Source organism: Pyrus communis, chromosome 15, assembly GCF_963583255.1.
Source record: "Pyrus communis chromosome 15, drPyrComm1.1, whole genome shotgun sequence".
NCBI lineage: Eukaryota > Viridiplantae > Streptophyta > Magnoliopsida > Rosales > Rosaceae > Pyrus > Pyrus communis.
This window is the reverse complement of record NC_084817.1, coordinates 18,924,537-18,985,255: the sequence shown is the minus strand read 5'-3', so window position 1 is coordinate 18,985,255 and position 60,719 is coordinate 18,924,537. Positions and strand designations below refer to the sequence as shown.

At 37.5% G+C, this 60,719-nt stretch overlaps 1 protein-coding gene and 1 long non-coding RNA gene across 2 annotated transcripts; one reads left to right on the top strand and one right to left on the bottom strand.

Annotated features, from left to right (window-relative positions):
* Nucleotides 1–23,771: 23,771 nt before the first annotated feature.
* Nucleotides 23,772–26,196, top strand: LOC137718671 (uncharacterized). The gene is made up of 3 exons (XR_011065909.1): nt 23,772–24,105; nt 24,241–24,398; nt 25,532–26,196. It is a non-coding gene; the product is annotated as an uncharacterized lncRNA (long non-coding RNA).
* A 17,594-nt stretch (nt 26,197–43,790) lies between these two features.
* On the bottom strand, nt 43,791–50,142 carry LOC137717135 ((R)-mandelonitrile beta-glucosyltransferase-like). The gene is made up of 3 exons (XM_068456440.1): nt 49,624–50,142; nt 48,526–49,463; nt 43,791–44,300 (listed from the first exon to the last, which is right to left on the bottom strand). The coding sequence occupies exons 1-3, from the start codon at nt 50,132–50,134 to the stop codon at nt 43,791–43,793; spliced, it is 1,959 nt and encodes a 652-aa protein (XP_068312541.1). The 5' UTR covers nt 50,135–50,142.
* Nucleotides 50,143–60,719: the final 10,577 nt, after the last annotated feature.

The window sequence follows — 60,719 nt, the reverse complement described above, 5'->3', positions numbered from 1 at the left end:
TGAATCATACTACAGCTTCAGGAGGCGAAAGAGTCGACATTAAGGGACCCAAACCTTGAACTCTTGAGGAAGATCAACATAACTTTGAGTAACTTTTATTCATCGAGCAACGATCCTTTCACTAGGTATGGCCGAATCATAAGGGTGGACTTTCGTCCAAATAACAATAGCGAAGACATCGTTACAACTTGTACAATAAGCTAATCAAGAGGTTGGAACTGGAGTCGTGTTAATGTCGTGGATTCGATTAGCAAGGTGCTTAGTCTCCTCGGATGCCACCAGCTAGCCTGTCTAATGACTGATCACTTCACGTTTGTAGCAATACTTGCAAACATGGTTACCACTACGTCTTATATATATATAACATGGTCCCCTTAATAAATGAAAATTTTATAACAGTGTGCACGAGTGGTGCTTTGGAAATCCAATTTAAATCTCACAGCCATCACATTTTATATATTAGTGTATTCGACCAAGACTTGATTATTGTTAGCATGTGCTTGATGATACCATCGTTGCATATAGACCGTATGGTCAAATTTCAATTATCGCATGATATAGTTTACAGAGAATAATACTTGCGTCTTGCTCTGGTGTAGCCTCTTAGTTCCACCCTATTTATTTAACAAATTTTTTTCTATACATATGATATATGCAATCGAAATCATTTTCTAGATTATATTTCAAGATAATTTCTACAAAAGATAAACTATATAAAAAATCGGTTAGTCATTCATAAATATAAACTAAATGGGTGACCATGATAATCTTAACTATGATCAAAATCGTCTATGACTAAATTGCCATTATAACATATATATGTATAAGAAACATTCGTTGAATAAAATGGTGGAACAAGAAGAGTCGATCGGGAGTGGGACGCAAGTTTTGTTCAGTACTGACATGGTGTGAGAAGCAAGATCGCGTAGCTGACCATTGATCGAATATTGGTGTGTATTGACTTTCATTGAAGAGATTTGCACATTAATAGAAAAAACAGCTTGCGCGACGAACAATATTTCATTGTGCAAGACGTACTTGAGCGACGAAAAATAAACTTCGTCGCTCAAAATAGAGCAACGAATAGTTTTGTCGTGCAAGAACAGTTTGCGCGACAAATAATCTATGGCATCGCGTAAAGTGAGCAAAAACTTGCACGATCAATAATTTGTCGCGCAAGTTCCTGTCAGTTTTAACCATTTACTGTAGGTGAATCCGAGGAATTAATACCGCATTTAATACAGGTGTTTGCGTAACAAAGGATTCGTCGTGCAAAGGTCCTAACCCACCTATAAATATTCGTTTATTTTGTCCTGATTCTTCACAATTCTATTATCCTTATCCTTCAAAATTATGTTCGTGCTAGGATGGCGGATAAGAACAAGGGTGAGACTGTACGTGATGCCAACCCGCATGATTTAGGAGATCATTTTGAGTTTGCGCATGCGATCGCTGTAGCCATAGGGAGTAATTGTCCCACTGCTGAGTGGCGTTCTTGGGAAGATGTACCTGAGAATGTGAAAAAAGCTGTGATGGATGAAGTATTAGTGAGTATATTAGTCTTGATGGATTAATAATTAAGCTTGTGAAATTTTTAGTTATATGTTGAAATTAATTATTTGCATATATGTGTAATAGTGTAAGTATACTCTTGATGATGATACGAACGAACAGTTGATGAAGTTGATGGATAATGCGTTGGAGGGAGGTTACAACTTATGGCGTTATGAAGTCTTGCAGAATGGACCAGGATCATCGAAATAGTAGTTTTAAATTTATGTTTTGTATGACAATATTTAAATTTAAGGTGCTTTTTAATGTTACGTATTCAGACTTAATTATGTTTCAATTATGTATTTGGACTTAATTAGGTTTCAATTCATGTTGGTTTTTTTTTATTGAAACCTAATGTAAACACTCTATCCTCGGTTTATATGTGTTACAATCTTCAATGAATATCATACTTATGCTAAAAATAATTGTATGGATTAAGTAATTAATTATATATAGACTAAATATTTAAGGCATTAATTATTTATAGAATAATATTTTAGGTATTAATTATTTATAGAATAAATATTTAAAGTATTAATTATTTTTAGAATAAATATTTAAGGTATTATGTTTAATACCTTAAATATTTATTCTAAAAATAATTAATATTTTATTCGTTGCGCAATATTTTGAGCGACAATAACTTCGTTGTGTAAGGAACCTTTGCGTGACGAATACATGTATTTGTCGTGCAAAGCACGGTCAACATGCGTTCAAACCTTCCAATTAATAGCGCATTGATGACGCATTTTGCGCGACAAAATCAAACCTTCCAATTAATTTGCGCGACGAATATTTTCGTCCCGCAAAGGTGTCTTAGTGCTATATAAGCACAGTTTTAGAGCCCTAGTTTTCAAAAAAAACTTGTTTAAAGAATAATGGCCGATTCTGGAGAAGGTTATGGCAAAAAAAAATACTTGTAGTGCAAATAGAGAGGTATCGACGCAAGCAAGTGCTGTACTTTGAAGGCAAAAATTTGGATGAGGCGTACACCAAATTTAAGTATGACATTGGGAATTTGGTGTGGAGGGATAGTTTTGTTGAGTTTGAGTCTTGGAAAAAAGTCCCTGAGGAGTTGAAGAAGTTCGTGCTCGGAGAGTTATCGGTAGGTTTGGTAAATAATGAACAATTATTTTGTTAAAACATAATATTTTTTAAATTACTAATTTGTTGTTACTGACATTAATGTATGTTCATTGAGATGTTGATGAAACCGATGAGAAGCAACGGATTTATGTGGATGGGCTTTTCAAGCAGAGTTTTCAGCAGTGGAAGTTTGATTTGTTGCGGGCGGAGGATTAAAGTTGATAAGGGTTCTTTTTTTATTTTTTTTATTTTTTATTTTTTTATTTTTAAATAGGATTTTGTGGACTTTATATTTAATTTAATGAATAAGTATATGTTATGTGGATGAGTATTAATATTTGCATTAATTATAATTTCTATTTGGGATAGTAAACTAGTTTTGTTAATTAATTTAATGTTCAACTAGGTTTGAGTTTTTGATTTATAATAAAATAAAAATTCACAATATATACAAATAAAAAAAAAAAGAAAAAAAAATGCATTGCGCGACGATACATGCATTTGTCGCTCAATGTGTTGAAAAGAATAAATTGTAAAGTAAAGGACATAAAATAAATAAATGGTATACTTGAGCGACAAATACTTCTTTGTTCGTCGCGCAAATGATATTTGCATGACGAACACCATCTTCGTCACGGAATGGTGTTTGCGCGACGAATATCTATTTCGTTGCGCAAAATCATTCGTCCAAAAGTGAACTTTTCAATCTGGATTCAGTCATGTGTAGAGACAAACTGCAAAAAGAATTGCTTGTGCCTCTGCATTCATCCCTTCGATTTTGCTTAATTCGTCATCCGTCATTTTCAATTTCTCTCAATTTCATCATCTAGTACTCCCTCCATTTTCTTCTTTTGGTTGATCAATCTATCTCGGTGTGTCTGGTAAGCGTTTTTTATTGTTACGGTAAAAGTATTAATGTAAATTCATACTAACGCCATTAATTTTGTTGTCTATAGGGATGTTGTGTGTGATTAGCGATTGGTGGAGAACGATTGAGAAGGTATTTTCTTCGTTTTAGATTTTAAACATATAAAACTAATTAAATTATGTTGAACTTAGTTTGTATTGTTTATATTGCGTTGTGAAATTATATTTATATTATGTTGTTAAATTTGTATGTGACGTACAAATATGTGTTGTGATGTACGGATTTAATTGAAATTAACTTCGTACTTGTTTTTTATTTTTTAGTAAAACTTAGTTTCCTGTTCGAGGATTAGTTGGATTTCGCGCATGGATGCGAAAACATGACTACGGTCCAATTAATTCTTGAATTATCCCATTTTTTGGACAGTTTGTGAATGCACAGTTATGACGTGTAGTTTATGGTTGAAGGATTAGGTTTCGATTGTGGAGATTTTGGTGTCATCTCTGTACGTTCTTCAGGTTGTACACCTGAAGAACTTTATCGAGATGCTACCGAAATTCATCCACGTCAAAATCTAATTTGATGTAGCCGTAAATTACGTGACATAACTATGCATTCTCGAATGGGATAGGGCCCTTACCGGAGGCATAAGGTGACATTATGATTTTGTATGAAGTTGTTGTGATTGTTGTATTGTTATTGTGGTTCCAGGAATTATGGATAGGACGTGGATACAAAACCCGAATAGATGCGCGGACGAATACTTGGATGGAATCAAGGATTTTATTGACTTTGCACATACACACAACCTTGGTGGAACTAAAATCTGGTGTCCATGTAGGAGGTGTAACAACACGTTAAGGGAGACAATTGAAAATGTTCGATTTCATTTTGTAAGGAATGGAATGATTGAGACATATAATACTTGAAACCATCATGGATAACAATTAGACAATGCTTCGTCTTCAAACGCCACAAGAATGGATAATGTTGAACCTATTGTGGATCCTAATGAACAAGTCATGAGTATTATAAATGAGGCTTTTCCATTTGCATCGACAAACACCAATCAGGAAGAGGAAGATGACGTGCCTACACCAATGGATAGTGCAAAGTTGGAACAATATGAAAAACTATTAAAAAATGCCAACCAAGAGTTATACATGGGGTGAGAGAGCATTTCCGTTCTCACGGCCATTGTGGAACTAATGCATGGAAAATAAAGTATCGTATGTTGAACCAGTGTTTCGATTACTTTTTGGGAGTTTTCAAGAGAATGCTTCCGAAGGGCAATTGTTTGCCAAAAGACTATAGACACGCGCAAAAGGTGTTGAATGGTCTTGGATTGGGTTATGAAAAAATTCACGCTTGCAAAAATAATTGTATTTTATTCTACAAAGATAATACAACATTGGATAAATGCCCTGTATGGAATGAGTCGATGTTTAAAATGACATCTCAAAATAGAACGACTAAGATCCCACAAAAAGTTATGCGTTATCTGCCCCTAAAACCTAGGTTGCAGCGATTGTATATGTCGACGTATACTGCCACAGACATGAGATGACATAAGGAAAAATGGGTAGGCGATGATGTGATGCATCCTGCAGATAAGGAGGCATGGAAAGAGTTCCATCGAACGTTCCCCGAGTTTGCTGTTGATTCTCGTAACGTTAGATTGGGACTTGCCACTGACGGATTTAATCCGTTTGGGGTTTTAAACCGACACCATAGTACTTGGCTGATTTTAGTATTTTCGTATAATTTGCCGCCATGGAAATGTATGAAAAAAGAATACATGATGATGACTCTATTGATAACTGAGGATCCTAGTAGGTCAATTGATGTATACTTATGGCCGTTGGTAGATGAGCTAAAAGATTTATGGACACACGGTGTACACACATACGATAAATGTACTGTCATAATGTTCACTTTGCAGGCTGCAGTGATGTGGACTGTGAATGATTTCCCCACATATGCAATGGTTTCCGGGTGGAGCACTAGGGGTTATATGGCATGCCCTGTATGCAAAGAAGACGTAACATCTAGTTGGCATGCCAGAAAAGTTTGTTACCTTGGTCATCGAAGATGGTTGCCTTGGGACCACGATTGGCGAGAGAAGGATAAATAGTTTGATGGGGAGAAATAACATCGCCTCAGACCCAGAGAATGGTCTGGTGCTCAGATTTTGGAACAGCTTAAACGTTTGGATTTTACTCATTTTGGGACCAATGTCAGAAGTACAAGACCTTCTACATATATGAATTGGACGCAGAAGTCTATGTTTTTTGAGCTCCTGTATTGGTCCAAACTAAAATTGAGACACAACCTCGATGTTATGCATGTTGAGAAAAATGTATTTGACACATTGGTCGGCACAATTCTAGATATTGAGGGCAAAACAAAAGACACAATTAAAGCTTATCTTGATTTGGAACGAATGGAAATACGATGGGGTTTATTGATAAATAAGGATAATGATAAAGCCAGAAGGGATCTTGCATTTTTTTCAATGAAACCGAATGACAAGAAAGAATTTGTAAAGTTTTTATCGTTTGTAAAGTTTCCCGATGGGTATGCTTCAAATATTGCGTGTTGTGTGAACGTTGACGGGGGTAAATTAGTTGGGCTAAAGAGTCATGATTGCCATGTGGTTCTGCAACGCTTACTTCCTATGGGTATTCGACATCTCTTGCTAGCCGATGTAGTGAAACCAATCATGTTGTTGTCCAGTTTTTTATTTTTTATTTTTCCGCAATTGACGTCAAGAACGTTGTGAAAAATGGACGTTAATCAATTGCGCCATGACATTGTGCAAGTTCTATGCAAGTTTGAGATGATATTTCCTCCAGCTTTCTTCACAAGTATGATACACGTGATGGTTAACTTACCAGAGGAAGCATTGCTTGCTGGACCAGTCAACTTTCTATGGATGTATCTAATAAAAAGGTATATATTCCTTGTCTTTTTTTTATTAATCAATATTAAATATATTACGATTAGTAATATGTGTATAGTATTGTTTTCTTTTGGCAGGCTTCTTGGAGACTTGAAGAAAAGTGTACGAAACAAAGCGAAGCCTGAATGATCCATTATACAAGCTTGGGTGGCATATGAGACGCTTACATTTTGTGGAATGTATTTAAAGGATGTTGAGACAACTTTCAATCATCCTCCTCGCAATAATGACGGGGGTGTGAGAAATGAGAAACTTTCAGTTTTTGCCTAAATCGCTCGACCATTTGGAGATCCAATTTGTGGCGAGTCGTTTTCCAAGAAGGACCTGGAGCTAACACATTGGTTTGTACTCAACAATTGTGATGAGACACTGTCATACCTAGACGAGCATGAAAATATGATGAAGCAGACACTTCTTTCACATTTGTATGCCAAGAAACACCGTGAATTGTTTCCGCATTGGTTTGTCGAATATGTAAGTTTGAAGTGTTTTGTATTGGACATATATATTGTACCAATTAAGTTGCTTAAACTAACAAATTTAAATGTTTGTCTAATATTAGGTGAATCAACTGAAAGCATCGAATTCCCCTGCGTACACTGAAGAGTTATATAACTTGGCGTTCGAACCAATTCGCGTTGAATTGTACTCGGGTTGCCATGTCAACGGTGTCAAGTTCTTAGCGGGTGCACGAGATGACAAGTTGTGTACGCAAAACAGCGGTGTTCATGTCCCCGGGGGAGGCGAAAGTACAGCCATTGAATTCTATGGTAAACTAACAAGTGTCGGGCAATTACTTTACAAAGACCTATGCCAAGTGATCCTATTTAAGTGTCGACGGTTTGATACAAACCCAAATAGGCATGGAAGTGTGAAAAGAGATCATGGATTACAATCAGTGAACACTACCAAAACTTGGTATGATGACGACCCTTACATCTTAGCAACCATGGCAAAACAAATTGTGTATCTAGATGACCCTAAAGCCAGGAGGGGTTGGAAAGTTGTTCAAAAGATGGATCATAGGAATGTATATGCTATACTAGAAGAAGACCATACTGATGGCGACATTAACAATGTTGTTGACCAATGTCTTGAATCTTCGACGGAAGGTGGTGTGGAAATACTCCAAGATACTAATCTTATCCTAGAACCATTTCAGATAGAAGAAGTATCTTCAATTGAAATACTGATTCAGTCGATCACAATTGACCTCGGTACTATTCCACGATACGATGGTCCAGTGCGCACAAACGACGATGGTGACATACCTATCGATGATGAGGAATGAGACACTGAAAATGATGATAGCGACGAAAGTGAAAGTTATTATAGTTCAGATGAAGATTAAGGCAATATATTTGTAACTTTTTTTGTAAAACACATGAAATGGTTAATGCATTAGATAGAGTGCTGGGAAAAATGGTATGAATGATTCCCATTTTATATGTGAATTACTTTGTAAATAAATTTGGTATGTTTGTATTTTATAATAAATTATAAACAAAATTAAAAAAAATTAAAAAACATTTAAAAACATAATTGCGTGATTCATAACAATTTTTAGTCGTGCAAGCTAGGCCTGGCAATTCCTGACATGACCTGATAACCCAACACGACAAGCAAAATATTAATTTAATAATTTTATAACCCTAAAAGAAATTACAATAATAATTATATATATTAATTTAACAATTTTATACCCCTAAAAACTATAAAAATTATATATATATATTAAATTAAATTAAAAAAATTGGTGACCATTGGATCGGCTTAAATATGCATACCATTCAACTTCTTAAGTGTTATACGTAAAAAATAAATAAATTTAAATCTACTAAACTAATGGATACCACAAAATCTTATGTTATACTTAATGAAAGTATAAATAAACTCTAAGTGTTAGTGAATCTATCTTTTTGATGGGATACGCATTGTACGAAACTAATTTCAACGATCCAACCGTCAAACTTGTTTGTATATGGTTCGAGATCGCATACGCCAAAAATCGCAGAAAACAAACATTCAGAGATCGAGTAACAGTACATAACTTTTCGACGGTTAGAAACGAACAATCACGATTTAACGGTTATTTTAACTCTGATTTTGATGATTTTTTACAACTACACTGCTTGACCCTATATGAATACAATGAATAAATTTAATCTTCAATTTCAACTATTTACACTAGTGGATACCACAAAATCTTATGTTATACTTAATGAAAGTATAAATAAACTCTTAAGTGTTAGTGAATCTATCTTTTTGATGGGATATGCATTGTACGAAACTAATTTCAACGATCTAACCATCAAACTTGTTTGTATATGGTTCGAGATCGCATATGCCAAAAATTGCAGAAAACAAACATTCAGAGATCAAGTAACGGGACAAAAATTTTCGACGGTTATAAACGAAAAATCACGATTTAACAGTTATTTTAAATCCAATTTTGATGATTTTTTACAGCATATGAATAAAATGAATAAATTTGATCTTCAATTTCAACTATTTACACTAGTGGATACCACAAAATCTTATGTTATACTTAATGAAAGTATAAATAAACTCTTAAGTGTTAGTGAATCTATCTTTTTGATGGGATACGCATTGTATGAAACTAATTTTAACGATCCAACCGTCAAACTTATTTGTATATGGTTTGAGACCGCATACGCCAAAAATCGCAGAAAACAAACATTCAGAAATCAAGTAATGAGACAAAATTTTTCAACGGTTATAAACAAAAAATCAAGATTTAACAGTTATTTTAAATTTACGTGGGAATATTGCACGACGAATACATATATTTCGTCTCACAAAGTATATTTGCGCGACAAAATATATTTATTTGTCGCGCAAGTGTCTGAAATTTCAATTAAGGCGCTTTTTTTTTGGGGAAATTTTAAAAAACTTGTGCAACAATTGTTTAGCTTTGCGATACTGAGACTCTGTCGCGCAAGATTCTATATTTTAACTCCCCCTCACTTCCCTCTTCTTCCTTTTTCCCTGCGCGATACCCTCTCTCATTCCTATGTATCTCCATCTTTCTCTCCGTCCCTCTCTCCGGCTATCGCGACTTTGTCTCCAAGAGGTAATTTCCTCTTTAGTTTTTATTTTCAATTTTCTTTATTTACAAATTGGGAGTTAGAATTAGGGTTTTTTTGGTTTTTTTTCTTTTTCAAATTGGGGGTTAGAATTAGGGCAGTCGGGTTAGATTTAGGGTTCATAAATTGGGGGTTACATTTAGGTTCTTAAATTAGAGTTTTTAGGGTTCTTAATTGGATTTAGGTCTTAAATTAGGGGAACGATTTTGGGCAGTGAGGTTAGATTAGGTTTTCTTAAATTGGGGGTTAGATTTAGGGTTTTTAAATTGGTGGCGATTGTCATACTGTAATCAAGTTTATGTCCAAGTCCTCAGGAAGGGTTATCATAGTGAGGGATAACAATAGGTTTCATAGGTTTGAGGATGGAAAGTGCACATGCGGAGATTAGTTCTGTAAACTTCCATGTGCTTCCCTTTGTTTTTGTAAACTTCCATATGCAAACATGAACACATCTAGAACATGGATTTAGCGAGTTGGCATTTTTCATATTTCAAAATTTCGTTTTCTGGAGAAAGGGTTCAGCAATTTGGGATTTTTTTTCATCCAAATTTGTGTTTCCTGGAGAATGATATTGTGTTGTAAATCCTTATATTCTAGATGGGTATTTATTTGCTCTCTTGAAGAAATTTGTTTATCTTTTTTGGATACCGGGTGAAGTTTTTTGTCAACGAATACTTTCAGTGCTAATAATGTCATTCTTTAATGAAAATACTTTCATATGATAAGATTGTCATTCTTGATTTTTTCAATTTTCAGGAGAAAAATCCACTAGCTTTTGGATGTACACTTTGGTCACCTGCATTACTTTATGGTAATTTTAATTACTATTTCCATAATTTTGTTACCTTCCATTCCTTTCTAGTATTGTTGTTTGACTTCAAGTTCAAGTGGTCTGCTCGAAAGTAGTTCCATGGATTTTGATATTGTTGTGGTTGACTTGCTTTTTTAAGGTTCATTTGATGAGAGCTTACATATCAGAATTAGATGTTTTGGTTACTCTCTTTTCATTGGTTTTTTGATTGTATTCATTGACCAATACTGTGCTTTGATTTTTGAAAATAGAAGGTTATCATCTCTGCTTCTAGGGAGATGCAAAGAAGGTTATCAGTTATCCGCTGCTTCCCTTTGTTTTAATTGTGTTATAGCACCTGTTGTGTATATTGGCGTGATATATTGGACTTTGTAACTCCTAAGATGCCTAATGCTTTCTTTTTCTAGCTATGATGCTTATATCCCTGGTTATTGTTGAATATGTGCCATAATTTTTTGTTTCCATCCATTAACTTGGATGCATGTTCTTGGTTTTTGCCTACCCTCGAGGAGCCAAATTGCTAGCTTGTGGCTTATTTGTCACTTGAATTCCTTGACACACACAAAGCATGTACATACTAAATTTTGCCTCCAACTACTCCTTTACGCTAGTTTCTTCTTATAAGATATAATTGCTGGGTCTATATCCTATCTGAATTGATTAGTTTGTGTATGGTATATCAGTTTTAAGTTTTGTTTTTGCCAAACTTGAATTGGGTTTAGAATTAGGGTTTTTAAATTTCGTTTTAAATTTAAGTTGAAATTATTAGCATGTGTACGGTAAGTTAAATCTTTGTGTACGAAACAAATTGATTTCCAATTTTGTAGATGTCAAACCTCATTAGAATCTGGAGGGCGATGACTTCTACACCTAGTCCAACGACTACACCTACTATTGCCGCCACTGCTCCAGCAGAGATGGACTATAGGCCGGTCAATTTGGTTGACCCAGTTGGTCCTCCAGTCCCACAGCCACAGGCATCGTCGACTTCTTCGGTGGCGTTGCCTGTTAGCGCCCAATGTACTCACCGTCACCCCCGTATTACGAACCAGATGTCGCCATTGGGATCCACAACCGATGCCTCAGGTACACGACCAAGTATACAATCCTAATTCACTCCCTTATTCCCATGTAACTGAATTTTGTTATTTTAGGTTGAATTTGTTAAGTTATGTCATGTAAGGATTAAAAAGTTGTCATCGTTCCGAACCTTTTATTAAACTGTTGTGATCATTATGTTGGATGTGTATATTATTTATGTTATTTTTAGGGTTTTGGGAAATGTTTTAATTTTAGGGGAGGTTATGCTGAAATTTTAGTAGGATTTGTAATTAGTTTTGGGTTAATGATTTATTTTTCATCTCTTTGCAGCGAAGAAAAACACCCGGGGACATTGTCGGCAATTGAAGATGGCGAAGGTCACCCGGGTGACCAACGGTCGTATCCCAATCGGATACAATGAGTGACATCGGGTGGCACCAACAGCGGAGCAGCATAGTGCATTGGCCCATGACATTGGGCATGTTGTGCGGACCTTTTGCCCCATACGGTGGAAGTCTTGGAAGACGATGCTGAAGCAGACGAAGAACACGATACGCAACCAATTGTCCGTAAGTAGCATTGCCTTTTTAATGCTTTTCATGTAAAATTTTTACGTTTATATTTATTACTGTCTTTTATTACTAATACTTTCAAAATATTTGTTACATTACAAACAAACTACAATTTGGAGGACATGGACGAGGACATGTTTGCGTACCTCAATTGGCTTTTCTCGAACGCTACAAGCAGTGGAAGAGTGACCTGCACCAATGTTTGCAGCAATTTGATGATCCACATGTCGCTCTTGAGGAGGGTTGTCCGAAGGAGTTAGAGGACCAACAAGATAGTTGGGTTTGGCTTTGCGGTCATTTTCAGGAGCCGGGCTATGTGGTGCATTTTTAATTACGACTTTTTTCATTTTGCTTTTTTTAATTTTCACTAGTGTTTATTATTATTATTATTATTTTCTTTAAGTATTACAACTAATACGTTTACGTTTTTTTTATAACAGAATAAGGCGAAGGTGAGCAAGATCAATCGGGAGAAGAAGACTCTTCTCCAGCGTTCGGGTTCGGGGCCTTTCTCTTATAGGATAGAGGCGTGACAGAAGGTATAATATCACATCTTTCATTTCCAATTTTAAAATGCAGCTAATAAATTTTTTTTTCTTACTAACATTTTCCTTATCTTTTTTGATTTCAGGATGGTTCAAAATTTCTGGAGATCGACGTCTTTGCTGACGTTTATGTTCGGCCTAGGAATGAGTTGACCAAGTCCCTTCATGCAAGTAATTTCTTATGCATTTGACATTTATACTAATTATTTCAAATTGTTTTCTATTAATAATCCATGTTTTTTTTTCACAGGTGACTATGGTGGAGAAGAGTAAGTCGATGCTTCAAGAGTTCGCCTTCCAGCTTCTCTCGGACACGCCGATTGAGTCTGTGGATCCCTTGAGAATGCAAGTTTTCACATTGTGAGACTTGCCCAGAAACTGAGACCATTGTGAGGTTGATGATGGCGCAGATTTACTCCCACTTGAAGAATGTCTTTGCTCAGCTGTTGCGCCTCTTCTTCCATGACTACTTCATTCAGGTATATCCAAACCCCAAATTCTTTTTTTCTTTATCTTTATGGCTATTTCTCATATGGGTTTTGTTCTGATTGCTCTGCTTTTAATCTTGATACTACTTTTCTTCATCTTTGTGGGTTTTTCTCAAATGGGGTTTCTTCCAAATTCTAATCTTGCTCTGGGTTCTCTTACTTTCTTCATTTTTGTGTCGGTTTTTCTCGAGGGTCTTTGTTTTGACCCTTCGAACGATATTCCTATAGATTTTTCTGCTTTTATTTTTTTTATTTTTTTTTATATAGTTTTGTTCCTACTTTCTTTTAAAACTTTATAGTTGTACGTACATTTTTATTCATTAATTTGCTTTTTTTTTTTTGTCATTAGTTTGAATTGTTTTTTAATTTTCCTTTTATTCTATGTATTTTTTTTGATAAAAATTACACTTGCGCGACGCCGATCAGTTGTCGCGCAAAATTACGTGCGTCTTATAACTTCGTCGGGCATTACCACGTGCCTCTAACATTTTTCGTCGTGCAAACTTTTTGAGACGAACTTGTCACAAAGCGCGCTTGTACCCTTTTACCATTTTTTTTTTTGCGCGACGAGTTTGAAATTGTTTGTCCCGCAATGTCTTTTTTCACGACCTTTGTGCGACAAAATACACGCGACGATTTTCTGGTCACCATAGTTTTTGTGCGACCTAATAATAATTTACGCAACAAAATCTTCCTCATCGCGCAAACTGTTTAATTTAGTAGTGGCAGTGGATAGATCTAGCAATTCATAGTTATCCATTTCATTTATACTTACTTAGTAACATGCATTTATCTGCCGTTCTGCATGCAGTGACCACTTCAGGTCGGGTGAGTTATGGAACTGGTGACGAGCATGGCATGCATGTGAACCCCCAAGGGCACAGGAGCCTGCATGCATGGGTTGGCATTTGAAGAGTACCATGATGTTGAAGCTTGTCAAAGCATGGACCAGCTGCGCCATTTGGTCCTACAGATTCCTGTGAACAAGTCTTATAGCTGCTTTACAATAGTTGGGAAACATTATATATATCGAAATTCAGTATATGAAACCCATACCAACCTTTGACCCTCCTCACCTTTAAAATAAGGAAATTGGCTGAAAGTAGCAAGTTACAAATTTTAAATGCTTAAATGATCACTTTTCAATTGATATGTGGACATTATTTGATATTTTTCAATATTTAGTAATTTGTAACGTGATCATCTCATTTCCATTAAAAGAAAATGTAAATAAATCTTGTCCAGCTAAATAAAGTCCCCTAACCCTCTTGCTTTGCAATTTTTTTTAACAAACGACAATATCTACACCAAGGGAGTGGAGGAATGTGCTTTTTACTTAACCAAGTTACAAGATTACTTGCAACAAATGTGAAGTACCTTGAGGTTGAGCGTATATCCAACAGTTTTCATGCCCAATCTGCATTCATATCCATTCACCTCCATATGTCCACGCTTCCTAAAAATTAACCCCTTTTATGGGATTTGCTTTTAAATAGCTCAAAATTCTCATACAGTCGCCATGTGATCCTTGCTCAGAGAGTGCATAAATTGATTAACCAAACTGATGGCATAGGCTACGTATAAACGAGTAAGTGACAAATAGATCAACTTCCCAACCAACTAGTGATATCTCCTCTATTAGTTAGAACCTGATTAGGATAAATACTCAAATGATGATTATGCGGAATCGGAGTCTCAGCTGGCTTGCAAGCTAACATAGCAATTTCAGACAATAAATCAAGCATATATTTCCGTTGAGATAAGTAGAGACCTTCCTTCAATCGGGCCACCTCAATCCCTATGAAATATTTCAAACCTCGCAAGTCTTTCATCTCAACCTCGGATGCCAAATACACTTGTAATTAGGGATGGGCAACGGTTATGGCGGGCAGGTAACCGCGATTATTTACCCATAACCATTTATGCTCATACCCGCATAACTGTTAACCCGTTGGGTAACTGCCTAAACGGTTATACCCATACCCATAACCGTTTATAAATGGTTAACCATACTCATAACCGCATACCCATTTAACCGTAACCGTTTAATACCTGTTTACTCATTTACCCCTTTTAACCCGTTTATCTTTTTTTTTATTTTTTTTTATTTTTTTATTTTAATTTTACCATTATCCCTTTTTCACCCGTCTACATGTTTTTTAACAACTTGAAAATTAAAAAAAAAATTTCATAATTTTCTTTTTTTTTTAACAATTAAACACCGTTATATGTACATTCATCATGCATTTCTGTATTTTAATTTTTTAAGTCCTTATACTATTCCAATAATTGAAATAATAGTTTAAGGACGATATTTTTAACTGTTACCAATGAAGGTAAATATAATATTTGGTAAGTATTATTGGGTTACAAAAATTGTTTAGAAGACATTTCTATCAAAGCATTTCTGTCAATTTCATGGTTACCCGCAAGGAATTTAAATTAATTTGGCAAATTCCTTGATGATGAGAATCATCATTTCTGTAGCAGTGTTATTGAGAGAATGACCGATGAATTCCTTGCTAATTTATTGGGTGCTAAGTATTATTGGATCGAGAACATGGTTTGTGTTAATTTTATATATATAAAATAAATGAGTAAACGGTTACCCGTTTATAACCGCGGTTAATACCCATAACCGCCCATTTAAATTTATCGGGTACCTATAACCGTTTATTTATCTAAACGATTATCCATAACCGTAACCGTTTAATTTAAATGGGCGGATAACCGCGGTTACCCATAACCAATGGGTATTTGCCTATCCCTACTTATAATTCTCAATTTCTTCAACATCATCACCTGTAACAACCATATATCCTTATATATAATCAATAAGGTTACCATAGCAGCCATATCATCCACATATATAGTCCCATTAACTTTGTGTTTAATTGTGAATACCCATTTGCAACCTACTGGTCACTTCTCTTTTCACAAAGACACAATATTCCAAATCTAATTTTTCTGAAATGTATACATATCTACTTGCGTACCTGCAATCCATATTGGATCTTTCAAAGCATCTTCAAATTTTGTCAAAGTCTGTATACTTGCCACTTAGCTCACCATATCTTGGTATTGTGGAGAGAGTTGGTGAATAAAATGTATTGGGAAGGAGATTTTTTAATGTGACTGGTACATGGGTGGTACATCATATGTCATTATATAAATAGTGGAATATGTATGCTAAAAAGTTATTAACTTAAAAAAATTAAAATTTCCCACCACTTTTATTAAAACACGTGGTGTACCACTTGTATTCCCATCACAATGAAAAATTCTCTCTTACTGGGCAATAGTGCATCTAGTCTTCTCTTCTGGTGAGAACTGTACATGTGGCTTCCCACGATTCTATATCGGAAGCAAACAATAAGGTTGTTATTGGAAGAAGCACATGGGTGTACAGACAGCACAGCACAGCACAGCAAGCATACAGCAAGGGTGTGCACTCAAAGCACATGGGTGTACAGACAGCACAACACAGCAAGACAGCAAGGGTGTAAAAGTCAGCAAGGGTGTAAAGCTTTCAGCTTTCTTTGTTGCTGACTCATGGACAGCAGGGAAAGGAATTGCATGTGCATGTGTGCTGTTGCATCCGAAGCTTTCTTTGTATTATGTATAAATATGCCTTCCCATAAGGCTTTCTAGACATGAGAAGTATTACAATTCAAATCAGAAAAATCAATATGGTATCAGAGCAGGAAAAATAACCTGCTTCTGCATCATCTTATCCATGATGGATCCGGATGGCACCGACCTGTTATCCTTCCACTGCCAAGAGATGGTGGTGATCGTTGCTCTGTGAAGCCCGAGCCTTGTGAAGCCCGAGCCTTCGCCGACAACCCAGAAATCGTCGAAGCGGCCGAGGTTGTCGAAGAGGAAGGAGATGGAGACTAAGAGCAGCTCAGTGAAGGCGAGCAGCAGCAGCTGACGGGCTGACGGAGAAAGAGAGAGAGTTCGTAAGTTGGCGCAGTAACATACATCGAAATCATTGTCGACAGCAAAGTCGGTGGAGCATTGCAGTTCCATTCGGTTCGAGAGGAAAAAGAAAAACGGAGCAGAAATAAAAATAAAAAGTGGAGGAGGATGGTGGCCGTCGATGACATCGAGGAGAAGTAGTTTGGTTCACCGGAAAAAAAAATTGGGGGAGTGGGTATAAAGATAAACAAAGTGTGTCGACGGTCGATGGCTTTTGAGTTCTAATATTTTTTTTTTCTTTTCAAAAAAAAAAAAAAAAAAAAAAAAAAGAAAAATTCTTTCTTTATTCTTATAGGTCTTTACATGGCGGAAGAGAATTTTTATTCGTTTGGAGATTCCCAGATATCTTCCTCCTCAACCGTGTCTGAGGTGGATGTAAATCCAAATCAAAGATTAAGCTCGGTCTTGTTAAATGAGTTTAATTACTTACCTTGGTCGAGAGCAGTGAGTCTTGCCCTAGGTGGAAGGTCGAAGCTAGGGTTCATAAATGGAAGCATCGAAGTTCCTGATGTTTCTTCACCAACTTATGAAATCTGGCTTTGCAAGGATCAGCTAGTTATGTCATGGCTCCTAAATTCCATGGAACGTAAACTAGCTGAAATATTCAGTTATTCTGAATCATCATTCAAACTATGGTAGACAGTCAAGGAAATGTATGGCAGCCAGAACAATGCTGCACGTGTGTTTCAATTGAAGAAGAACATTTCCAACATACAACAAGAAGGAAAGCCCTTTGTTCAACTTCTAGGCAGCATGAAGAGCATGTGGAATGAGCTGGAAATGTATCGGCCTCACACAATTGAGGCGTCTTTACTACTGAAAAGGGCAGAAGAAGACAAGATATTCCAACTCTTGTCAAGTCTCGATCCAGGATACGAAGACCTACGAAGCCACATACTCATGAACCCCGAACTGCCTTCCTTCACCAGCGTATGTGCAACAATCCAACGTGAAGAAGTACGAAGGAAAGTCATGAACACTGGCACAAAGACCAGTGTAACTGAAGCAAGGGCTTATCTAGCCAACGAAAGAAAATACAAAGTGAAGAATCCACACTTAAAGTGCCAACACTGCAACTATACTGGTCACGTTAAGGAGACATGCTGGATTTTACATCCAGAATTAAAGCCAGAGTTCATGAAGGATAACAAGGGCTCACAAAGACTGAACCGTGCACCACATAGAGCCAACAATGCAACTACCTCAACCTCTCATAGGTCTGATGCACTCAAGAGCTTCACTGCAAATCCAGCTGCACTCATAAATGAGTTTGCAGTGTATCTTCAAAGCAATAAAGAAAGGATTAAGAGTGACCAAACGGTCGGCTTTGAAGATGGAAATTCAATAGCTTTGCTAGGCAAGTTTGCTGGATTTCTGACAGAAACACAACACATGGCCCAAGATGACATGCAAGGTATCATGACTGCTTTTAAAACTGCTCTTAATGTAAATATGATGCATGATTTGTGGATTGTTGATTCGGGTGCCACAGATCATATGACCAACCATGTTTCTAAGTTTCACAAGTTTGAAAATTTTTCAAAACCGTCTCAAGTCTCAACTGCCAATGGTGAGAGTTCTAAGGTTTTAGGGAAGGGAAATATCAACTTAATATCGGACAAAATTGAGTCAGTAGCCTTATTTGTTCCTTCTTTTCCATTTCAACTTCTATCTGTGGGAAAAATCACCAATACCTTAAATTGTTTGGCCATTTTCTCTCCTCACAATGTCATTTTTCAGGATTGCCTCACCAAGAAGACGATTGGTGAAGGGTTTTACCTTGATGGCCTCTATTACATATCAAAAAACAGTCCCAGAGGATTTCAAGCCAAGTCCAGTCTATCCCAAGATAATCAATTGTGGCATCAACGTTTAGCTCATCCTTCCCAACCTGTTTTGTCTTCCTTGTTTCCAAACTTAGGTAATGATTTAATTTCGTGTGAAACATGTCATTTGTCTAAAGCCACCAGATTGCCTTTTACCTCATCCTTATCTAGGACTAGTAAAGTTTTTGAACTAGTTCACTCAGATGTATGGGGACCAACGTTTGAATCTTTTGATGGTTATAAGTATTATGTAACTTTTGTCGATGATTTCTCTAGAGCCACATGGTTGTACCTTTTAAAGTCTAAGAGTGAAGTGATTGAAGTTTTTAAGGATTTTCACAATCTTGTTAAGAACCATTTTTCCTCTCAAATTCAAACCTTAAGATCTGACAATGGCACCGAATATATGTCCCATATCATGTCATTATATTTGAGCAAGCATGGTATCATGCATCAAACAAGTTGTGTCGGCACACCTCAACAAAATGGTGTAGCTGAAAGGAAAAATCGTGACATTCTGGAAAAAACGAGAGCATTAATGTTACAAATGAACGTACCAAAGAGATTTTGGTCACAAGGAGTTATGGCGGCTGTGTACATCATCAATAGACTTCCTAGCCGAGTCTTGGGGTTTAAATCTCCACTTGAAGTCATGAAAGGAAGAAAAATCGACCTTTCACATCTTAGAGTCTTTGGCTGTGTCTGTTTTGTTCATATACAGTCACACCATCGAGATAAGTTGGACCCTAGAGCTCTCAAATGTATTTTTCTTGGTTATTCATCAACACAAAAAGGATATAAGTGCTATGATCCTCAACTAAGAAAAATAATTGTATCTAAAGATGTACGATTCCATGAAGCTAACCCTTTTTTCAGCAAATCACATGAAGCCACAAGTCAGGGGGAGTGCATCTTAGACCTAATTCCTCTACCAAGAATCTGTACTTCTACACCTCCCATTGAAGTCAATAATGAAGGTACTCATCCTGATAATTCTGTGCATGATGATGACTCGGTGCATGATGATGACAACGGCAACATAGAAAATCCTCAAGGTGTGGATGACAATTTGAACGAGGATGAGACAAACCTCCTAGTACCTCGACGCAATCCTCGGCGTGATAGACAACCTTCCACAAGGTTTCAAGATTTTGTCACATATAAACCGAGGCATCCAATTTCAAATTACGTGTCGTATCAAAAGGTAACTCCATCTCATGCTGCCTTTCTTAACAACATTTCAAGTCACAGTGAGCCTCAAAACTTTTATGAGGCTAATAATCAAGTTGTGTGGAAAGAAGCAATGAGAGATGAACTCAAAGCACTAGACCAACACAAAACCTGGAGCATCACCAAACTTCCACAAGGAAAAAAGGCAGTGGGTTGTAAGTGGATCTATAAGATCAAGTTTAATTCTGATGGTTCGATTGAGAGGCATAAAGCCAGGCTGGTGGCTCGAGGATTCACTCAAACATTTGAGGTGGATTACAAGGAAACATTTGCTCCTGTTGCAAAAATGAACTCAGTAAGGGTTCTATTGTCTGTTGCCGTCAATAAAGGTTGGTCTATGTATCAAATGGACGTGAAGAACGCTTTTCTACATGGTGATCTTGAAGAAGAAGTCTATATGAGATTGCCACCAGGACACCCACAAAGCCAAGAGCCTAATTTGGTGTGTAAGTTACATAAGTCAATTTATGGACTGAAGCAATCACCACGTGCTTGGTATGCAAAACTAAGTACCGTTCTTCATAACATTGGTTTCAAAAGGAGTAATGCAGATTCATCATTATTTGTTCGCACGAGAGCTGCAAGCAAATTAGTTGTGTTGATATATGTGGATGACTTAATAATAACAGGTGATAATGCTGCTGAAATCACCACACTCAAACAGTCACTTCAACAACAATTTGCGGTTAAAGATCTTGGGGTGTTGAAGTATTTTCTTGGAATCGAAATGGCATCTTCTTACAAGGGACTATTTCTTAATCAACGAAAGTACGTCATGGACCTACTTAAAGATGCCAAGCCTGCACTTACCCCTCTTGATAGCAAGCTCAAGCTTGACTTGGGAGGCACGCCACTCTCGGATATCAGCTTATATCAGAGGCTTGTCGGCAAGCTGATCTACCTAACGATCACCAGACCAGACATCTCACATTCAGTAAGTATTGCCAGTCAGTTCATGCACTCTCCCACCATCGAGCATCTGAACCTTGTCAAAAGAATCTTACGGTACTTAAAAGGGTCTGTTGGTCGTGGTATCCTCATGGCAAAGAATGACAACACTCAAATCATAGGGTACTGTGATGCTGATTGGGCAGGAAATGCAATCGATCGCAAGTCCACCACTGGTTATTGTACCTTTGTTGGTGGAAACTTGGTCACATGGAAGAGCAAGAAACAAACTGTCATCGCAAGATCATGTGCCGAAGCTGAATATCGTGCAATGGCCTCAACCGCGTGTGAGCTGATATGGCTAAAAGGACTTTTATGTGACTTAGGTGTGTTCACAGCTCAACCAATGACCTTATTTTGTGACAACCAGGCTGCCATGCACATAGCATCAAACCCCGTCTTTCACGAGAGGACGAAGCATATTGAAGTTGACTGTCACTATGTCCGTGAACAAGTACAGTCGCAGGTGATTCAGACACATTATGTAAAAAGCTTCGATCAGCTGGCTGATATATTCACCAAACCTCTGGCTTCTCATCAGTTTCAAAGACTCCTCTCCAAGCTTGGATCCATCAACCTACTGGATCCAGCTTGAGGGGGAGTATTGGAAGAAGCACATGGGTGTACAGACAGCACAGCACAGCAAGCATACATCAAGGGTGTGCACTCAAAGCACATGGGTGTACAGACAGCACAGCACAGCAAGCATACATCAAGGGTGTAAAAGTCAGCAAGGGTGTAAAGCTTTCAACTTTCTTTGTTGCTGACTCATGGACAGCAGGGAAAGGAATTGCATGTGCATGTGTGCTGTTGCATCCGAAGCTTTCTTTGTATTATGTATAAATATGCCTTCCCATAAGGCTTTCTAGACATGAGAAGTATTACAATTCAAATCAGAAAAATCAATAGTTGTTGAACAACATTACTATTCGATAGAGTATTAGTTTCCGATTTATTCACTTCAGGAATATCCAGAGTCACATGAGCGGGCACAATTGAGTATAGATAAAGGGTTATTTCATGAACGTCAGATAATTCATTCGCTGGAGATATCACTTCACATGGTTTCACTGTTGTTTGAGTAGATTAGCGATCATTAAAGCTCTATTGACTGGTCAGCCAGTGCTTTTTGTTGTTGTTTAGTTCAACTAGCATGGAGTTTGTCACAATCGATCGTTCATATTTACCGACCATATTTGAATGGTTTCCATTTCGCTCATTGATAGGATTTTTACCACCTGTAAAAGTAGAGATAAAAACATCAAAAGTACTTGTAAGAGTCAAGGTTCTAAACAACGCTAGGCGCTAGTCGGGCGGTGGCTTGATGCCTAGCGCCTAGGCGAAGCCTAGACGGACGCCTAGATGGGCTAGCCGGATTTAAGTAAATTGATAAAATATGATATAAATAAGTGTTTATTTACACTTCAAAAAACCATATACTTGTAATGTGTTGAGAATTTGAAAAACTGTAAGTAAAGTGCGAGACCCTATTGAGTTTATGGGCAAAGAAAAGACACATGGATTGCATGCAAAGCATAATGCTACATCAAATATCAGCTCCAATATGGGCCCATTAGCTTAAAGCCAAAATATCATCACATATTCACTTTTTTTTTTTTTTTTTACTAAAACAAAATATAAAAAAAGGGCTTCTTTGAACATTTTACGCTTTCCTACTTCCAGTCTAGAACCACAAGTTGCAATGCATTTGTTCTCTTCGAATTCTGCGATTTGGGTTTTGAGAAAAAACAGTATTTTCTCGGAAAAATTCAAAAAATTCCCCTCCCATTTTCTTCTCTTCTTCTCTGTAAATTTGTAAAGTTGGGTTCGAATCCATCGTTATCTGAGTTTTGATTGTTGGGTTTTGAATCTTTTTATCTGGGTCTCTCTGTTTTGGCTTCATAAATTTTTGGGTCTCTCTTTTGATCTGGCGGTCGATGAATGGGGGTGTATGAAGCTTTTGGGTTTGCACAAAGCTTTTGGGTTTGTAGGATGCACATAGCTTGGGCTTCAAGTCTGAGATGAGAGTTTCTGGTATTGCACGAAGCTTTTGGGTTCCGCCTAGTGTTCCGCCTACCACCACCTAGATTGCCTAGCACCGCCTAGTGCTGCCTAGGCGGCCTCCTAAACCCTTCCTGATTTTATTGATGTTTGGCCCAAAATCGCCAAAGAAGCTCACCGCCAAGCGCCTAGGCGGCCTGTTAGGCTGAATTTTAGAACACTGGTAAGAGTACAAGTTAGTTATAGTAAGAATGCTTATGCAAGGTCATTCTCAATTTAAAAGATCCGGCAGGAGAAAACTAACTAAAAGAAACACTACAAGAAAAAATGGAAAAGGTGACAAATTCTATGTGACGCCCAAAAATTTGTCACATATATAAAAATTATGTGACCAAAATGTTAAACGCATCACGCGTAATTGGTTTGCTAGGTACGGAATTTGGACCAACTCATGTGACGATAAATACATCACATATTCTAAAATTAAATGACGAACATGACAAGTGTCATTTATAATTATTTTATATATTTTAAGATGAAGAAGTAGTGGCACAAAATTTTCGAAGTCCTTAATAAAATATATGGTGGGACAAAATGGCACCATATGAAATAGGGTATGCGAGGAATTTCTAAGTGGGTCGCATATTTGTACTTTTGTGAGGAAAGTGGTCATCACATTACAAACGGGGAATAAAGTTCCAACAACAAAAAAAAAAAAAAAAAAGAAGAGTGAATCAAATATTTTTTTTTTTTTGAGAATTCTCCCCGTCTCTCATTCACTTTCCTGTTCTTGCTCTCATACTTCTCCCCTCCATCACCGTGACCTAAAATCATGGCAGCCATCGCTGGCCGTCTCATCCCTCAATTTTCTTTCTGTCTTTAGTACAACAGTACCAGGATCTTCCGAGCCAATTGCTCAAACCCTCTCTCATCCTTTCGCTCTCTGTCATTCTCCACAACCAAAAACCTTAGAGACTCATTCAACCAACAAGCCAAATTCAAGCCTCGCACCAACCAGACTACCTTGATTTGTCGTCCAATAGTTCTCTTTTTGTTCAATTATGATTTTTGTGCTGGATTCACAGGTATCTGTCTCCAATATTGAGCTTCGAGTAGCCCTTCACTTCCGCGTCCACGAATCCACCCTCCCAAGTCTCTATTTGGGTAAAATTGTTTCATTTATTATCAATTCTTTTTAACTTAGGGTTTTGAATTTGCAGATAATTGCCCCCAAAATTGAGCAAACCAGTAGCCTTCTCTTCCGCATCCATATTCCTCTCTCTGTCATGCTCAACAACCCAATTCCATGCCATAAGTCCCACACAAACGAGACTGCCTTTGTGTCCATGAATCGTTGAAGGGATTTTGCTTATCTAAGGTAATTAGTAAGTGGTTTTGTTTTTGTTTTTGTTTTGTTTTTTTTTTTTTTTTTTTTTCAAATTCACTTAAAATTTGTAGTTCCCTAATTTAACATATTATTAGGGTTTTGTAATTTTTGTTCAATTTAATCTATTTTTATGACTAATTTGCTAATTATCAAATTTCTCATGCTTTGTTCTATTTAAACCCCATTTATTTTTATCTAATTTGTTATTATTTAGCGATTGTTTGGCATCAATTGTATATGATGTTATAATGGTATTTGGTTACAATTTGAAGAATCAAGCTACCATGGTATGATTTCCTTCACTTCAATAATTTTTGTCTGGCTTAGGCATGTCTCTGTTATGTGTTCTGTTTGAATTTTTTAGAAACTGAAAGCTTGTTTAATTGTATGTTTATCTAAGATGTGCTTCCCATCTCTTCCCATAAAGCTCTAGCCTTTGATAAGGCCCAAGTAACTCTTTCACTGACTTGAGATTAGGGCCTATTAATTTTTCGAGTACTGTAATTTTGCCATATATAATAGTTGTTCTTAATTTTCTCCTATGAATAATTTGTGCCTTTGCTTTCAATGGGTTATGGTGGTTGTGTTTTTGCTGCTTGATGATGATTTTGTTTTACCTTGGTGTATTAGAAAACTTACAAAAATTTACAAGGATTTGAGCAGGAGCTGAGCCATAAGTAATGTTTATATGAATTTGAGCTCTTAGATTATATAATAACAATCCAAATAACTAGGGTTGCAACTCCAACCCCACATTCTCCGCCTCTCCCTTTGAAAATCACATACAACCTTATCCGTGCTTTGTTGTCCTTGCCTTACTGTTAATGAAGAATTCTGGAGTTCTCTAGATGTACAATGGGTGGTATGGTCAGTTGTGCGGGTGTGTTGATGAGGTGAGACACCTTGGGGGATAATATTAGGACTTATCTTTTAGAATCATTTTGCTATCTAAAGCCTTAAAGACATACCATTCACTAGCAACAAACCTATAAGTTTGTCTTGTACGGAGTTGTTCTTACTGTAATTATTTCTTCAATTCTTATTTTCTTCTCTTTTGTTGTTATTCAAATTCTCAATGCATCTTTAGACACCAATGTTTATTTTCTTCTCTTTTATTATGTAAGGATAAGATGAAGAAAAAGAAGGATGGAGTTAAAGGAGAAAATATCCAAGAAGCACCTGAGATAGTGATGGTGGTCTTTCAAATGACAATGATACTTGTGCTAAACTAAAGACCATGATATGGCTAATGACTTATATTATGTATTTTGCTGTTGGTTTCAAACATGCACACGGTATACCTGTTTTGTTACCGACTCAATACTTTAGAATCTTGTTAGCATCTCAATATGTTTAGAGGTGTTAGGATGCTTATGTTAGCTTTTGGGATATACACTTAGTGTATGTATTGGATGTAACCTAACTTATTGATCAATGAAATGTGATTAACCAAAGTATTGCCTCATATTTGTTATGAATTCTAATTCAAGATGACGAATTGTTCCTAATAGGTATATGATTTTGACACATGTGGCACATATTTCACCACATGCCAAAGGAATATGTGACAATTTCAGTCTCACTTATCCTCAGCAATAGCATTCTAGGATCAGATTGGGTGATGATTAATTCCTCACTTATACATTTGTTATGTGACGAACTTATAGGTCACTGACTTTTGTGTTTTATGGCGCTTGTATTCTGTCACAGTTAAAGTTATTAAGTGATGAATTCGGCATCACAAATACTAAAAATCTGTGGCGAATGTAAAATTTGTCACGTAGACTATAGGTGACAAACATAGTGACGCTGAATTTTTGTCACATATAATCAAATATGATGAATTTTCATGTTATGTGACGAATGTCTGTCGCCACCTAAGCCATGTTTTCTTGTAGTGAAACGGGTTTTGAAAATCAATTTAAAAAGACATAGAGTTCTTCCATCACCTTAACAATCCTAAGCAGTTCTCCCAATTACTTATGAATTACCCATGCATATTTTGAAGGTTAGCTTTTCCTAAAGTATGTTTTGCTTGGACCTCCAATCTCGAACATATATCAAACATGCAATCCGTTTGGACGTTCGGGTCAAATCCGAACTTGAAAATTCATCTGTTTGATCATTTTTTGCTTAGGAAAAAGTTGCATGTCCTACATTAAAAATATCAATCAAAGTATCACAATCCCATCAAAATATACTAAGCATAGGGTAAAATATATAATATGAAATCAACTCATCACTTACCGTAGAATTTTGCAACGATTCACACCAACTAAGTCCTTTAAACTTTGTCCCCCAGAAGGAAATAAGAAGTTTTTATTTTTTATTTTTTTTAAACAATCGATATTATCTACACTAAGGGGGAGGTGATAGACTTAGCCTCACAATGAGCTAGCAATAATGTGATTCAAATTCGCCTTTGGCGAGAATCGAACCTAAGACATCTCACTTACAAGTGAAGAGAAATACCACTAGACCGTAGCATTAAGTGACAACATATGGAGTTTGATTAGGAGATAAAAAAAGCTCTTACTCGAAGAAAGTGACATTCATAGTAACATAAAAATAGTAGAGTAATTTGGATTAATTCAGTAATATCCTTCTTCCTTAGAGGTGTGATATATATACAAGTCGGTATACAAAAAAATCCCTAATAAAAAAGGGAATTACAATATTAAAATGGATACACAAAACGTTGACGCACGCCAACAAATAAGATTGTCCGGATCATTTATGCTCACAAACAATTTACTGGTCTGCTCTGTTCTTTGCAGGTTGTGAATGCATGGTTGATCATGATTCATGTCTCATAGTGTGCATATATATATTTCTTGGCTCATTTTATGAGTTATATATCCATGTATCCATGGTGAGCATATCTTGACCCTATCGACATGATCATGAGCTTATCATTTCTATGGCTGACCCTAAAATCGTAAGTGTAGTTTGAAGAAAATTGAGATTTCACTATAAAATCAATTGGCAATATGAAGAGTAATCGCAAGTGCAGTTTGAAGAGAGTTGAGATTTCACTATAAAATCAATTGACAATATGAAGAGTAGTCTAACCTCTTATAAGCACATACAAGGTTGACAATATTAGGAGTAGCCTAACCTCTTATAAGCACATGCAAGGTTTTTTTTTTCCACAAATGTGAGACTCTTTTACCATCACATTCTCATCTACCTATTGCTTTTGGGCACTGTTATGAATTCGTGCATTTTGAGGAAAAAAAGTCACGAATTCTCCCTTATGTCTTTAGCTTAATTTTTGTATAGTATGATCATTTGCTCTTTGTAGGTGTTATTTAGACTAAGAGAATTACTCCAAGTACCAATAGATCAAAAGTACTTAATGGAGAAAATGAAAAACCCAACCGTACCGTCATGTTTCACAAGTTAAATTTAAAGCTTTTTAGCAAAATGGTCTTTGGTTCATAAGATTTAAAATCGATAGAAGTGGTCTTTGATATTGTCCATCATCAACCGTTTTGGTCTTTTAGTGAAAAATCTCCGTTAAAATGAAAAAAAAAATCATCAGTTCAAGTGGAGAAGTTGGTTTGACAAAAAATAACCTCAATTTAAGGGAAATTTTTACAGAAGAACTAAAATGATTGACGGTGGACAATTTTAGAGACCAATTCTATCAATTTTAATTTTCAAGAACTAGTGTGAGGAGTTATGTCAATCTCAATTGACCATTTTGGCTAAAAAGCCTAAATTTACAAGCTTATAAGTTGAGCATCGAAGTGGATTAAGGTTGTCGTAGAGAATAGGAAACATATACGCAAAAGCTTAAATATTAAGGTACATGCATCATGAAAGTGCTGCCTAGTGAACTGGGATTTTTTTTTATTTGGAGAAATTGGAGATATTATAACCAGGAGAACCAAGAAAGCCGAAGAAATAGCAAACATAACAAAAGAGATGTGAGGTCAAGGCATACAAAGACGCCGCCAAACAAGGCACAAACGTCAACCCGACCACACAATACCAAAAAATTCTATGGAGGACATGGTAATTTGTCCTTGTTCAAAATTCTTACAAACGAAGATGGGGGTCTTTCAACTCAAACAGAGTTGCACATCTTCGTAGACTGATACGACGCCACGAAATTCGCTGTTTTATTCTTCGTTCTTGGGATCCAAGACCAGGTACATGTGGGTAATGAACTACCAATTTCCATTGCCCGAGACAATATGGGGTATGTCTCACAGTATGCGTTGTCCATGCTATTCACTAAGCAAGAAATGATATGTTTGCAATTAGATTCCACAACAACATGGGATAAATTTTCTTGTTGGGCCAACAAGCATCCTTCCAAAATCCCAAGGGCCTTGGCAGCGTGTGCACTTGGCGCGAAAATCTCTTTTCTTTGGACCGCCAGACACCTGCCCAAATAATCCCTCATCACCACCCCAACAACACCACAACGTAGAACGTGCTCAACTGGTTCCTCATGTTCGTTGCAAAAGGGGTAGGTGGGGAAGAGGGATCATCTTCTCCTGAATAGATTTAATTGCATTGCCATGGCACCCCTTAACCCTTTTCACAAAGAAGTTTCTAATATTTTTTTTTTTGAAGAACAAGAAGTTTCTAATTTTGGGAGGAGTATTAATGCCCCAAATGCACTTCTACACCAAGGGGTTAGTCGCTCTAAAGGAGGAGGGCATCCGGGTTCTTCGTTGTTGGGCATTGGTATGTAACCACTAGTATCCGGCCTTGACGGAGTACATACCTTGTTTATTTACCGGTCATTGCGCCTGGGATTTCCTACTTGAGTCAAGGAGATGGCCGAGCACTCCACATCAGGGATAAATACCGCCAATGGAATCCCACTTCTAGCAACAATTATTCGGCTGAATGATGGAGGAGACCCGTTGATTTTCATCCATGGAAACTCAGGGATTTGGAGTGGGATGACCAACAGGATACTCGGGATCCATCTACCAACCCAAAGTCATGTTTGATCCCCACTCATAATTTGCTAGTGGGCTACTTTCAAAAGTAAATCTCTACCCTCTAGTAAACTAGACCATGCCCACGAGGCTCTGCCACTTTTTTTTGCCTTGAAAAACGATACTGGGGAAAGTAGCGGTCCTTTAAAACCCGGGCCCAAAGAGAGTTGGGGTCGTGGCTTAGTTTTCAACATTGTTTCGCAATGAAGGCGATGTTGAACTCACACTATATTTGGATGAGGGAAATAAATATAGAATTTTGGTAAAAATTAGAATTTATAAATTGACAGACACCAATTTTCTTGTTTGGATTCATAAACATATAAATTTAGAATTTCCGTGTGGAAAAAAAACTTGGAATTTGGGACCTCCAAATCCCAAGTTCAAATTCCATGTAAATAGATGTCATTTCTCAATTTCTATGATTGACAGTTTAAAAATAACAAATTCCGTATTCAATTCCATTGTTCTTTTAGGTTAACCAAACAAGAAAATTTACAAATTCTAGAAAATAAAATCTCGTCATTTCAATTTCCGTCATTTTTAAATTCCTTAATAATTTTAAATTTCTTCACCCAAACATAGTGTAAGATTCCGAAAACCCAATCCCCCCTCGGCTTTGGCGGATCCCAACACTTCCCAACTTACCCAATGGATATGCTATTCATTTTCTTTTTGGCCCCATAAGAACTTGGCAATAGCTGCATGAATATCTTTGCACAATTTTTTCGGAAGTTTAAACACATTCATAAGGTATGCCGGCACAACTTGTGCGACCGCCTTAATCTCCTTACCAGATTGTGATAAGAATTGTTGCTTCAACCTGACCATTTTTTCCATAATCCGGTCTTTTACATGTGCAAGAGCATTCCTTTTTGAAATCCCCCATATAGTCGGGATGCCAAGATAATTCTTGAGATCCTCCACCTTCGGCATATGGAGAATGTCACAAAGCTTTTTGTAGATCGTCGACGGAGTGTTAGTGTTGAAGTAGACGGTGGACTTTTGTAGACTCACCTCTTGCCCTGAAGCATGGCAATAGGTATTTTGGAGCTTAACAATATTGGTGCAGTTTGTCTTTGTAGCCTTCAAAAATATCAAAGTATCATCATCACATAGGAGGTAGGATAAGCATGGTCCACTTCCACTGACCTTGATTCCTTCAATAAAGCCCAACTCCGAAGCATTCTGAATAAACTGTGATAAGACCTCACTAACAATCAGAAATATATAAGGTGACCATGGGTTTCCTTGCCTGAGTCCTCTAGTCAGCTTAAGCTTTTTCCCAGCTTCCCATTAATTAGCACTGCAAAATCTACATTTGACACACAATTCATTACTAACTGGATCCAAATTTTGTTGAAACCCATCTTCACCATGACAGCTTGGAGGAAATCCCATTCCACCCTGTTGTACGCTTTGTTCATGTCAAGTTTGATACCCAACTTGAATTTCATCTTGGTCTTTCGCAATTTCAAGAAATGGAAGGCTTCATGTGCTATAATGATATTATCCTGGATTTGTCTTCATCCCACAAATGCATTTTGGCTTGGAGAAATAATAGTTGGAAGGATATGCTTCAACAAGTTTGCCAATATCTTCGAGAGGACCTTGTAAGAGTAGTTACAAAGGCTTATAGGGCGAAATTGATTAACCAATTCAGGATGTGGGGTTTTTGGTATTAAGACGATGTATGTCGAATTAAGATCTTTTGTACTGGTTTCACCGTGAATGAGCCCTGGTGCAAGATCTCGAACTTTCGACGAAATTATCTCCCTGAAAGATTGGGAAATAAAGTCCTTGAAACCCATCTAGTTCGGACACTTTCAGCCCTCCCATTTGAAATAAGCCATTCTTTATCTCCTCATCTTCAATTGGTTTTGACATATTTTTGTTCATTTCCGTTGTAACAATTGGTTTCACACAGTCCAAGAGGGATCCCCAATCATATTGAACATTAAAAGTGAATAAGTTCTTGAAATGATCATCTACCGTGAGTCGAATACCCCGTTCATACTCCATCCAGTAACCATTGGCATTCTAAATTTTTGCAATCATATTTTGTCTCCTTATTTGAACAGTAGATTGGTGAAAAAGGTAGTATTGGAGTCACCAACTTATAGCCACCTGATCCGTGATCATTGTTGTTAATATTGTTCCTCTTGCGCTTCCAACCTGTCAACCTGCATCGATGTATCCTTTATTTGCTCCTTATTTTGCTCCCACTCCATTTGGAGATCCCCAAGCTTTGTTGTGAGATTCTCAATTTCTAGCCTTTTAGCTTTAAACTTATCCTTGCTCCACTCCACTAGATTTACAAGTTTTAAGTTTTCTTCTCCATTTGTATCCCTAGCACCCATCAACTGTAGTCTCCCAACTTCTTTCCACCACATCCCTGCAACCATCATCTTTAACCCAGAAAGCTTCAAAACAGAATAGGGGTTTCCCACGTGGCTTGGCAGGTTCTGTTGAAACAATCAGGGGGCAGTGATCAGAGCCCCGGACCGTCCTATGGATGACATTTGTGTGGGGCCAGAGCTCTTGCCTTCGGCCATTAACCAAGCCTTTATCCAATCTTTCCTGAACCAGTTGGTTATTCTGAGTGCCCCTCCAAGTGAATCTCGGATCGCAAAATCCCAAATCAATTAGACCCAAGTTTGACATGAAGTCCTACAAATATCGAGGCCTCGTGTGTGATCCATCACCTCCTCCCAATATCTCAAAATCCTAGAGATATTCATTTAAGTCTACCTCGCAAAGCCAAAGTTGGTCCGGAAGTTGTATCACATCCATAGCCCAATTCCAAAAGTCCTCATTCTTAGCCCTATAAGGGTTCCCATACATCCATGAAGCCTGAATCCAATCACAGACCCCTATAATTCTTATCTCAGTATGAATCAATTTTTTTCAAGAGAGCTTCACATTCACCTTCACTGGATTATTCCACCAAAGGCTTAGGCCCCCAACGGCACCAATAGGCGGAACATCAAAGCCTTTATTGAAGCACATTCACCGTCTGACTCATTCTATTTTATGGTTTTTCATTTTTGTTTCTGATAGAAAAACCATAGAAGGTTTATGTTTCTTTATGAGCCCATGTAAAGCTCGAATCACCGTGTCCAACCCAAGACAACGGTAGTTCCACAGGAGGTAGATCATGGCGATGATGCGGCTATCACAGGCTAGCGGCCACCACCTTGGGGTGCTTTCCCCTTTTTCCTTGTTGTAAGAGGGTATGTCTCCCCCCGCATTTCCATCGGCAGATGTCCACACTTTGTCCTATTGGACAAGTACCTCTTGGAGGTCTTTTTCATCAAATAGACTATTCTGCCTTCCCATTCCACTATCATGATTCCCTTCAATGCGTTTGCGACCTCTCCCACGACCCTTGGAATGTCTTGGTTCACCCTTTTTTGCATTTTTGTTGTTGGTGATTGACAGCCATCAGTGATCATGCCGTCCCCCTTCTCTGCAATCATAACCACTCGTAGAGTCTCTCGAGTTGTTGTTCTTTACCTGCAGTGCCCTGGATGCTTTGTGCCTTAGTGGTAGAGGCCATGGTCTGTTGGGGCTTTGGATCACCTTGGTTCCCTCCAATCATAAGTGTGTTTTGCATTCCCTCATGGGTACCCCTGAATTTTCTGTTATTTCGTATTGGCAGGCTTTGTGTTTCACTTCCCATATCTTGGATTACAACCCCACTAGATTGGGCATTCCAAATATATGCCATATTGGCCCTTCTCTCGGCCTACTTCCTCCAACCATTTGTTTAAGCCCAAGTGGGATTGTTCCCCTAACGGTTATGTGGTAGGCTCCACTCTCAGTTGTAAAGCTGTTATTTTCATCTAAACTTGTCCCTGCATCTGGTGAAGACCGCTGGATCCACTAGGCATTCCTGGATGTCGTTGTTTGGTGGTTTATCTTGTACCTCCCGGATTATATTTGCTTTAGTCCATTCCCCATACACCACAACTCCTCCCCCGCCATGCTCGAAGGAGCATTCCCTGTCCGAGTGATCGATTCTCCCATATTTATACCAGAAGTCTTGCAGGCATTCAAAGCTAACTTTATCCAAGTGTCTCTATCTCCGGCCCTGGGGAGCCAACACCCAGCCACCAATGGGTTTTTATTATTTACCATGATTTTGACTCGCAAGAATCCTCTTGATTGAGCCAGGTCCTCCATTTCAATGAAATCTCCCACCTCCTCAGCAAGTCTCCTGGTTTAGCCACATGCTTTCCTCTATTTTGGTAGCCAGGAAATCGAAGTCGGGCGTCCGCAAAGCAGATGCAAATCAAAGTTTCTTTCCTAATCTCAATACTTAATATACTAATTAAAAATCTTTAATCAAAGGGAGCGAGATTCTATCTTATCTTTCTACATTCTCCTGAAATTGTTTTATGAGAAATTGCGAGTGAAAGGTACCAAACAAGGATCCCACACCGATTCATTGGATAAATTTTTTTAATGTGTCCAGAACACCGGCACGTATGTCATATGTTTTTATATAAGTAGACATATACTCATAAAAAAAAGTTCACTCTACTTTGATAATAACATATAACATACCACCCCATGTCTAGACACATTTTGAAAAATATCTCATTTTGTTGAGTAAGTAGATACATCAACAGAGAGGAGCTATAACAATGGCGTAGCCTCCTCAACCCCATATAGCACAATTTTTACATGAAAGAACATAATTCGCTAATTACTGTGCTACAAAATAATAATCTCTTTGAATATAATTGCACTGAAACGATTTAAACTGAATTAGTAAATGCTTATTAGATTGATTATTATTTGAAAAGCATATTCAACAATGCATTGGTAAACGAATTCAACTGGGTTTGATTCTTTTATATAAAAATATCTTGAGATTGATTCTAATGACTATTGCTTCATGATGTGAGTTTTATAAAAGTGAGTTCGATGTATTGATAGTGCGACACCTATTTTTTAATGATGGATTAGTCTTCTCTCTCAAATGGTTGACCATTATGAGATACAAATTTGAAACTCATAAATTTAATATATTGAAGTCAATAAATAAACTCACTATCGTAGAACTCGAATTTTCTTGGCTAACTTAGTAGTTTGATTCCTATGAAATTAAAATCAAACTCAATTTTACAACCAACTCCAGAAGACCGAATAATATAGTCTATTAACCATAAGAAAAAATTAGTTAGATTTTTCTAAAGGCTTTTGACATAGTGAACTCAATATTTTATTTTTGGTGGGCTATAACACTAAGAATCTATGATACATAAACTGGTAAAGGACCACTTAAGTATTTCACGTACGTCCTGGACTACAATATACATATAAAAACATTTTTGGGCATAGATTAAATTGTTTTAAATAAAACTGGCAACGCATGGGTAAATTTTAAGAAAAATTAACGAGAAGTCTTTAAAAACTTTAGTTTTAATCAAAATGACGAAATAAAGGTGTACATGAATAGTACCAGGAATGACCTTTCAAGGTAAAAATGTCCTTAACGTTAAAAGTGAACAGTATCGGAAGTGTTTCATTAAGATTCCCAAAATTTTATTAATGAGAAAAGAAATATACACCTAGTTGGAAGGGGAGGGGGCGGGAGGCTTAATCAGCCTTGTCCCGCAAAATGCATAAAAAAAAAAGGTAATTTAGCCAAAAGTCAATAAAAACTTTACAATTAAGTCATATATCAATGACATATTTTTATTTTGAACTTAATCAATGATATATTTTTATTGATTAGACATAGGTCAATCATGAATGCCACATAGGCTTTAAGTCATTATAAATAGTTAGAATTTGACTATTCTATTATTCTCTCTATTTCTCTCTCTATAAATGCACACGGGCTTAAGCTTTTATAAATACGGATTTAGATCTTCTCCATATCAATTTTGTGGAGATCCTCTAGACCAATGGCCAACGGCCAAAATCTCTTATCCTTCCTCTTTTCCCCTCAACTCTGCTCCTTCTCCCTCACTTCAAAGCTCTCAACCTCAAACCACCAGCCCTTCAAATTCCAAATTAAATTTAACCCCACCTCAAAATCAACCCCAACACCGCCACAACCCACCCAACCCACAACCACCAATTACAGGTCCCTCACCTTACACTCTCCAAAATAAGCCCCACCACCACCACATCCCTCAATTTCAAGTCCTTTGACCATAAAATCTTAGCCGATGTTAACTAAACAACGAAGAGAGAGGTCGTGCAAACCAATGTCTTTTGGTTACAGAGATCTTTTTTCATAATTACAGAAGAAATAAAGAGAGAGAAATCTCAAAGATGAAGAAGAAGAAAGAGATGAAAAATACAAAGCTAAAATAGTAAGGGATAGCGAAAAAATAAATCAGACTTAGAGCACAGATGAGCTGCAATTGAATTTGAGGTTTGTTAACAATGGTGGGGTGTGGGGGTGCAAAAGAGAAAGAGGAGTTGAGGGGGAAGAGAGGCGGAGGAAGAGGCTTTGGCCGTTGGATTTCTATTCCTATAGAATTGATATTGTGATGATCTAAATCCTATAAATAGTTAGAACATGCATATTCTATCACTCTCTTACCCTTCGTTTACATGGAGGAGTCTACTTAACTAAAATAAAAAAGAAACTAGAAAACATACATTGCATTGCAGTGTCTAAAACAAAATGTTAAAAACAGACCCAAGAGACGAATCTAAATGAAAAAAAAAAAAAAAAAAAAACTAAGAAACAGACTTGATGGTCACTGCATTACAGTGTTTGAATCTAAATGTAAAAAACAAAACTAAGAAACAGACACTGCATTATAGTGTCTGAATCTAAATGTAAAAATCAGGAGTCATGTGAGGTGTGAAGTGTAGGAGACGTGTGAGTGATGGAAAAAACAAAACTAGGAAACGAACACTGCAATGCAGTGTCTGAATCCAAAAGTGACAAACATAACCAGGAAACGGACATTGCATTGCAATGTTTGAATTCAAATGTACAAAGAAACATGTAGGAGGCATGTGAGTGATAAAAAAAATTCAATAAATTGACACTGCAACGCAGTGTCTAAATCCAAATGTAAAAAACAGAATCAGGACATTGCATTCCAGTGTCTGATCCGTATTGACTTATTCCAAATATAAAACTATGAGAAGGGGAATGTTAGTTGAAGTGAGTGCCAGCTGTAGTGGCAGATTTTGTAATTTTTGTTTATTTTAAATGCATTTAAGTATCACAATACATGATTGACCTATTTATAATTAACATAAATATTGTTGATCTATTATTAATATTGTAACTTTTTATTGATTTTTCACAAAATGACCCTAAAAAAAACTTACAACAAAAAAAGAGAGTAGAGAAATACCCCAAAATATGACAATTTCTTAATCTTGGGACAACAATAAGACAAACTGGCCATGCACAAAACCGAAATTACTAAAATACCCACACATAAACGGGTCATCTGCTCCCATTTTTCTGATTTCTCTCTCTCTACTATCTTCCCCCTCCCTCTTTCTCTCTTCTCTCACGTTCTCCTTCACGCACTCTCTTTCCCCTTCTCACTGTGCACACACGGTGCACTGTCATCCCCACCAACACCATCCAAATGGAAGCCACCACCAATTTCATCTCATCCTCATGAGTCCAAACCACCTAACCTTGTCACGAATCTCATCCTCGATCATTGGGATCGAAACTCAAGCAGACTGCGAGTTTTCTGGCCATTTTCCGGCAACACGGCAAACAACTGAGGCTTGAGACCACCATTACTGGACTTGCATCGAGGGTGGGAACAAAGCCCAGTCATTAAATGTTGGTGTTTTGTTTGATGAATTTTTCAGGATTTGCCTACTATATGTACATGTCATGCACATAATATGCTTATAAATCTGACCCAACCCAAAAACCCAAATGAATTAATACTTAGAAGTTAAATTAGGGTTTGTGTTTCATGTTGGGGTCTATGGGTTGTGGAATAAATTTCAAGTTTTGACATGCTACAAAACTGGGATGGAACAATTTCTAGTTCAAGTGTCCAATTGTAGAAATTTGTGAAATTTTTTTTCATAATGTGCATGTGGTGTGCATGGTTACATCTTAATATGAGAAGTGGGAATGTTCACTAGTTATGATGCACGTATGTTGTGCTCCGAAATTTAGCGAGTATGATCACAACCTCGTTGGCCTCGGCAAAAAAAAAAGAAAAGAAAAAGCTTAGAGGATGTTAAGGATCATCCGTGTCGATGAAATAATGACAATAAGTATCATGTTTTCCACGTGCATGGTTAAACGGTGATGGATATATGTAACAAGACTTTTCAAATTGCCACTGTAACCTTATATACATAACAATTATGTTTTAGTTGTATCCATTATACCAATAGGTTACCGTTAAAGTTTCTTATTAATGCGAAAAACAACTTGTTGCTCGATCTCCGGTTATGTGCATATGATGTGCATGTAATGTACATATGATGTGCATGTGGTGTGTATATGGTGGTGACGTCGCAGGTGATGATGTCATTTTTTTAAATTTCAAAAAGAGAGCTATAAGCTCTGGGTTTTCAGAGTGGGAATATTATTATGAAGTTAGCCATGCAGACCACATGCACATTACGAAAAAATTTTCACAAATTTCTGCATTGGACACTAGAACCAGAAATTGTTTCATCCCAGTTTTGTAGCACATCAAAACTTGAAATTTATTCCACGACCTATAGGCCCCAACATGATACACAAACCCTAATTTAACTTCTAAGTATTAATTCATTTGGGTTTTTAGGTTGGCTCAGATTTGTGAGCATATCATGTGCATGTCGTGTACATACAGTGGGCAAATCCTGAAAAATTCATCAAACAAAGCACCAACATTTAATGATTGGGCTTTGTTCCCACCCTCAATGCGAGTCTAGTGGTGGTGGTCTTGAGCCTTGGTTGTTTACTTTGTTGCCAGAAAATGGCCGGAAAACTCGTGGCTTGCTTGAGTTTCAATCCCAATGATGAGATTCGTGACAAGGCTAGGTGTTTTGGACTTGTGAGGACGAGATGAAATTTGTGGTGGCTTCGATTTGGACGGTTTTGGTTAGGATGACAGTGGACCGTGTGTGCATAGTGAGAAGGGGAGAGAGTGCGTGAGGAAGAAAGTGAGAGAAGAGAGACAGAGAGAGAGGGAATGAGAGAAAGAGAGTAAAGAGAGAGAAGGAGCAAATAACCTATTTATATATAAGGGCAATTAAGTCATTTCAAGGTGTAGGAAAATCTTATTTATGTTTGATTTTTGTGCATGCCGTGTGCATATTTGAAATATCCTATTTTTCTTTTAAGATTAAGAAATTGTCATATTTCTGAGTATTTTCCAAAAAAGTAAGAAACAACAACATGCAACGCAAATACAGCATACACTACTTAAGTAAAATCTTAATATAATGATGATACCCAAGGACTCATATATTAAAAAAAAAAAAAAAAAAAAAAACAACTCAACAAACATAAACGACCCAACAGAATCTTAAATCAATATTGTTATGGTCTATTTTATCTGATAAAGAGAGAAAGGGCCGGCGGCAAGGAGAAGAGAGAGAGAGAGATGTGTTTGTAGAATTGTAGGGGAATGTGTGTGTTGTTATCCCTCCTACATTGTGCTTTTATTTATAGTAATGAAAGGGAGAGAAGATATTCCTTCATCCCCAAGGAATACAAGATACAATAGGAAAGGATAACTAGAATCAAATCTAATCTAGGATTTACACAATTACACTTAAACTAGGAATGTTTAGAATACCACCCCTTGAGTGTGTAAATATTCAAGGTAGATTTAACATCATGCAGAAGTTAAGGAAGTCGACTCATTGACACTGATTCTAAGGAACAACGCTTATTCTCAATAAGGTGGGAAATTGCATAATTAGTAAATCTCACTAAAAAAACCCTAAGGCTATGGCAAAAACCCAAAGAGGGACAAAATCCATAGTCTAAGGAAAAATGTGTAAGAAATGCAAAACTCAAGGAAATGTCTACCGGACGTCATCAAGGATATGACCAACCTAAGGCGGGTGCCTCGTTAAAACCTAGTTATGTAGCAAAAACCCAGTGGGAAAAATACTCCTAATCGTAGGAAAAAAGAGTGCATTAAGATCAAGAAAGTATCTATAGGATACTCCCTTTGAGTTTGACATAATTCCAAAGAGAGATAGTAAAGTTACAACTCAGAAAGTTTACACATACCAATTCCATGAACAAGCTTCTGAAACGTCGTCTTCGGCAGTGATTTGGTGAAGAGGTCGGCTAGATTGTCTTGTGAACGGATTTGCGTGACTTCAATCTTCTGATGCTCTTGTTGTTGATGTGAAAAGAAAAATTTTGGCGCAATGTGCTTGGTGTTGTCTTCTTTGATGTAAGCCTTCTTGAGTTGTTCGATGTAAGCTGTGTTGTCTTTAAAGATCATCGTTGGGACATCAACGGCAGGATGAATATCATAGGAGCTTCGAATATGGCCCACTACTGCTTTCAACCAAAAGCATTCCGAGTTGCTTCATGTCAGGTGAGAATTTGCGCATGGTTAGACGAAGTGGCAACTAAGGTCTGATTAGTTGACCTCCAAGATATTGTTGTGCCTTTAACGGTAAACATATAAATCATTTGAGATCGCGCCTTGTGCAGATCAAATAAGTATTCTGCGTCGGCATAACCAACAAGGCGAGAATCAACTCGAGGAGCATAAGGTGTGGCACTATTCGAGGATTCATAGGGATAGAACAAGCCCAAATCAGTAGTACCCTTAAGGTAACAGAAGATGTCTTTCACGCTAGTCCAATGTCTGCGTGTAGGTGTATTACTGTATCTTGCCAAAAGATAAACAATGAAGGAGATGTCAGGCCTAGTGCATTGAGCTAAGTACAATAAAGCGCCTATCGCACTTAGATCAGAAACTTTAGGCTCCAAAATCTCTTCATCATTCTCATTCGGACGGAAGGGATCTCATTTTGCATCTAGTGAACGAACGACCATAGAAGTACTCGAATACTTCACTTTATCCTTATTAAAGCGGCGCAACACCTTCTAGGTGTAGTTCGATTGATGTATTAGGATTCCATCTGAATAATGCTCTATCTCGAGACCGAGACAGTATTGAGTCTTACCTAGATTTTTCATCTCAAATTCTGACTTTAGGTGTGTGGTAGTTCTCGCGAGCTCTTCAGGAGTTGCAATAAGATTCATGTCATTGACATATACTGCAACAATCACAAATCCGGAATGTGATTTCTTAATGAACACACAAGGGTATAGTTCGTTGTTCACATATCCCTGACTAGTTAAATACTCACTCAGGCGGTTATACCACATTCTTTCGGATTGTTTCAAACCGTAGAGTGAACGCCTCAGCTAAATTAAGAGCATGGTTCAGGGTTTAAAAATATTTGAACCAGTCAATGTAAGTCCTTTGGGAACTTTCATATAGATTTCCGTATCAAGATCCCCATAGAGATACGCAGTTACTACGTCTATCAGCTACATATCTAGTTTTTCGGAAACTACCAAACTAATAAGGTAACGAAAAGTAATCACATCCATAACAGGTGAATAAGTTTTGTCATAGTCAATCTTGGGGCGTTATGAGAAGCCTTGTGCAACAAGATGAGCTTTGTAACGCACAATGTCGTTCTTCTCATGATGCTTCCGAACGAAAACCCACTTGTAGCCAACGGGCTTCACATGTGGAGGAGTAGGAGCCATAGGTCCAAACACCTTACGTTTCGCAAGCGAATCGAGTTCGACTTGGATTGCTTGTTTCCAGTTTGACCAATCAGTTCTACATCGACATTCATCAACGGAATGCGGTTCAATGTCATCGCTCAACATGATCTCAGTAGCTATTGCAAATGCTAATGCATCATCGACAATTCTACGCCCCACATCATCTAAGCTAGCATAATAGACCGAAAACTCACGATTCTCGAGATGAAGATTCGTCTCTTCGAGGATGCTTCCATAATCTAGAATTTCCTCATGAGTTGGGTAGAATGAGTAAGCGATAACCGGATTCACGGTAGGCTATTCAGGACCTTGTGCCATGGTTTTCCTTTTCTGGGGGTGTAAATCCTTTAAACCAAGGGGTCTGCCATGTTTTTGTGTAGGGGCAGATGATTGGCTAGCCACTAATGTATGTGGATCACCAAGACTAGCGTCCCAGGCTTCCAGGATGGCAGTTTGTTGTACATTTGGTACATTCATCTTAGCAGGTGTATTCGCAGCTGGAACATGTGATCTTGTCACGCACGCTAGATCAATGAAAGCATCTGGCATGCTCTGAGCTATGCTCTAAAGATCTAATATACGCTACATTTCAGTTTTAGATTGAGCAGTGCTGGGATCTAAATGAGACAAAGTGGGAGTCGTTCACGACAATTCGCATTGTTCTTCAGGAATGTTGGTGTTCTTGTCTCCCCCTAACGATGTGAAGACTATCTCATACAAGTGACAATCCACGAAACGAGCGATAAACAGATCGCCTGTCAAAGCTTCTAAGTAACGAATAATCGAAGGAGAATCATATCCTACATAGATTCTTATCCTTCGCTGAGGCCCTATTTTTGTACGTAAGGGCGGCGAGATCGGCACATATACCGCACAACTAAATACACGCAGATGCAATATGTCAGGTTCGTATCCAGTAACCAACTAAAGGCACTAAATGGTTGTGCTGCAACAGGCCTCAGGCGGACCAACTTTGTTGCGTGCAATATTGCATGACCCCAAGCAGTGATCGAAAGCTTGGTACATATGACCAATGATCGAGCAATCATTTGTAAGTGCTTAATGAAAGCCTCTGCCAAGCCATTATGGGTGTGAACATGGGGTATAAGATGTTCAACTTTAACCCCAACCAACATGCCATAGTCATCAAAAGTTTTAGATGTGAATTCTCCAGCATTATCCAATCGAATAGATTTGATTAGATAATTAGGGTGGTGAGCCTTGAGCTTGATAACTTGAGCCAATAGTTTGGAGAATGCAGCGTTCCTTATGGATAATAAACACACGTGCGACCAACGTGTGGAAGCGTCAACCAAAACCATAAAGTATGTAAATGGTCCGCAGAGAGGGTGAATCAGTCACAAATGTCCCCCTGAATCCGTTGTAGAAAAATGGGAGGATACGAATGAATCTTGTCATAAGAAGGCTTAGTAATAAGCTCTCCCATCGAACATGTTTGACATGTGATTCCTTGGGTCAAACCTAATCTTCGGGTTAGTGGATGCCCGTGCGAAGATTTGAGGATATGGCGCATCGCTATTCATCCAGGATGTCCCAAACGATCATGCCAAAGTGTAATTTCGTGCGTGGTCCCAGTAGTAGGGCCGGTCACATAGTGGCATTCAATGGGGTGTATGGTCGTAGTATACAGACCACTCGAGGTACGCTCCATCTTCTCTAGAATATGTTTTTGGCCATATTCGTAAGAAGTTATGCACAGAAATTCAACTCCGTTTTCTATGTGGGTTTCAGTGTGGTAATTGTTATCTGTAATGTCCTTGAAATTTAACAACGTTCTTTCGGAACGTGGAGAATAGAGTGCCTCATAACTAGTCAAGATTGTACCACTAGACAACATTATACATGCCTTACCGTATCATTTTATCAGGTTGGATGGGCCTGAGAGGGTTGTCAAAGGTGCATTCTTAGGTATGAAGTTAGTGAAATAGACACGTTCATGCAAAACTGTGTTCATGGTTGCATTATCTGCCAGACAACTAACTTTCCCACTAGTCATACCTAGAATGAAGAATTAATTTGAATCGGTCACATGCATAAAAATTTATAAAAAAAAAATATCAATTCAAAATAATTTCATTTATTCAAGGATTAAAAAACTTAATATCCAAAACAAATCACCAACTAATAATCCAAACATAAAGGAAAATTGTTCAAAAATCAACTAAAAACAAAGGAGGGGTTCAACCACTAGGTGGAATTTGGCCCCAGTTGTCTTATTTCAACTAAAAATAAGTCTATGTCTAAGATTCTAATCTTTTATAGGGGTGGTATCCGCCTGAAAATCAAAAACCTCAATCTTTGTAGTCTCCGGTTTGTCCACTTGCATGAAGTTTGATTTAAACTTCTTACGACGAGAATGATATTCATCTATAACTTTCTTGGGAGCTCGGCAAACACGGGACCAATGGTCCTTTGAACCAAAGCGATAACACTTGTCCACATCTATGGTTTCACGTGCTTTGCCCTTATTCTTGAAGTTCGAGGCCTTGGGAGCGAGGTTTGGGTGCTTCTGGGCTTTGTTTCCTCCCTTAGATAGGCCTTGACTCTGTTGACCTTGGTGGGATGGCTTCTGGCTGCCCTTACCACTCTTCTTTTGGTGTTTTGGGTATTAGTTGGTGCTATAACGTGCTTCAGGCACAGCAGTCGCCCCGGTAGGTCAAGCTTGATGATTATTCAATGGTTCTGCTTTTCAGCGAGAGGTAAAATAGAGATCAAATCTGAGAACTTAGTGAACTTATGAGCTCCATATTGTTGTTGCAAGACAATATTAGAAGTAGAGAAGGTCAAATAGGTATTCTCCACGCGATCCTCTTCAGTCAAAGTTTCATTGCAAAACTTGAGAAGTGATCGGATTCGACAAACTTCAAAATTATATTCATTCACAGACTTAAAGTCTTGGAAACGCAAGTGCTGCCAGTCGTGTCTTACTTCAGGCAAGAATATGTCATTTTGGTGATCAAAACGATCAGCCAAAACGACCAATAATGCACGTGGATCCTCCTCAGCAAGATATTCAGTTTGTAGAGCGTCATGAATATGTCTTCGGATGAAGATCATAGCAATGGCTTTTTCAGCTTCGCCAACAGGCTCGTCCGTTGCTTCTTTAATAGCAGGACACAAGTTCTTTGCTGTGAGGTGGAACTTCACATCTTGGACCCACTTGAGGTAGTTCCTTCCAGAGACCTCCAAAGCGGTAAAGTCGAGTTTGTTCAAATTCGACATGTTCCTATCACAAAATAGATGGACAAGATGTGGTTAGTGTAATGGAGAAAAATCAATCCATTCACGTAGGAGTAGAACATACAGGTTCTAATAGACATGATTTGGTTTATTCTTGCATGAAAAACATTGGGTTCTCATGGGTGATGTTTTTAATTTTAAAACTTCAGGTTTTCAAACAAGGCATGTATGTAAGAAACTTCAGGTTTCAAAATAATTATGAACTTCAGGTTCATATATTCCTACAGGCAAACACAAATATATATGCAAACAAATATGCACCAAGAATATACAAAAATATAAAATTTAGGTTTACAATTATAATTGAATTTTAATTATTTGGACTTCCGGCCAAATTAAAGTGTGGGTGAAAAAAATATAAAACCCATTGGGCCTAAAATAATTAGGCGAATAAAACTTGGGGCCCAAAAGAAAAAATAAGCTCATGGGTGGCTTAAAAAAAATTGGTCCGTGCTACCTAGGCCCAAAAATTGGGCTAGTGGTCTCGGGTGTGGTTGCAGGCCTACGGGGAAAGGTGCCAACGGTATGGGCCGTTGCAGGTGAGCCCAAAAGCCATTTTTTTTTATGTGGGCCAAGAGATGGAGCCTAATTGGGCTCGAGTCATACATCCCAGCCATGCTGGGTGTGCGATGTCGAGGAAGAACACCGGGTTTGGTCGACGGTGTTGCGTCAGGCGGTCGGCGTTGGGAGAATGATGCTTGGGACGAGTCCGTGGGTCATCAAAAACCTCAAATATGAACGGAGATTTGAAAAAAATCTCGACATTCATTGTAAAACCCTAGAATTTTGAATCGGGTTTTTCAAAGAAAACCGTTGAGATTCAATTGAATCTCGGTCAATTGATGTCGAAGACTAGCTTCAGGCTGTCAAACATGGTGACCCGAGGTGTGAGGATAGGTTGCAAGCCATCCTTGGATGGTGGAGACGCTGTGGTGGGCATCAGGGTGTGTTGGGTTTCAGCCTGGAGCCTACGGCTCTGGCTTGGGGACTTGATGCAGGCTGCAGGCCTGGCGAGGGAATGGGTTGGGCCATCACAGGCTGCTGGCCTAGTGGCTTGCGGCCTTGCATGGTGCAAGTGCATGGGGTTCGAAGAACCCTAGGTTTCTCGATTCCTGTTTGTTTGTTGTTTTTTTTTTTTTTTTTCTCTCAATCCAATTATATGCATATAAATAATTTAATGTAATTCATGTATAATTTAATTGATGCATATATATATTTGATGCAATTCATAACCGATATCAAATTCGCATAATTCAATAATTATGATTATGAGGCATACACAATTTATGTAGAATTTAAAATTCGTAAAACGTAAAGTTGAGTCATGCATCATGGTGAATGTTCATGCTATCAGGGTTGCAAAAATATCAAGATAAAAACCGTTGTTTTGAAAGAACCTGATTGCGTAATGATATGGATGAACTGGTTTGATGCAGAAAAATTCTTCAACGTCAGATTCCTAAGCGCAGCTGTAGGAGCGTGCTGATAACGTGTTGTGGTCTATTTTATCTAACAAAGAGAGAGAGGGCCAGGGGCAAGGAGAAGAGAGAGATGTGTTTGTAGAATTGTAGAGGAATGTGTGTGTTGTTATCTCTCGTTCATTGTGCCTTTATTTATAGCAATGAAAGAGAGAGAAGATATTCCTTCATCCCCAAGGAATACAAGATACAATAGGAAAGGATAGCTATAATCAAATTTAATCTAAGATTTATACAATAACACTTAAACTAGGAATGTTTACAACAAATATTTTACTTTAAACCCCTTAAATCAAGTGAAACACGTAAACACTTACTAATTGAGGTGGGTTGAGCTAAGTCAATTCATTACAACTACTAATTATTTTCCCTCCAAAATCTCATTTGGGCTATAGCCCATAGCTTCTCAAGATTCGTCCTTGCTTTTACATGCAAGCGGCCCATCCATCACTTTACTCTGAATTTTTTCGAGTCACATGGAAAATTCGCATCATATATGCTCCTACTTTCCCCTCTCTATCTCGATTCTGACCCAATACCCAAACCTATCTCACCTCTTGGTAATCTTTCATAATCCAAACAGTCTAGTATTCCTATAACAAAAAATTGTGGAAATTAGTGGGTTTCTCTAGATTTTCTAAAGCCGCTGCTCCATTTCTTTTGCTTTCTCAATGGACCCTTATGCTCACTGCCCATGGTGTGGCAGTTGAATGCTACCATTTCAATTAAGAAGTGTTGAGGACCTTTTGATCGAGCAAGACGCTGTGGTCTATGAGACACCTTAACTTCACGTATTGTTTCCGGCGTCAAAAACTGAAATACCTCAAAATAGATGTATTAGAAGATATTTGAGTAAGTTAACGGCTTCAAATAACAATGAATGAATAATTGTACTAACAACAAATTATGATTTGCCTAAATGATTTGCGGTGTGTGAGCTAAAAGGTCATAAGTTTGACATGAGAGAGATGAACATCCATGGTTGGTGGGTTTTGAGATGGCTGTGAAATAATAATAATGGTTGGAATTTCTGGTAAAGATCGAAATTGAAGGTTAGGTGGGGTTTGAGGCAAAGATCAAAGGAAAGGAAGAATTAAAGCTTGAGAACTAAGGGGGTTCCATCACTTAGAGATAGCTCACTCTACTTGCTGCATGCGTTAAATCTTTTGTTATATTTTTCATTGTTGAAGCTACTTCATACCTCTTTGGAGTAAGGAAGGGATATGAACTTCGTCTCTCACTGCCTTCCCACGCGATGCCGAAGTTGTGGGATTGGATTTTGGTACTCTTGTTTGGTTGATATTTTACATATAATTTATACCTCCTTTTCTATTATTTAGTCATGGTTTTATATTAAATTGTTGGGTTTAATGTGTGTTTGTGTGAGTTTTGTAGAAATAATTTGTAAACAAAACATGAAATTGGAGGCTTAAATTGAAGAAATCCTGAGGCTTAAATTGATTTTAAATTTTGAATGATTTGAGTTTACTGCGAGCCAACCCATTGAAGCTAAAGTTTCTTAATCTATTTTGGGCTAATGCAATGAGTTCATTTTGTGTGAATTTTTAAGCCCGAGTTATTATATGTGGTGATGTGATGATTAGGTTTCCTAATTGAATTGGGCCAATACAAGTCAACTTAATTATGCAGGGGCGGCGCTGCCTTATGTTTTTTTTTTTTTTTTAAATTTTGGAAAAACGATATTATTTATGATAAGCTGATCATAATTTCGGTTGTTTCTTTTCATGTATTCGAATTTACTTAGTTGTATTTTAAATTTACCAAGAACTAAATATTTTTTGCTAGGGCTAAGATCTAGCCTAGCTATGAATACTCGAAATTTATAATTTTGTAGTTGTCTTAATTTTTTTTTCTTATTGTTCCATTTGAGTGTTCGTTACCATTCTTAATTCTTGCAATTAATTGGCCACTAATTGTTTGATTAGAAGAATTAGGTTGAGAAGCTTTTGGGAAGGAATGTCATGTCTTGAATGAGTGCTAGGAATGGACTAACATGATTCACGCAATTTTATTTTTTTTTTTACGGATTTTTCATAGTACACAATGGGTTTTTGTTTTTTAATGCTTGGAAGAGAATGAGTTTTTAATCAGGAATTCTTTTGGTTGAGACTGGAAATGGATAACAAATAATTTAGGGAAAATCAATTGTCAACATGAGTAATAATTAGGGTTAATATACTGTAGATTTGGGGTTGGATTGGTTTAGTGAAATCGGTTCTTACTGTTAAACCACTTTTGCTTTGTTTTCAATTGATTGTTACCTTTATTTGCATTTAGTTTCTTTGCATATCTAATGTCATCAAAACTTTTGTTTTATTTATTTTAAATATGCAGTTATCGCGATTGGTAAGTTAGATTAATCCAATCCTTATAGACTTATAGTTGCGAGCGGATTTTCTTTGCAACGTTTGTTTAAAAAGAAAATAAAACTGTTTCAAGACCCGTATCACAAAAGTACAAACTGTAATTAATTCTTCATGCTACACACTAAAACGATAAGAAAAATGTGAAAGAATACTTTAAACATACCTGAATGTGAATAGAATAATTATAACGATGAAACTAGAAATGGTACAAATTCATGGCAATTAACAACTAGATTCAAACTCATAAGACAATTAAGCAAACAACAAACAGCAAACAGCCATCGATTAATCATTTCACCCTACTTTTTTTTGTGATAGAAGCACCTGGTTGACCATTTTGTCGAAATCCACAAAAGATAATCCATTAGGACCACCACTGGCCTCCTTTGCCAACTTCTTCCACTCCAAGGCTTTCTTTCTCATCTCTTTGCCCTCCTCCCCGTCCATTAACTTTCTCACAAGCCCCTCCACATATTTTCTTTTTACATCACCCTCAATCTCCAACCCAATGCCCCACTCTTTGCAACTGAACCTGCAATTGGTTTGTTGTTCCGCAAAGAAGGGCCAACAAATTATTGGGACTCCACCGCACACGCTTTCAAGAGTAGAGTTCCATCCGCTGTGCGTCAAAAACCCTCCGATAGCTGGGTTATTCAGAACTTGTTCCTGAGGACACCAACTTGCCAATAAGCTCCTATCTTTGGTCTCTTCCAAAAACTCCGGAGGAATCACAGCTGAATCCCCACCAACTAGGTCGGGCCTAATAACCCACAAAAAGGTCTTCTTACAATTTGCAAGTCCCCATGCAAACTCAATTAGCTGCTCACTTGTCATAACCGTGATGCTGCCAAAGTTGACATAAACCACAGAGTTGGGTTCTTTAGAGTCAAGCCACTCAAGGCACTCTGGTTCCTCAGTCCATAAGTTCGATCCGATCGAATTCAACTCGTTATCCGCCGGAATCTGACCGATTTGTAGATTTAGAGGTCCGATAGAGTAAACAGGCGGAAACAGAGTTGAAAGTGCATCTAAAACTTCATGTTCGAAGTCATGGAATGTGTTCACAATAATAGCTGAAGCCCTTTTTGCTCGTTCTGTCTCGACCAGGATAAAATCCAGCATTTGGTCATCGGGTTCTGTAGTTCTCATGAAACTTGGGATGTCCTTCAATCGGATGTCTTTCATGCCTGGTATCCAATCTATCACGGTATCCAAATACCCGTTTGTCAAATAGCTAGCATCTGCAAATTCAATGAAGAAAGTGTGTTAACATTATATTATTCCATGGAAAACATTTAGTGCAAGTTAAAGTTAAAATTAAAGTTATCAGAAAGAAACACAAACTAAACAGATCAAGAGAAACAAGTAGTTGGGATTTTGTTTTGGTTGATCAAAATATACCTTTAAGAGGAGTGAGACCATTTTCAACGAGATGGTGAAACTGCACATAGGCCAAGAAGCCACAAGCACTTGTTGTCCACAGAAGTACTTCGGGAATCCCTAGTTCCTGTGCTGCATCAAGAGTGAAGCTCATGATACCATCGGAAACTATGCAACTCACAGGAGGCGAATCGGGCGAAGAGTTGAGCTTGGACAGAAGCTCACTGAAGTGAGGCAAGCATGTTTTCGTAGTGGAATGACACAAGGATGGTATATCTTGCGTAACATTGGCATTTGTTGGAGGGAGCCCATCGGGAATGGTCTCGAACTGGAAAGAGGGAAGGCCGTCAAGGGAGTTGGAACCTCGGGATTTAAGGAGGCGTTTGTGGTTGAACTCTGTGTTGACAAAGGTTATGTGAAAGCCTTTGAAGTAGAGGAGTTTGGCTACGTTGAGCATAGGGTTTATGTGACCTTGAGCTGGGAACGGTATGCAAACTGCATGCGGCTTTTCTGCCAAACTAAACGAACCCATTTTCTTGAAATCAAAACACAAAAGCAAATAGAAATGAAAGAAATTGTGTGGTGGTGGTGGGAACAGAAGTGTGAATTAGGAAATTTTTATAAAGGGTCGGTTTATAAATCACATGACTAATTTTTAATTAATTTAAAAGTCCATAAATCCGGTTGGTTATAGCTTTTATGGTTGATGACAGAATGTAAAATTACAGCTGACTAATTTTTAATTAATTTAAAGTCAATAAGTCAGTAAGGGGTCTGTGTAAAAATCAGCTGACTAATTTTTAATTAATTTAAAAGTCAATAAATCCGACTTGAAATTGTGGATGACAATTGACAATTTGCAATTTGCAACCCTCTTGAACCGATTTGGAGCAGACGCGCCGTAACCGGTTTCGGCTGTGAGTTGGGCTCTTCTGGGTTTCATTGGGAGGTCCAATTTTTTTTTTTTTTGTTTATAATTGTATATATGTGGGTCTTTGTTATATAAATTACTTGTTATGGAATAAAAAATTTTCCATTCTACGGAAAGGATTTACCAAAAATAAAAAACAAAAAACTCAGTATTCAATTAGGGTAATCTTAGAGGACTAAATTTATAGACAAAATTTTCTAAGCTAAATGACATGTAAGTTAATGATTGAATTGTTATTTAAACCTTGATAAACGTGCTCATTTTTATTGGTGACATATCATTTAGTTTGCAAATTTTGTCTACAAATTTAATCTCCTTAGATTACTCATCCAATTATTAGCACGGAACCATTTCTATGTAAATATACTGATTTGGTCCAATGTATTTTAATATTTGTTATTATTATTTTTAAATATTTTTTAACATTTAAAAACAAATAACACGTCATTTTTTGAATGGATCAGATCACAAAGTTAATATATTGGAGAATGAATAATTACTAATTAGTATCCAAGTATTATTCATTTATCATGCACTCAACATATTATTTCTTCATACCCTAAAAAAAACATATTATTTCTTTATTTAAATGGTTGATTGCCCTTATAGTTACGATTTTCTCCTTGAACTTATAAATATATCGCATTTAGTAGAAGAAAAAGAAACATATTATTTTTTATTTAATTCCTTCAAAATCAATGAATGCAAAATTAAAAAAAAAAAAAAAATGATACTACAATACTTATCAAGAAAAACTTGTGTTGGATTTGATTTGTCATGAGATTATGCTAAGTAACACTACCAACCGCTCAAATCTCGCCACTTGATAAGATTTTAGTATAAATTTTTATAATTTGTTTATATTTAAAGTTCTAAAAATTAAGTTTCCTCTCAATTAATAAACACTTAGGGGGCGTTTGTTACACCTCCTTAGGAGGGACTGGTTTGGACTAGCTTAAATAAGACTATAATCCTGCGTTTGGTAGGTTCTTGGACTAAAATAAATGGGACTCGCCCCGACTAAGAGTCCTTCCGCCCTTCGCTAACCTTCACTATCTAATCCCAAGCTTTCCCTTGGTGTTAAGGCGGACTAGAAAGGAAACGAGGCCAACATCCCAATCCCCAACTTTCACTCCAATCCCTCCGCGCTCCGCTTCTTCTTCTACGGCACCGTCACCATGGCCAAGCCGTGGGTCACTGCATCACCCAAGTACCCAACCCAACAATAGCATTCAACCATCCAGAAGGCAAGCAAACAATTTCCATAGAGTTTTATAGAATATTTGTGAAGAAGAACAAAAGTTGAGGAAAGAAAAAGGCCCAGTACTCCGCCTTCTTCTTCTGTGCGCTATGCAGATTGAGAGGTTACTGTCCAAATCGTTGTTGTTGGTGGCGACCTACTGTCGTTGGACGATACACCCGAGAAGCTGATCGAGAGGTTAGCGATGAAGGTTTGAGATGAGTTTTTGAAGTCTTAATTAATTTGAGAATCTGGGTTGTCTTGATTAGTAGTGTGCTCTGGGTTTGTCAAATGAGCATTGATCGTTAGCTTGGAATTTCACGAATTCAATTGGAGTTTTTCATAATTTTCTTTTATTTTTAATAGAAAATAAATTAAAATATAATAATAATAATAATAATAATAATAATTTATTGTTAGTCTAGCTTCTTAGTCCGACACTGCACCAAAAACTTCACTAAGCTAGTCCAGCTTAGTCTAGTCTAAACCAGTCCAGCTTAGTCCCTGAAACTCGTCCAGGCCGAGATAATCCGGTGCAACAAATGCATCCTTAAATTTATCTAACCACTCATCATTTTCCCCCTGTCTTTTCCATTCTTTTTTCTTCTTCCTACACTGTGTGTCAGCCTTTCAACCCTAGTGGGTTTCTGGTTTCTTGTAAAAAAGAAATCCGCAAAGAAAATGAAAAAGAAAAACCATTCAAGCATCAGTTGAAAAAGAACCGAAATATTCTCTACCTTCCAAACTCATCACATTTAATACAATATCTATACCAACAGGATCCTCTACGAATCTTTGTGAGGTTTCTGGGAATCTGTGAATCATGTTCGTTTATCATACATCGTGCGATCAATTTTCGTTAGGTACTATTTGGGTTCACTTTTAAATAAATTTAAAAAAAAAAATGATTTCTAACCACATGATATACGATGAACGGATACGATTCACAGATTTATAACATCTTCACAAAGATGATCTAGAGAGGATCCAGATTTGTATCTATATACCGTATGAAATAATTGATTGGATAAATGTTGATATGACATATTGGAATTTCACATGGTTGGGGACCGGTGAAATAATAGATTGAAATGAGAGAACTTGCAATTGTTAGTGTTCCATCGTTTTTGTGCAGTTTTTCTCTTGAGAGGAGAGAGAAAAATACAGTAGAATGTCGATAATTTACTACTGATAAATTCATAATTTTGATTAAATAATATTTTGGCCAATCCTAACTTGGGGATAACATGCTAAATTTATAGTTCGCTAAATTTAATGATAATACATTATAGAAAATTCATATAGGTCCCACATAGTATACCAAGAGGTATTTGCCAATTTTCCCCCGAACTTGTAATAGAATACCAATTTTCCCCTGAACTTTAATTTTGGCTGATTACCCTTGAACTTTTATAATTGGCCAGTTTCTCTCCTAAACATTAATTTTAGCCAATTACCCCTTGAACTTTTATAATTGGCCAATTTTCGCTGAACTTGTAAGGCCATCTCCAACCGAAGGAGGGCCAGATGGATCGTTTTAGCCCTATAGCCCTCCAAGAAATTAATATTTTAATGAACAATGACATGCCATATTTCTTACCATCTCCAACCGAGGGGCCAAAGTGTCACATCTTGGCCTAGGCCTCCATCAAATTCCCGGCTCGACTCACCGTAGCACGATATTGTCCGCTTTGGGCCCCGACCACGCCCTCGCGGTTTTGTTTCTGGGAACTCACACAAGAACTTTCCAGTAGGTCACCCATCCTAGGAATGCTCTTACCCGAACTCGCTTAACTTCGGAGTTCCGATGGAACCCGAAGCTAGTGAGCTCTCAAAAGGCCTTGTGCTAGGTAGAGATGAGAATACACATATAAGGCTTATAAGATCCACTCCCCTAGGCGATGTGGGATGTTAAAATCCACCCCTCTTAGGGGCCCGATGCTCTCGTCGGCACACTTTTGGCCAGGGATTAGCTCTGATACCAAATTGTCACATCTTGACTCGAGCCTCCACCAAATCCCAGCCTCGAGTCCATCATAGCACGATACTGTCTGCTTTGGGCCTTGACCACGCCCTCATGGTTTTGTTTCTAGGAGCTCACACGAGAACTTCCCAGGGAGTCACCCATCCTGGTAATGCTCTCGCCCAAACTCGTTTAACTTCAGAGTTCCGATGGAATCCGAAGCTAGTGAGCTCGCAAAAGGCCTCATGTTAGGTATAGATGGGAATATACATATAAAGCTTACATGATCCACTCCCCTGTGCAATGTGGGATGTTACAATCCACCCCCCTGAGGGCCCCAACGTCCTCGTCGACACATTTCAGGCCAGGGATTGGTTTTCATACCAAATTGTCACATCCCAGCTCGGGCCCCCACCAAATCCTGGGCTCGACTCCACCGTAGCACGATATTGTCTACTTTGGGCCCTGACCATGCCCTTACGGTTTTGTTTCGGGGAACTCACACAAGAACTTCCCAGTGGGTCACCCATCCTGGGAATGCTCTCGCCCGAACTTGCTTAACTTCGGAATTCCGATTGAAACCGAAGCTAGTGAGCTCCCAAAAGGCCTCGTGCTAGGTAGAGATGAGAATATACATATAAGGCTTACAGGATCCACTCCCCTAGGTGATGTGGGATGTTACACAAAGGGTCATAGGACAAACATAATTTATTATTTAAATTTAGAGATTACAACAACTTAAATTTAAAAACTACATCAACTTAAATTTAAAGTCTATAATCATCATCGTCATCATCATCTGCCATTGTTGGAAGAGGTAAGAAATGATGTAGGAGAGAAATGGTGTAAGATAGTACGGAATGGTGAAAATAATGAGAGAAATTGTGTAGGAAAGGCTTAGCTATTTATAGGAAAAAAATAGGAAATTTTCAAATCCAACAGCTAGCTGATGTCAGCGTGACTCAATCATTGATTTGACTATAAGATATTTCTAGAATATGACTTAATCATTGTATGTTTGTTCTTGAAATTGATGTCACCTTGGATCTCATCTTTAACTTTTCTTAACATAATAAGAAGTTTTGGTGTGCTACTTGGATTATCTTTGTTAACTCACTTATAAGCAGTGTTCTAAAAAGCGCTCTAAGCGGCTGCCTAGGCGTTAGGCGTTGACTAGCTGCCACTTGTAGGCCAGAATCAACAACCAATTAGGTGGAGCTTAGACGGATGTTAGGCGGAAGCAGAGCAACCTAGGCAATTGATGCGGAACCTAGGTGGCTCACAAGTCAGTTAGAAGACCACCATCGACAAGAAGGCATTGAGGCAAGCGGATGTGGAGGCTGCGTGACCCGCCGCCCGCCACTCATAACCCATACCTTCACAACCTGTGCCCACACACCCAACATCAATCGATGACTCACAATCCATGTCTATAATAATATTTGAAATTCTAAAAATTGGAAAAAAATAATAATAAAAGAAACAAAAACAAAAAGATTAAGGAATGCATTGAATTCCATTATTCTATTTAGGATCAACAATCATTATAAAAAGCCAAAAATTAAACTTTACAATAAGGGTTTTATCACATGTAGTCCCTTAAATTGACCCATAAGATGGTTCCTGAAAATAAAAATTAATAAATGTAATCCTTGAATATTGGTAGCAAATCAATTTAGTCACTTCGTTATAATTTCGTTAATTTTTTTTTGTTAGTGTGTTAATGTGATACATATATAGATCCACACATCCATTAAGTAATGCTACAACAATACATAAAAAATAAAAAAAAGAATAAAGACCACGATTGATTCGATTGCAGAACCATCTGATTATCGAGACCTGGGCCTCTTTGCCAATTCTCTTGCCATCTCTCCCACCCGAAGCCACCATCTTTCCCACCACACTCGACCCCTGACATTGTTGAATAAGAACTGATAGAACAGCCATGGGTATAACTCATGTGCATTGATTTTTGACCAACTCTAATAGTTGGGGTTATAACTTATAACTTAAATTTTTAATTCAGAAAATTTAGGTTCTAATTAAAAAATTTCTTTTCTCTTTTAATGGTTTTGATCTAAAATTTTAACCTAAAATTATTAAGAATAATAGATGGTAAGAATAACATTGTTGTTAAAAAATAAATTAAAAGTTGGGTGACCTCCCGCCTAATTGGCTGTTAGATGGCTGACTTAGGCCTGGTTTGGTACTGAGGTGATTTTGGAAAAAGCTGGTTTCAAAAAAAGCTGGGAGCTGTTTTTGTGTTTGGTAAACATTCAGCTTCAGTTTTTTTTTCACAGTTTTGAGTAAAAAAAACCAAAACCAAGAAACTGCAAAACCCAGCTTTGAAAAACTGGCTTTTTTTTCACATTTGTTTTACATAAAAGTTTACCAAACACTATAATACTGGTTTTTTTTCTTTTCAAAAGCACTTTTACAAAAAAGTTTACCAAACACTCTGTTGCTTTATTTCACAGCTGCTTATTCTCACAGCACAGTAGAAGCAGCTTTTTTTTCAAAGCACAGCAATACCAAACCAGACGATGCAGACAATACCAAACCAGACGATGCAGACGATGCAGAAGCGGCTCTTGTATGGTCATGCACAGAGAAAAAAATGCAGACGATGCAGATCCATGTTTAATAGATTTGTGGGTCCACAATGTGCCACATCAGCGTACTCAGAAAATTTGATGGAATTTTAACGGAATGATCACATTAATTTGTGACACTTACATTCAGAGATTATATTGACCATTTTTATTTTTAGGGATCATCTTGATGACATGAGTCAATTTTAGAAAAGATAGCGCAATTCACACACCTCTTTTTTACTTCTTACACATTCTTGTTAGTTTTTGTCCATTGATTTTTTTCAATTCATTCGATCTGACAGTCGAAAATTGAGAAGAGTGTGAGAGGTAAAAATAGATGTAATGATAACATTACCCTTTTAGAAACTACTTGTGAATGGTGATAGAAACCCTTATAATAAATTAAGGGTACACATAAATGACACACCCCGATCGAGATCAGGGCATGCTGGCCGTCACGTGGAAGTGACGTAACCATGTGCACAGTGCGGAAGCTAATAAAATAATAATAAAAATAGTACGAATAAATAAAAACCAGCTTTACACAAAGTAATAACAAACATGTGCAAGCGTAAGTGTGAACACAAAGTTCAGAGCACGAAGACCTAATGCAGTCCGGGAGAAAACGACACTACAAAAGCACACCCGAAGGTGGTCCTACACTGGTATTAGTCTGTCAGATATGCCGGGAAAATCCTCAGGGAAGCCACCAAAAGTGCTAGCCAACTAGAACCTGGAGGGGCGCAAAACCAAAAGTGTGAGTGGGCAAAAACAAAGCTTTTCAAAAACCATTTCATAAACAAGTTCTAACCCCTCGCCGTAAAACCTGTATACTTCCCAGAAAATATAATATACATATATAAATCATGCTTGGAAAATATGCTATGCCAAAACCTCGAAGTAAAATGCAAGTGCTCAGGTAATATCACATCAATGCCATATAATCTGTCCGCTGGAGTTACCTAACGTGACCTGTATGGCTGAATCTAGAGCTCAAATCTCCATCTCACTAACTATACCTGCACACGAGTCGGAACCACCTAAAGTGGTCTGTACGACAAGCTTGGGTGTAATATAAGTACGCTCAAGTGCTACGATCACGTGAAGGCTGGGCGAATAATCGCGGATCACCTACGAGTCGGAACCACCTAAAGTGGTCTGTACGATAGGACTGTGCACCTAACTTGGATCCAAGATAAGCGTGTGGTGCGGGAGGTGAACATCACGTGAAGGACTATGCCCAACTTTGGGCGGGAGCACTAACATCGGGGGTGCAGGTTATGAGCTCTCTATGTGCATCTTAAATCACTACTGAATGTAAACATAAATCATAACTCACCTGTGCGTCCACAGCACCAATACACACACACAGATATATATATATATATATATATATATATATGCAACTAACAATGCATAACAAACGGTAACATAATGCATGGCATATAAACGAATAAACGTTTCATTTCACTTTCAGGGAAAAGTATAAGTATATAGGTATATACGGAAAACCAAAAGCCCACTCACTGGTATGTAGAAGGGTCGTAACCCCCTTGCCTCGAGTGACCGCGCTCGTCCTCAGGATAGGTCTCACCTATATGCGAAACAACTATAAAAACGTTAATTTTAAAACACATAACCAACCTTATGAAATAACTTCTCATACAATGCTCAAATGGGGTGTATGAATACACCAACGTGATCTACTCAACCTCAGGAACATCTCCATATTTTTAGAAAAAAATTTCACCGTCGCACGCGCCCCTATGCGCCGACCAAGGCACGGCCACACGCACCGGCCACGCGCAGGCATATGCCTGGCACGCTGACGGCGTCAGGTAACGCCGTCAGAAATATTCCGTTAACTTTAACGGATTCTGTTAACGCCGTTGGGAATATTCCGTCCAAACTGACGGAATATTCCGTCGTCTTCTCTGGCGAGGCTCCGATGCCGTCGCCGGCGCCGGAAAATCGTAAAACCTTCAAACCTTCATATCTTCTTCATTTTTCAACCAAATTTCACAAAATTGGTACCAAAATGAAGCTTACAACGAGAGTAACAAATCCATACCACTTTCAAGTGCTAAAATCCATGGAATCTCGCCGGGAAAACACCACCAACTCCGACCAACCTTGTAACTCACAATCCCGACGTCCAAAACCTTCAAATGAACCACCCCGAGCCTCCTAAGGACCTCACCAAGCTTCCTACAAGCTTGAAATTCCCAAAAACACAAGAATTAACGTGTGTATGAACAGTGACAAAAATCGGGTATCCCGAGTTCGACGTGAAAACGAAGGTATCCTTACCTGAAATGGGTATGGTTGAACTTCTACGGACCTCACGAGCATGAATATGTAATTTGTTTCTTCGATCAGTGAAGATTTGGGGAGTTTTAGGGTGTGTCCGTACAATGGGAATGGAAATGGGAGAGGGAAATGGCTCGGGACAGGGTGCAGGGCAGGGAAAGGGTGAGTGTGTGTGGTCCACAACTAGCCCAAACCAAGCTCAAAAACAACCACACAACGAAAATTCACACTAGGGGCAAAATCGTCCTTTCACACTTACGGTTTAAAAAAAAAAAAAAATTTAGAATGGGCTGTCACATAAATGAATATAAATTAATTAATTATTTTCCATATTATGGAGGCTCTTTTGGATTATAGCATAACATTGCTTTATTTTTGAATTTTAGGTTGAACAATACAAGAATAAGTAGGTAACTAGAAAAGTATACATATGTTATATATAAATTTAATTTAAATAAAAAATCTGCCTGGTCTTTCGCCTAGACCTCTTGATGTTAGGCCCCTCCTTGCCGCCTGACTAACATCTGGCGACTTTTAGAACATTGCTTGCAAGTCAAATTTTTGTAAAATACCCACAGTTGTAATTGTTTTTAGTGATACCTGAATTATCTTTGTTGTATGTGCACAATACTTTCCGTATATTATCCATCATTGCTGATTTCTCTACACCCTTAAGATAAGCCATTATTGCATACATAATGTGTAAAAAACTCCCCGTCTGAAATATATCAACCATTACTACACAATGTTATTGGCATTTCCAATCCCTCATCGTATCCTGCACTAAATAATAAGGTACGTCTGATGTGAATCAGGCAAGGAGGTGCATGGCAAGTTCACTAGATGGGCTTTTGCGTATACGTCGCAACAATTTACTAGTTTGGTACATATTATTAGTTAATTAGTCACAAAGGCGGATCATTAATTAATACATAAACTTGTTATCGACTTTGCTTGTATCAGCGAAAAATAACTTTGATTGTATCAGCACGTGTGGGAGTGGGAGGACCAAATAGTGAAGGTTTTGGAGGTAGATTCTCTACTCTCCCACTTTTTATGTATTTCTGTGTCTTCCTGTTTATGTGGTCAGGATTAAACAATGTCAACATTTTATATTACTATTCCTTTTTGTCTTATTATTTCTATAAAAAAATTATAAAATATTAACGTAACTTAACAATGATCACACAAAACAGAAAAGCATGGAAGAGTACGGAAGTGAGAAGACATAGAATCTACCTCCGAAGGTTTTGCGTCCTTTTGTTGACCCAACCGTGCTTTCAAGACATCAACTGACGTTTGGCATGAAGTATTGTTCAAATAATAAAAAAGTAAAACGTGTCAAAATTTCGTCTCCATTTAGATACTACTGACGTGCGGGCTGAGTAAAAGGAAACAAAATTATACAATTCTCACGATTTGGACTGATGCGGTTTTAAGTGAAATCGAAATTGAAACTGAAATTTTTTGTGGTTCAGTTTGTTGGAGAACAATTCAGAAATAAACAAAAATAACATAAATAAACAAAACTTGAAATTCTAATATTTTATTTACCAAATATACTTGATGTGCAGAATGAAATTATACAATAAATACATAAACTAATATAAAATATCAATGATACTAACTTGATCACAGAAGGTAGAGGCTAGCGTAAAAGCTATGTCCTTTGAACAGTATTTTCGTCCCACTCTTGTGCTTGTGGTTCTACAACGTCTGCTCGACTAAGATACAACTACCTAATTCTACAACCCGCACTGGATTATAGAACTCTAGCGAATTGCTTTGTGTGTTTACTCTCTGGAAATTTTGTACGAAAGATAAGGAGGAAGAAAAGATGATTCTCACTTGGATACTGTGATTGCAGATATATAGGATGTTTCACACCCTTTCAAATACCTATTCAGTGTATTTGAAAGTTCACAACTTTTTCTAATAGCTGTGTCTTTTAATCAAACCGTACAACTCTTTCTAATAGTTGTGTCTTTTAATCAAAACGTTTTTTAATTAATAAATTAATTAAAAAACTTAATCCGAAAATTAAAATTAATGAATCTGATTAATTTTAATTTCCAA

Excerpts from the sequence above, each read along its gene's own strand:
- LOC137717135 (XM_068456440.1), bottom strand. The coding sequence starts at position 50,134 with ATGGGTTCGTTTAGTTTGGCAGAAAAGCCGCATGCAGTTTGCATACCG. Across the intron at positions 49,464-49,623 it reads TGGTCTCACTCCTCTTAAAG|ATGCTAGCTATTTGACAAAC; the intron begins GTATATTTTGAT and ends TTGAATTTGCAG. Across the intron at positions 44,301-48,525 it reads TGCTTCTATCACAAAAAAAA|GTCTCTGGAAGGAACTACCT; the intron begins GTAGGGTGAAAT and ends ACCGCTTTGGAG.